The sequence below is a fragment of the Diospyros lotus genome, chromosome 1 (assembly GCF_014633365.1).
Source record: "Diospyros lotus cultivar Yz01 chromosome 1, ASM1463336v1, whole genome shotgun sequence".
Classification (NCBI taxonomy): Eukaryota; Viridiplantae; Streptophyta; class Magnoliopsida; order Ericales; family Ebenaceae; genus Diospyros; species Diospyros lotus.
The window spans coordinates 47,768,417-47,840,505 of NC_068338.1; the positions used below are offsets into that span (position 1 = coordinate 47,768,417).

The window sequence follows — 72,089 nt, forward strand, 5'->3', positions numbered from 1 at the left end:
CTGTAGGGGAAGGACCTTCGGAAGCTGCTGGGGAAGGACCTTCAGAAGCCTTCTTCGGAAAAGTTTCCTTCGGAAACCTCCTTCGAAATGAATGCTTCGGAAGGCTCACATGTGCTCCCTGCTCGATCTCTATAAAAGGCCAAGTTCAACTCTCAAAAAAGGATCCGGACATTGGTATTTCTCTCCCACTTCCTTCCAAAATTTAGTCTTCTTTTCCATTCCTCGCGATTATTTTCCTTTCATTACTGACTTGAGCATCGGAGGGTCTTCGCTGGAGGAAAATCTCGCGAGCCTTCTAATCCTTGTTTGTCCACTACAGTTCCTTCGGAAGCATCACTCCAGTTTCTTCGGAAGCCTCATTCTGAAGGGAGTCTACGGAAGCAATCTTCGGAAGCAGCATTAAGGATCCATTCGGAAGCCTATCCCGAGCCACCATTCGGAAGCGTCCTTCAGAAGGAACCCTTCGAAAGCCCCCCTTAGTTTTGCAACCAAATCTTCGATCGAGTCCCGAGGCCGACGATATCCACGTGCATCCCACTCCTAAAAATTCTAATTGTTGTATTTTGGCAACAACAGCTTGATTTGGTACCTCAAGCTTTATATAGATGCCGAGAATCTTAAAAATGTTAATTCTAATGGATCTGATGAGTACCACGATAAAATTTGGTTCACATAGTGCATTCACATTGTGATCTTTTTAAAGTGGTGTTCTTTTTATATGCGGGAATTGATTGTCATTGATGATTTTTTGTTTAGAGTTGAAGGACGATACACTTTGATCAAAAGAGTATAAGGGAAGAATGATAATTTTACCTTCCAAGTTGATGCATCTATGGATTTAGCATTTCAAGTTAAGAGACATCAAGATAATGTTAGAATGTTTTTCGGATCAAGATATAGAATGGTCAAGATAAGGCTGGAAAGCATTCCAAAATTTTTATTAGAGTATTTGTTAAATTTTTTGGAATCTATTGATAATTGTATTTTTTTTTTTTTTATGTATTTGTTAATACATATGATAAGTACCAAGACAAGAATTTTTTTTATTAAAATATCCCTATTACCAAATTCATTCAAAATTGTTTGTAAATATCAATAAAAAAATTATTATTAAAATAGTATTTTATGATTAATATGAATTGTCAAAAAAATAAAAATAATATTTTATTTTCTAAATCTATGTTCAAAAATAGATTTAAAAATAATTGAAAAGTATAAATAATTATTGTTAGAATTACAATAATTCCACCTAGGTAATTAAAAATGGCCAAAACATATTTTCATAATAGATAATAAAATAATTTAAAAATTGGTGAAAAGAATTGTATTAGTTAATAAAATATATATAAAGAGAGAGAGAAATTTAAATTTTAAAAATCAATGAAAGGAATAATGTCATTTAACTTTTAAAAATTGTCAAAACATATAACAATTTAAAAATATATTAAATAATATTAATTATAAGACTTAAATAAATAAGTTTTTTTAATAAATTTAAAATTTTAAAGTGCATTAAATGGCATTAACTATCCTACAAGGAGTATATAGGTAATTGAGTCTTATCTTAAAAGAGTCAAATAAATTTATCTAAGAGGGGAGGTCAAATAAATTTATCTTGAAATGGGGAGACAAGAGATCACATGAAGAATTTTTGGAAAATAATCAAACAAACTTAACAAACACGTTAAAAAAGCCAAACACTCAAAATATTTTCCATATTTGATATTTTTTCCCTCTTATCTTGGTTAACAAACACCCCCTTAGAATATCCTCTTTATGAAACTCACCCTTAAAACCTTTTGTCAGTAGCTATTATTCTGAATATTTTCTGCCTTCAATTTGTTATTCTGGTTCTTTTTACTTGTTTGTTCAATTTTATACCTTTCCATGAATAGCTTAATAAGTTTTTGTGAAATTGGATGACTTAGATGAGTTCATATAATCATTCTTATAATCTTATGTTTTTACTTGAGGTGTGAACTCCCACTACAAGAATTTTGGATTTTAGCGACTAAACAACAATGAACTTGTGATAGAGTAAGGGAAATTTTTTTCGTAAAATTAGCAACTGATCAGCGACGGAAAAATATTTCGTAGATAAAGTAATAAAAAAATTAAAAACAAAAAGTTTTCAAAAATTAGCGACGAAAATTTCAGCGACAGAAAATGAAATCCATTAGCGACGGAATATGAAATCCATCGCTAATTTTAGTGACAAAAAATTGGTCGTCGCTAAAAGTTTAAAAATTAAAAAAAATTAAATTTTTTTAATGTATTTAGCGATGAAAAACATATTTTGACGCTAATTAGATAATTTTTTTTAAAAAAATTAGCAACGGGTAATTTTTTTGTCGCTAATTTTAGCGACGAATTTCATATTCCATCGCTAATTATTTTTTTAATTTTTAATTTTTGTGTTATTTAAATAAATATTAAAATTAATTTATTTATTTTAAATTTAGCTACAGAATAAATTTTCATCTCTATTTTGTTAAAAATTAAAAAATATTTAAAAAATTAAAAAAATAATTAGCCATGGAATATGAAATTCGTTGCTAAATTGAAAAAATAAATAAATAATTTTAGCGATGGATTTGTAGAATCTGTCGTTGATTTAGTGACGAAATATTCAATCCATCGCTAATTTTAATTTTTGTTTTATTTTTTAATTTTTTAATCAATTAATTTATAAATATTTAAACTTGAGGTGAATATTTAAATATATAAATATTTAAATTTTATAAAAAGATTAAATATATTAATGTATAAATATAAAAAAATTAAAAATTAAATATACATTTAACGTGAGATGAATATAAATAAGTTAATTTGTAAAATTTAAAATTTTTAATTTAAATAAATATATTAAGTTTAAAAATTATAATATTATTAAAAATTTTATTATTTTAAATTTTAGAAATCACAAAAATAAAACAATATCGAGAGATTATATTATATAGAAAGAAATATAGGAGATACCTTGTCAGTCTTTTTTTTTTTTATAAATTGAAAATTTTTTTGCTAAACTAAGATATGCTTATCATTTTTGTGAAATTATAATTTCAATTCGAATACAAGATTGACTTATGCATCAAATAGTTTGCAGGTGATCTTATTCGTGCCATAAACTTATTTTTCTCTTTACAAGTTTATCGAAAACACTAAGAAATACTCTCTTGCATCTTGATCGAGACATTCTCTTGTATAAAAAAAATTATTATTACATCTTAACAATAATAATGTAAATTCAGTATATAATAATAGAATCACTAAATATAATTAGCTTAACTAAATCTCACTTAATTTGCATTCTTTTTTAACAAACACCCCTCACCTCTTCTAGTTCTCCCCCATAAAACCATTCATTCAATAATCAACTTGTTCAAAATTTGAAAAGTAAAGTTAATGTTTTTTTTATATATTTTGAATAGATATTAAATACATACAAATTATTTTTCATTAAACATTTTTCGTCTCTAATCTTATTTTTGTTATATTTTTTATGCATTAAATTATTTTTATGATATTTTGATTTAATATTTGTTTAAATACCAAAAAATAAAAAAAATGAAAAATTAATTTTAGATTTATAATATTTCAAACTTATTTATTAGAATTATTAGATTTATAATATAATTATATTTTAAATAAATATTAATTTGATGCAATAATTTAAATTATTTTATTACTATATTTTAGATTATTATCTTAAACTATTATTTTATTAGTTATCATAATCATAAATTATTTTATTTTTATTAATTAAATAATTAGTAATATTATTTTTCATAAATTATTTTATTTTTATTTAGTAAATAAATATTTAAAAAAAAAACAAAAATTGTGGCTCCTTCCCCAAATCCCCAAATTTTTAACCCTAACCCACCCCCTCTCTCTCTGTGAACTAATCCCGCCGTCGACCCATTCGCCATTGCCTTCGCCTCCTGTCGTCACCATCGTCGCTACTTCTGCTTTCGTCTCCGGTCGTTGCCGCTGCTTTCGCCTCCATTCGCCACCGCAACCATTGTCGCTGCCAGCTTGATCGGGATCCGTCTCCGCCTTCACCGCTGTGAGATTCGCTTCCGCCGCCTCAAAGGTATATGTATATATATATATTGTGTGTATATGTATTTTGTGTGTATATATTCTGCGAGATCGTGTCGCTTTGGCCTCTAATGCTTGGGTAATCACTATCTATCTGTTATCTAACCTGCTCAAGTTTTTCTTTTTGGAATTGGCTTTCATTTTGTTGGTTACTTTACTTGATAGACAGAGCTTCAGTGACATGGCCAACTTTTTGCCTATTGTACTTCATTCATTTTTTTTTTGTGCGTGGCACATTTCCAGTTTAACCTCTATGTTGATTTTGTAATATTTCTATATTTAATGCAGTGGGTGCCACCAAGTCTAAGTGTCCCAATACTAGATTTGGTAGATGTTGTTTTCCAGCTGCAAGATGGGGGTTGGATCAGGTATATGATATGCAAAAAAATTTAGATTATGTTAACTATCGTCCCTTATTTTTATATTTGGCAGAATGTCAAAAGTTTCAGTTTGCTAGATTTCCTTCTGGCTAACTTACCAGTGCATTACAGGCGGAAGGCTTTCTGGGTGGCCAAACAGGTATTACGGTTGGGAATGGGTGATGCCATTGATGATTGGTTAATTGAGAAAATCCAACTTTTACGTAGGGGAACAGTGGTTGCTCAGGAATCAGGCGAATTGAGCAGGTTATCCTTCACAACCTTCTTGAATTAAGATGCCTGTTTATATTTTTCTCAATGTTTTTGATGAACTCTCCCTTGTTTGGAGTTCTCAATACTTGGTAGCATAAAAGAGGATTGAGATTGTAACAGGTCTTGACTCTAATTTCATAATTCACAATTTTATTTTAATTTTGGTTTTACTTGCTTCATTATAAACAAAATTCACAAAATCTTATAGAACCCATTTCAATTTTGGATACATTAAGATAAGGCTCACAAGGGAGCAACATCAACCGGCTTCTTGTCGGTTATCATTGCCTCACAGATAAGCAACTGTGAGGTCCATGAGTAGTTGATATTTTTGCTACATATGGGCAAGCAAGTAAAACAACCTGAAACTTGAGTCACTAGTTTACTATTCACTAGGCAGCCTTTTATAACCAGAGGGGGTATTTGGCGTGTCTTTTGTTCAGGGAAACTTGTACTTGCGGAAATCTTAATAATGGAAGTGTGGGGTGCTTATTATTTTCTCTCTGATTCACATTAGATGCTTTGGCCTAATGGAATATTCATAACAAAACATCCAAGGCGACAACGACCAACTGCCTCTGGAAAGACACCCCTACGTTCAACTGATGGCCAACCCCCCATATCTGTATCCTCACCTAAGAAAATTGAGGATGTCCACCAATGGAAAAGCAACAACTAAAGGAAGCTGAGCGTCGTGCAAAATTTGTATATGAACTAATGATTGGTAATTTTACTTGTTTAACTTTAACAACTTTCCTCTTCATTTAAAGCATTATGCCAACATTATCCTGTACTCAAATTCCAAATGCTGGTTATGCTTGTAAATCAACTCTATTTTTTATTGAATGCAGATAATGCGCCAGCTGCTATTGTGAGTCTTTTCGGTCGAAAAGAGCGTGAACAATGTGCTAAGGATCTCTACTACTTTATTCAGGTGATGTCATTGTGAAATGATCTACCTAGAATCGTGTCATCACACTGGTTATTGATTGCCTGACCTATGAACATGTGATCTTGAAAAATGTCCCACCAATTTAACAGAACAAATTCTCTTTGCTTTTTCTTTATTTATTTCTATGTTCCAAGTGGCTTATTCTTGTGGCTTGAACTCATTAAAAGTTTGATCCCAAGCAAATTTATGCTATGGTGGAAGATAATTGCAGGCAGGCCAGAAAATCCAACATGCAGTCATTTACACTCCTACTGTTTACCTTTCATCTAAATGAAAAATAACTTTCTCCTCTGTTCACTTTCCTCTTCCTATTGTTGCTGGGCCGCTTTTGTTTTCTTACCACAAATGTTGTCCCTCTAATAAAATTTTCTTCAAGTAGAATAAATGCATGTCAATTTTGCACCACTTCTGGTTCCCATCAGTTTTGTAATCCGATAGTTACAAATAGAAGGAAAAAGAATGGGAAAACACCATTGTTCTGTTGGCTGTGCTTCTCATGCCATTTCTGGTTGGAAGATTGACTAATGAATAGTTGTGGCTCGGTTGCTTGTGCAGTCTTCTGTGTACGAAGCAGTTGGCTTTTTTTTTTCCCTAGAGTTTTCATTGTTTTTAATGTAGCTTTATGAAGGTAAAGTTAAATTCAATGAGTCTCAATGTTTTAATTTTTTATTTTCTAATAATTTTTGTTGTTAAAATAATTTTTTAATAAAATAATTATTTTAATTTTTATTTATTTTTTAAATTTTTATATGTTATAGCGTCAAAAATTTCCGTGGCTGAATATTTTTTAATAAAATAATTATTTTTATTTTAATTTTTTTATTTTTAAAATGTTTAGTGATGAAAATTTTTGGCGCTAAATTTAAAAAAAATTACAATATCAACGATGGAAATATTTTTGTTGCTAAATTTTAAAAAATTACATTTAGTGATGAAAATATTTCTATCACTAAATTGGCGATGGATTCGTCACCAAAAAAATTTAGTGACGATGACTTTTGCGATAGACAAAATTTGTCTCTAATCCGTTGCTAAATTTAGCGACGGATTTTTGGCTTTAGCAATGAAATATTTCTGTCTTTAAAATTCAAAATTCTTGTAGAGTTCTTTGCAAAAGGAATTTTTTTTTTAAACTAAAATTACAAAAGTATTACTCCATAGCTTTGTTCGAGTTTGATGTGATTTAGATTTTAGTTTGTTATTTATGATTATTAATTTACATTAATTGTGTTGCAAAATTAGTATCTATGTTTATAGATTTAAAGCTCCTAAATGGTTGGTGGAAAATAGATAAAGTGCTTAAAAATTTAAACTGTACTATTTGATAATTAGGTTAATTTAATAATTAATTATATTTAAAAAATAAAAATATATTTATTTTAGCCACGCCATTTTGGCAATAAAAATATAATTTTTTAATTTTTTTATAATGTAGTGAAAATATTTTTTTAATTTTTTAATATATTTTAGTTCCGTCACTAAATTAGCGACGGATCCATCGTCAAAAAAATTTAGTGATGATGATTTTCATGACGGACAAAGTCTATCGCTAATCCATCACTGAATTGATTTAGTGATAGATTTTTGGCTTTAGAAATGAAATATTTCCATCGTTAAAATTCGAAATTCTTATAATGTCCTTTGTAAATGGAATTTATATTTTTAAATTGAAATTACAGAAGTATTATCCTATAACTTTGTTTCAATTTGATGTGATTTAGATTTTAGTTTGTTATTCGTGATTATTAATTTAAATTAATTATGTTACAAAATTAGTATCTATGTTTATAAATTTAAAGCTCGTAAATGGTTGGTGGAAAATAGATAAAGTGCTTAAAAATTTAAACATCATTGTTTGATAATTAAGTTAATTTAATAATTAATTATATTTAAAAAAATAAAAATATATTTATTTTAGCAACGCCATTCTGGCAATAAAAATATAATTTTTAAATTTTTTTATAATGTAGCGAAAATATTTTTTAATTTTTAATATGTTTTAGCTATGGAAATAAAAATAACTTTTTTAATTTTTGAATATATTTTAGTGACGATTTTTTTTAAAATATATATATATGTTCGTCGCTAAAATAAATTCTTATTGTTTTATAAAAAATAGAGACGAAATGTTCCATCATTATATTAATTTTTTTAATAAATTTAAAAAATAGTGACGGAGTATTTCGTTGCTATATAAATTTCTATTTTTCATATAATTTTTTTTAAAAAAATAACGACAAAATATTACGTTGTTAATCCATCATTGTTTTGTTTGGTCGCTATATTGGATTACTAAATTAGAGAAGAAATTGCGATAGAAATTTTCGTCATTAAATTTAATAAAAATTATATTTAGCAATATAAATATTTTTGTTGCTAATCCATTGTTAAATTAGCGATTGATCAGTCACTAAAAAAATTTAGCGACGAAGATTTTCTGTCTATTGCTAAATTGATTTAGCAACGGATTTTTGACTTTAGCAACGGAATATTTTTGCTATTAAAATCAAAAATTCTTGTGGTATCATGCAAATACCAAAAAAGAAAACTATTATTCATTAGTTACTAATTGCTGCAAATTAAGAATTTTTGTTCAAATTTGAAATTTAACTCAAAAAAGTAAATAAGGATTTCCAATTAAAGTTATGCATATAGGTGTCATTTCTAATAAATTGTGTCTCGCGATCCCAAGCCCCCCTATGGAGAAGAGATTATAATAGTTTGTTCTTAGTAATCCATAAGAAAAACTATTCAAATAAGGTGCGCGTGATTATCATTAACTTTATTTATTGCACTCTACTCAACAATAGAATTAAATTATAAAAGACTCATAAAAATATTTTCTTTTTCAATTAGATCGATGACATAGTCATACTTTTACTTTTTCTTCCACATATGCTCAGATTTCAATTTTAAATAACTATTGGCTTCTTTTTTAGAAGGAGCATTCTCAAAAAATACTTAAACAAAAATAATTTTTTATTTTTAAAGATGGCTTCGATATTGACTAATAATATCTCACAATAAGTGTAAAGTTTATAAATTTAAATATTTTTCCATCTCTAAGTGTAAAAATGTATTTATAATTATTTTTCATATATATATTGTATATATATAAAGAGATCATTCATAATTGAAAAGTCTTTTCGGCTTTATTATCCAACCAATTACAGCAAAAGAATATCGCACTTTGAAGATTTGTTATTTGGCATGATTGAGCCACACACATATATATATATAATATGGTTTTTGCTGGGCATGTTGGGTGTTGTTCTAATCAAGTTAATGAAATTTCATCTTTACTTTAAAAATTTTTAAAATGTTTAAATCATAAACACCAACACAAATCTTGTTGCGTCATAAATTAAGGCATGATATAAATATCATATCTTCCTATTTCCTAATAAAAATGGGTAAGACTCCATGAAATTTAGACAACCATGAGATTGTGGTGGAACTGTGTCTCTGCCCCAATAATGCCACAACCAACACAATAGTGAAGATAACTAGTTTTGTGAGAGAGCAGCAACAATTGATCTTAGCACTGCAAACTTGGCATTGATCAAGGTCTGCTATGAAAGTATCTCTGTTTAACATTTATTTCAATAAACTTGTTTCATACATTAATAAGTATAAATGGTAACTTTTCTATATAAATTGGTTACACCTTATAAGGACTGCAACCTTTCACTAGAAGATTATTTAAAATCACATCAATATCAAGCAACATGCCACAACCCACTTTAGTTGAAGGTTTTTATGGCAATGTTGCGCAAGGCAACTGTCTCAATTGAAGCGACTCAAAAAAATTTCACATTTTTTTTTTATATATATACATATACATAAGTTTTGATAAAGCCAAATAACTCATTACATCTTTTCATTCAGCAATAGAAACCAATATAAATATTTATATCACTATTCATTAAAACTCAATTTTAAGAGATAATAAAAACCTAAATACAACTTAAGGTGGTATTCTCTTTGTGTTTCAATTTTTAGTTTTGAGTTTTGAATTCATTTTCAGTTTTGTATTCTAAGTGTTTGTTTTGAAATTTTTAAAAACGCGTTCCTTTTATCATTCTGAAAAATTATTTCTCAAAATAAAAAATTGGAAAACACATTTACTTTGAAATTTTGTAAAATATTATTTTATAATATTTTATTTTAAAAAATTAATTCAAAATAAATTATAAATATTTATTAATAAGTTATAAATTTAATCATATATAATGTATTAAAATTAAAAATTACTTTCTAAAATCATTTTTAATTTGACTCAACTATTAATTTTGTAATAAATTTTTTTTATCTACAAATTGAAATTATCTACACATTTAAATTACCACAACATAAATATTAAAAAAAATTATAAATCATAAAATACCATTAATTTATTCAAAATTTTAAGAATATCATTGAAAAGAAAAAATTAATAAAAAAATTATATTACATATTGGGAGTGTGGGGCGATGAAGGAAGGAAGGGAGAAGAAATGGTAGAGGGCGTGTGAGGCGGTGAAGGAAGGAAGAAATGGAAGAGACGGTGACGGAAGGAAAAAATGGCAGAGGGTAGCCGTAGGAGGAAGTGATCGACGTTGTAGGCGAACGGCAGATTTGGGTTGCTGCAACGACGGACATAGGCAAAGGCGAGGTGCGGCGGAGTTGCTGAAACAACAAAGGCAAGGTGAGGCGGATCTGGTTTGCTGGTTGCGGCGGTGACGGATCGCAGCTGTGAAGGCCATGGAAGGCTCGTCGCCAGCCAACAAATGAGAGAGATAGAGAGAAAAGAAGAGACAAAGGATTGATCTGGAAGAGAAAAAGAAGAATGAGACCGCGGCTCCCAGTAGAGATGGCCGTGGCAGGTGCGTCGCCGGCCAAGAAGGAAGAGATGGAGGAAGCAAGGAAAAGAGAAGAGGGAGAGAAGAGGCAGCAACCGTTTTCTGCATTTTGGTTTTTTAACCGTGTTTTGGCTGAAAATAGCCAAAACAGTTTTTTGCTGTTTTGGATTTTCTGTACAAAAAATTTTCTTGTTTTCAAAAATGCATTTTTTGAAAATAACAAAGAGAACGGGTTTTCATTGTTTTGAAAAACTGAAAACAAAAAACGGCTCGAAAACGGCAAAGAGAACAGGCCCTAAGCTATTTCTTTTTTTGCTATTTTCAAAAACACTCCTACAAATCTTTTAGTTGGGAGAGCCATGTACATTTACTAACCTAATCTAAATCTGGTCCCCCAATCCGAGCAGGGAAACAGATCGAAAGAATTAATTGGAGAAATACAAGGAATGTAATGGAAAGAATACAATTTTGAAAAATACTATTGGTACACCTTTGTATACACCTTGGGCTACATAAAGGTGTGCCAATGACAAAAATATCCTTCATGAGGCGCGTGAGGCACATGGAGGCGAGAGGTATTTTGGTCATAATATTCCTTGGTGTAGCCCATGATGTACAAAAATAATGTACATGTAGCATGATATAAGGAACCTATAACCAGACTCTCCATAAGCAAGCTAGATTAGATGGCAACACTACACAGAGCAACTGTCTCGATAGTTATTCCTGGTCCAAATCCACACAACACACCGTATTTGCATCATTCTCCAGTGGTAGTCTTTCCTTCCTTCAGCGATTGTTTTCTCATCTCATCTAGAACAAAAAATACACAAGCACTTGCCATGTTTCCGTACTCGCTCAACACATGACGACTAGCCGAGAGTTTTTCCTCCTTCAAACTGAGTTTCGATTCGATTAGGTCCAAAACAACTCTGCCACTTGGATGGGCCACCCAAAAGAGTGAGTTCCAGTCCCTAACTCCATGTGGAGTGAAAGCGTCAACCAAGCATTTCTTGATGTTATTCGATACGTGGCCAGGCAAGGTCTTGGCCAAATAAACAATGAGCCCGACTTCACGGGGTGGATTTCAACTACTTCGCGGGAGTTTGGAATTGTATGTTGATAAGCTCCCACAACTTCAAAAATTGGAGTTTCGGTGGATCTATCAAGGTTTGAACCAACTATCAGCACTGATAAGCCGTCGCCAAATAGTGCTTGACTAACAAGCAAATCAGAATGGGTATGGCAGGTGCCACTGAAAATGCAAACTGTGAGTTCAGAACATATAATAAGAACTCTTACACCGGGGCTGTTCTCGAAAATATCATTTGTTAGTCGGAAAAGTCCACCCAATACCGGGTTTAGGGAGGATAATGCTAAAAAATCACCAAAATAACACAAAACAACATACTACATCCTTACTTGGTCGGTGGTTGCACGGGTAGGATGGACGTCGCAGGGTGGACTCATAGACGTTGCACGGTGGCCGGCGAGTTATTGATAAGGCTTAATTATATATATTTTTTATTTTAATCTTGTACTATTTTTTTATATAAATGTGAATTTAAGTAGATTTTATATTATTTTAATATCTTTTTGTAAAAAACCAACAAAGAATAATATTTTGAAGATTTAAGCAAAAAAAAATAGATATTATAAAACTAATTTTAAAATATAAATAAAAAATAAATTATTTATCTACTAATAATTAAATATATATTATATAGTATATTATATTATAATTAAAGGCTCAATTGAAGATTCCGTAGAACCAGCAAATTGAGAAGTTGAAATTGGAGATTGAGATGAATGCCAAGGCATGTATATATATAATGAAATATTAAAGAAAGTCACGGGGGAATAGGACTCGAGCTAGGCCGGCCGTGCACATCCACTCTCTATTTATTATATTACTAGGGAATGGCGGTGTCTAAAGGCACACTGTAAATATAATATACGATTAAATAATATTAAGATTAAATATTAAATAAAAAATAAAATTTATTATATATTTGTTTCCTTTCTCTTAATGTTTTATAATAAAAAATAAAAAAATTAAATTAAAAAAATTTAAAATGCACAAATTAAAATTAAAGGAAACAAATATACAATAATTTTACTGCCAATCAAATATAAAAAAATTAAAATTTAAAATAAAAAAATTAAATTAAAATTTAAATATCAAACAATACATATCAGTTAATGCTATTGCTCCCAATCAAATATAAAAAAAATTAAAATTAAAATACACATCAATTAGTGCTCCTGCTGCCAATCAATTATAATTACATAAGAAAAATAAACATTATATTGTCATTCACCAAAAAAATATGTTAAAATTTTACAAAAAGTGGGTTAAAGTTTTACAAAAAAATGTATGCTTTACAAAAAATGTGTCAATAACATGTCTTCAAACATATGTTTGCCCGAACTTCCTTCTCATTACTTTCCAAAAAGTTTCCGTATCAACTTGTATGTATCTCCAATGAGAAACATGCACAATAATCTGGTAATTTGTTAAACAAAAAAAATATAAATTAGTACATTTGTTGTACTAATCAAAATATACTTTGAGATTGAAATTATCTTATTACATCCCCATCGAAGCAAGGTAGTTGTATTTCTCCTTATACTTTGAGTTGTTAGTCACATAAGAACCAATACATATATTAATGAAAACTCATTATACACATTAAACACACAAAGCTCCAAACTTACTACTCATCTCTTTTGCGTCTAATATTTTCTATTTTTCTTTTCACTTTTCTTGTTATTTCCTTAAGAACTTATTATAAAAAAAAAAAATTAAGAAAATGAAGTTTCTTTTTCATCATATATTCGTTTTCTTCTCTTATATTTTTATATATTATTATGCTAGGCTATAAATGCAACATGTGTTTTTCTCTTATTCATTTTCTTCTATTTTTAATGCTTACTTTAACATGCTTTAGATCAATGCTTACTTTAACATACTTTAGAAAAACAAAATTCAAATTAAATATTTGAAAAAAAAACATCTATATAATAAAAACACAACAGTTTTTGAAATAATAAATTCGTAAAAAAAACATCTAAATTCATAAAAAAAATTATATGACAATATTCGAAAAATAAACTTCTAAAAATTGTGGAGAAACCATACCATGGGATATGCATTTTTCTTCCATTTGCCAGAAAAGGTAGCCTTTTCTTTTTCTTTTGCCTATAATAATAAAAATAAATAGACTATATTTATAATTTTTTTTAAATGATAAGAAAATGCATGTCCAATGTTGAAGTGACTTTCAGGCTTACCTCACAAATGCGAATAGTATTAAGGTCACGCTCATCGCGAATAACAACATTAACATTTCTTTCTTGAAAAAATTGAACCTATACATGTAAAAACTTTAGAGTGATAAATAAAATTTTATACACATAAATAAAAAAATTAGTAAACGAAGTCGATATTATGGTTCGGTATAAGCCTCCACCTACCTATAAGTATGAGGAAAACAATTAGATATGATAAGTATTTTTTTCAAAAGAAAATAGGCTTTATATTAAATTTATATGAAGAAAAAAAAACTTACTTGACCAAAAATAGTAATATTGTCCATAATTGTTGCACTTCAACCTAAAAAACAAATCAGTTGTTGCTACCAAATCAGATAATAAAATTAAATATTTTATTTAAATAAATAACTACCATGGATAGAATAGACGATGAGGAAAAAAAAAATATAAACCAAAATGATAAAAGGCTAACCCAATATTTAGAATATATGTATTTTAATAATCACATTAAAATGATAAAATTAAAACCAAAATCAAATGTTAGTATAAATAATTATCACTTGGAAAGTCTAAGAGAAAAAATTGGAAAGTAAAATTAAGGAAGATGACAACCCTGATTTTTTACACTTGATAATCTTTTATAAAAATAAAAATAAAATAGTATTTATTATGTTCCATTATATAAAATTACCATTGATGTTGGGTTAAATGGGCTTTTGGGCAAATTAGACCTTGATAGAGGATTTGCTTGATTTTTGGCTTAAAATTTTCACTTTTATTCCATGAAAAGAGTATTTTTAGTTGTTTAATTTAAATTTACAATTTTCAATGAGTTATAATTTTTGACTTTAAGCACGAATTATCTTAAATGAATTATAATTTTTCTCAGAAAAACTTAAATAAGATATAAAAAAATGAGTTATAATTTTTCTTAGAGAAACTCAAATAAGTTATAAAAAAAATAAACACATATATTTAGCTCCAACTCATGAAAAAAATAAAATTATATAAACACATAATTTTATAAGAGTAGGACCTACATAAACACATATAAAAAAAATAAAATTGTATAATTGGATCCAACTCATTTTCGTCCCATAAAATTTTTAAAAGATAAAATTATATATTTGGGTCCAACTCAATTGTACCCAATGTTAGAAATTGTTAAAATTAAAATATTTGGTGCAAATTTTTGAATAAATGTTTGAATAAAAGTGTACCTAATGTCCTAATTTTTTTTCTTTTGTTATATTTTTTTGGTGCTTCCAATACAAAATTTTCTTTCTCTTGAATGATGACAAAAATTACAATTTACAATTTTTACATGACATACACATGACACTGATTTATAATTTAAATTTAATTTATTATTTAAATTAATACACATACATATGACACTAAAACACCTTTCATTCATTTTAAAACTAAAATTATATTACATGGAAATGTATATAAATGGATGAGATGAAATTTAATACTTTTGACCAAAATACTTAATTAAATAACTTTCATTCATTTTAATTGAATTAGAATGAAGAACCTTGAGTTCTGATCTTAAGTGATCAAATAAATGAAATAATTCTATTTTTTCATTTTATATAGATTATTTTAATTTAAAAATAATTTTATTGTGCCTAAAATAAAAAAATAGAATTAATAAAATAAAATTAAAATTAAAAAAAATAAATTCTTTTTGAATATTTGCATAAGTAAATCAATATGATAAATTAACCAATTTCATATTTTTTAAGTATCAAAGATTCAACACTTAAAGATAAAAATATTAGGTTGTGTTCTCTTTACTTTTTAATTTTCAGTTTTGAGTTTTGAATTCATTTTCAGTTTTCTGTTTTAATAGTCTGTTTTTAGAAAATTAAAAACGCGTTCTCTTTGTCATTTTAAAAAACTATTTTTCAAAACAGAAAATTAGAAAACGCGTTCTCTTTCAAATTTTGAAAATATTTTTTTAATAATATTTTATTCAATAAATTTAATTATTTAGTAAATTATAAATATTTAATGTTAATATATTATTAAAAATATATATACATTTTAAAGTTAATGAATTTTGTAATATTTTTCTTTCATTACAATAATAAAATATGAATAAATAAATAAATAAATGTGTTTTGAGTTTAAAATTTGTTTTAGATGAAAACACTCAAAATAACTTTTTGTTATTTTGAGTTTTCTTTATAATTTTTTTTTGTTTTCAAAAATGCATTTTTAAAAATAACAAAGAGATCAAATTTTTATGATTTTAGAAAATTAAAAATTAAAAATGACTTAAAAACAGTAAAGAGAACGCAACCTTAAATTTTGAATTAAGTTTCCTATTTTGATATCATTATTTGAATAAAGTTTTAAACTAGAAACAACATTTGATCATCAATGATTTAAAAAAGAGATTTTTATTTCTTTTGGAATTGAATCATCCATGTCAAATTATTATACATCAAAACTTGCATTGTTGGTGTTTTTATTTTAAAAATTTCAAAAATTAAGTATTAAAACTTACATGATATTTCAAAAACTTATAATGTTGATATTTAGAATACTTAAAAATTAAGTATTAAATGCTTTACAAATTAAATTTTAAAAAATTAAAAAAGAGTCCTGACCTTGTACACCCATGAGTAACATTCCCTAGTTTTGTTCAAAAAAAAAATTAAAATTCATGAAAGTTTAGCACATAAATCAATTTATCACACAACAAATATTTCACATTCACAATGTTGATAAAGTTATTTGAAATGGATCATTTTTAAACCCATAAACAACTAATCCGTGTGTCTGTGATTGAAAAATAGTTATTTTGCATCCAAGTGGACCATTCTCCACTCATTTTCTTTCCTGCATACACACAGATATAGATACATCTATATACACATGCAGACACACACGCGCGCGCAGACATGCATTTCACTCTCTCTCTCTTTCCCTCAAACTACTGCGAGCACAAACCCACCCACCCACCCATCCTCCCCGCTCTCTCACTCTCACTCTTCCTTGTGCCATCACCTCTCCATCTCTCTCGCCCGCTCAAACCCACCCCCTCCCCCATCTCTGTTTCTCTCACCTCTCGGGCATACCCACCCATCCACCATCGCCTCTCTCTCACTCTCACTCTCCCTTGCGTCTCCACCCTCCCTTCTCTCTCTCTCTCGCTCTTACTCTCGCCCACACAGTCGTGACTTAGACACATAGAGAGAATGAAGATAGCATAACAAAAACTAAAACTAAAGCCGTGACTATAAATAACTGAAGGAACTATATACGCACAGTGACTATATATGTGAGTGTATGTATAAATACACACAGATATACACTCACATATATAAATACAGTCGCGAGAGATACATACACTCACATATATAAATGGGTGTGGGTGTGTGTGTTTTGCTTTGCTGTGTGAATATGATTGGAGTTATATACATACTGTGCCTTTGAGCAGTGAGCTATATACACTGTGTGAATATGAATGGAGCTTTTTGTTGTGTGAATATGAATTGACTATATACATACCGTGCCTTTGAGCAGTGGCTTAGAGCTTCATGCGCGACGACAGGTGAGTGTATATATAAATACACACAGATATCTACCTTGCCTATGAATGAACCTCTCTAAAAACAACCAAATGGCTGCCATATATACACTCACATATATAAATACAGTCGCGAGAGATACATACACTCACATATATAAATGGGTGTGGGTGTGGGTGTTTTGCTTTGCTGTGTGAATATGAATTGAGCTATATACATACTGTGCTTTGAGCAGTGAGCTATATACACCGTTTGAATATGAATGGAGCTTTTTGCTATGTGAATATGAATGACTATATACATACCGTGCCTTTGAGCAGTGGCTTAGAGCTTCATGCGCGGTGGCAGACAGAAATGGATAAGATAAGGGATGAGAGAGATACACAGTGAAGAGATACACACTGAATGGAGCTTCATGCGGTCGACAGAGGAAAAAAGAGAGAGTGAGACGGCGGGTGAGTGGGTGGCAGTGACTGAAGGAATGAGAGAGAGAGAGAGAGAGAGAGAAAGAGAGAGCCGCCCACATGTCCATCAATCAGCCAGCTATTGAGCAGCCACAAATTGGAGAAGGATTGTTGGGCGGCAAATGGTTTAATCTCACCATCAAATACATCAAAAATCATCCCAGCCATTCAAATGTCTCAAAAGTGAGACATTTTCAAAAACAATCCTGTTTTATTATATAGATATTGGATTAAAAAGGGAAGAAGAGGAATTGGGGGGGAGCATCTGGGGGCGGCGCACAGTGACAAGGGATTGAACAGAAGAGAACAGGCGGTAGGATTTGGGGCTTTTGAAGGTCGCGCACAAAAAGAAATTGCACAGAAAAGGCGCATAGTGAAGGCCGCATGAAGAATGCCTACGTTTCGTCTGACCCAGATCTATTTTAGATCTGGACAAGAAATTCCTATTCTTCATTTAATATCTGTTTTATTTTTATTTTAATAATATCTAGTTAAATTATTTTAGGTAAGGTTTGGATGGATTTTAATTCTGAAATTATGTAATTATTTGTTTAGTTTGATTCAAAATCCGATTATTATTTGTATGAAGATTTTATATTATTGTGCTTAATGCTTTAAAAAATTAGTCACATTTTAATGATTTAATGATTTATACATTACTGACTAAAGAATTGTTATAAATTAGATCTATAGGCAATATAAATCACATATTTGACTATAAGATCGAAAGATGATTAGCTCATGTGTGAGAATTGAGAAAGCTTAGTAAGTCAAATCCCCTTCCAAGATTAGAGATTTTCAAAGAACTTAATGCTTATTTATTTCGTTGATATCTACTCAGAAATCTGACAGTGAAATTGAATTAATAAAGGATTAATATGACTTAAGAAACCTTATTAATTAATTAAGGGAGATCATCATCACATGCAAATAATTATAAAATACTATAAGGGTATTTTTGATTTTGAATCGGATTGAATAGATAATTATATAATCTAGATTAAATGAAATCTAAACCCTAGTGCATTTATTAATTAATTTTTCTCAAAGAGAATTCAGTTTTTCATTTATTTTTATTTTTATTTATTTAATTAATTAATTAGTTCAACTTAGGCTAATTAAAATTATTTTTGTATTGTGATCTAGTACTCGTGGGATCGATACTCTTTTCATCACTATATGCATATTTAACTAGGGTATACTTGCCTGAATTAATTGTGTATAAATCACACATCAAGTTTTTGGCATTATTGCCGGGGACTAATTTATTGCATATCATAATTACATAAGTTAGCCTTAGATTGAACATGTATATATTTTACTTTAGGATTTTAATTTTATTTTATTATTATTTTTTTCTGCTTTAATTTTTAATTTTTACTTCTTTTCTTTTTCTTTATATGTTTTTGTTTCGAATTAAAATTTTTCTTTATTTAATTTATTTATGATTATTTTTATTTTTCTTTACCTTTTATGAAATTTTTAATTTTTAATTCTTAACTTTTCCAGGAGATGGCATCCAACAACTATCAATGGGGCAATGAGAAAGCACATACAAAGGGAGTTGACATTTATAACTTTGATCCTATCACTGCCTTATCTGTTCAAATAGCTATATTAAATAAAAATGTGAAAAATTAGAGGGTTTTAACAATGAATGTTTCTCCTTCTTATTTTTTTTCTTGTGAGCTTTGTGGGCAAAGGGGACACATTAGTATTGATTGTCAAGTAGGAAATCCTTTTTATTCTTCCCCTGAATAGACTGATTTTATTTCTTATGGTGGCAATAGGTCCAATTTCAATCCTTACCCTGACACTTACAATCTTGAATGGTGGAGCCATCCTAATTTGGAGTAATGATCAACGACAAACACCTCTTAGGTTTCAACAACATCAAAATCTATAAGAAGAAAAGTCAAATTTAGAAGACATGATGGAAAAATTTATCAATAGTACAAAGGCAAGTGTAACGACCCGATAGGGGGTCTAGGTGTTTTCGAGTATTTTATTATGGGCTCAAAATTTTTTTACTTTAATTAATTGAGGATTGAAAATATTTTTTTTTTTTTTTTTATGAAATAAAGTGTAAGTGGAAATAAGAATTTAGTAGCCCATCTAAATGGGATCCAAAAATGTGGAGAAAGTCCAAGTGGATTGGGCTATTGTGATGTGTTCAAAAGTTTTAATTATATTGGCTTGGATTATGATAATTTATTTGGGTTGAGGAGTTGGGCCATGGAATAGCCCACGGTATGGGCTGAGCCCAATTAGGAAATGAGATTTGAAATTTTTGAAAGAAAATAATCACAAAATAAATTGGCCATCAAATGCCAATAGTGCCCTTGGTCTTTCTTTTGACTACTATAAAGGTGAGGGGCAATCTGGTAATTTGACAGGATGCAGCATGCAAGCCTGTAACCCTCTCCTTTTTCCCTCTGTTGCGCCCGAAGCTTTCCTCTTCCATGTAACCTGCCAACGTCTAGCTTTTTTCACCTGCCATATCTCATTCTTCATCTGCATCTTTTTATTTAACATTTCATCATAGCACTTCATCTTCTTCTCCCACTATCTGTTGCGTCTGGAGCTTCAAGGCAGAGTCCTAGTTCTCCTTTGTTGGAGCGACTCCATCAGGCAAGTTCTTCTTGCACTCATCCTTTATTTCGGTGCAAGTTCTCTTATTATTTCTTGTTCCCGTGCGAGTCCCTATCTCTCAGCCTTGTTAAATTAGTCACTGTGAGTGATTATATATGCTTATATATATAGATATATAAACGTCTCTTGCTGTCTGTGATGCCCCTTTTGTTGTTGTGTCTTTGGATTCTCTACTTGTTTTCTCATGGTCTCATTGATGTCTCTTTGGGGTTTGAATCATCCCAAGTTTCTTTCGGGAATGGCATTTATACAACTAGAAAAGAATGATGAACTTTGTTCGTTCTACATTTGAAAGAACAGTGTATTACATGTGCACACACACACACACACATATATATATATATACGGGGATCTTATTTGAATGATTCTTGAGAAGTCATGTGAGTAACATCTGAAGGGTGTGTGTCTCATCCGAGCGAGTTTGTATAAGGGTAAAAGAATGTGGATAGCCTCATCTAAGAATATATATAAAACCCATCAAATGCTACACTCAAAGATGGCCATATCTGGACAAACTGCAATAGTAGCAACTTCAAACCCGATTTTGACCTTTATGAATCCAGAATCCTTTAAAACTCAAAACATGGAAGTTGTAGATATTTTTCTTGTCTTTCCATATCATCTTGAATCAGCTCAATCGGAGCTCATACGAGAAAGTTATGCCCTGTTTACCAAGCAATGTCGAATCTGTCCAGAATAGTCCCATTCGAATGAGATTCGAATGAGTTCCTCCCTCATTCGAATGAATTTCATGATTTACTGTTCATATTGCTGTGATTTTTGCCTAACATTCGAATGCAACAGTGCCCTCATTCGAATGAATTTCCCTATCATTCGAATATGTTAGAAGTCATTCGAATGTGCCTCTTAAACTTGCAATTTGCTGTAACAGTTCTGACCATACTTCATTCTTTTGGGTATATCTTTCTGTGATGATATCCGATTTAAGATCCGTTTGATGCGTTGGAAACTAGACTTCATAGGCTTCGATTCAATATATTATTTGAATGATTTGGTTATGGTTTGGGCCCATATTAACCCGATTAATTTCTGTCATGAAATCTGTTCGTGTAATCCGACCACCTGGTGTTCTTGGGCCTATAACTTTCTCTTCCCATCTCCAAATTGAGATCCGTTTGTTGGGTTATAAACTAGACATTTTAGGCTTCATTTTGATATATTACCTGTATTATTTGGATTTAAATTGAGTCTGTAATGGCCCCGTCATTCTTGGATAAAAAAAATCTGAAAATTTTACTGTTTGAATCGCCTATATATATATATATCATAAGCCCATTCGAATGGCTGGGCTGCCATTCGAATCCATTCGAATTTCAGCTGTCCCATTCGAATGCCCTTGACTTATCCGAATGATACTTTCAGATCCTATTCGAATTGATCTGCATATATGCATATAACTCATCTAAATGCCTCTTAACCCATTCAAATCATACTCACCTATATTTATATACGTCAATCGAATTGCCTCACTGTTTCATTTGAAACCCCTTGCATATGTACCTTATAACCATACAAATAACCCCAACTGTATTTGAATACCATGCCTTAAATCCAAATACCTTTGCTGGCCTTTGAATATCACACTCCAAATTCAAATGAACTTTATACATGCTTATATATATATATATATACCTATTAAATAGAAACTTAGCACGGTCATCTTCTGGAAATTAAATTGCCTTAAGCTATACACTCTTTTAGCAAATCAAAGCCAAATCTGATAGTAAATAAGAATATGCAAGCGTGACCATGGTAAGTGTATTGAATGCAATTTATCTATTTTAAATGATCCCAAAAATATCCAAATTATGAGATGCCTTAGTGAAATTCCTTTTAAATATTTCTCAGAATATGATCATCAAATTAAACACTCACTGTTTGTGTAAAAGATCAATACTAGCTTGTCAATGAGCAAATACGCATGGTGTGGAATTTTAATTGCATGGGGATTAATCATGAAATTGAGCTATGAGCACGAATGCAAGTAAATGCATACTGTCATTGGTTAAATGAAGTCACAGAATATCATATGATGGAAAAAAATAGTTATTAAATCTATAATACTCCTCAATTGGCGAATCAAGATTTAACCTTCAATAGCATTTCTCAAATTATTCCGATATTATAACTTACATGAATCATTTGTGTCAAAGGTTACATCTTGAATGTGGAAAATGTTGAAGTAAGATATGTTGAATCTATTCGATGATGGTAAATACCTGGTATGGGTAAGTGGTGTTGAAAGTATGAATATTGAGGAAATAGAAATTTAAATGCATGTGATTGGAAAATGCATTCATGTTCATGTTATGTATATATTTTGCGCACTTATTATTTTGCGCGGAGGGAGAAAGGGTACCCTAGAGCACCTGGCGCGGGACGAGGTGGCCATAGCCCGGCAGGTTGGCTCCATATTTATTTGTGAGGTTCTATGAAACTTATGCACTTTTGCATGCATTGATTTATGGCTTGAGAGCCGGGGAAATTGATGTTGATAATGAAATTATGCACTCTTGCATGTATTGATTGATGGCTTGCGAGCCTGTGAGAATTAATAATGACATTGAAATTTTATACACATTTGCATAGGGATACATGGTGACATGATATATTGAGTTGAATTGATAATTCATGGATTACGAATTATTGTATATAATTGTGGAGTTCTTGATTACTCTTCTTGGTGTCATCATGTTCTTGGATCCTATATATTGTTCATTATTTCTCGAACTTGCTGAGCCTTGTGGCTCACTTGATCTTCTTTGCCATTCCAGGTAAAGGAAAGACAGTTATTGGGGGCGAGTCCAGTAGGACTGCAGCCCAGGGATAGTGGTGTACGGAGACGCGTCCTAGCTTTAAAGATCCTAGTTAGTGATTTGGTGAGATTGTAATAGTGAGAATTTATTATGTTATGGGCATTTGAGCCTCTTAATATTTTGTATGGCCAGCGAGCCTAGAGTTATGAGATATTGAGAATGTAATTAAATCTTATTAAATTTCCGCTGCTAGAAATAAAATGAGTTGAGTTCAATTTTGTTTTATATCATTTATGTAAGGACCTTCTTTCGAGTATTCGGAAGCGGGCCTTACAGCAAGACTTCAAAGCATGGAAACTCAAATTAGATAACTTGCTCAAACAATTTTGGCAAAGCCACAGGGAGGAATGCCTAGCAATATTGAGAAGAATCCAAGGGAATAAGTATAAGTCGTCACTTTGCAAAGTGAACAAGAATATGAAAAAGAAGAAAAAAGTGAAGAGCATACAAAAGAGAAAGAAAGCCAAGATCTTGAAACCAAAGAAGAAGACCATGAGTTATGAATGAATAACAAGGGAAGTTCCTCTATTCTTAATTTAAAATCTTTTGAAACCGCTCTTCCTTTTTCAAAAATATTTCTTACAGCTAATTTGCTTCAACAAGCTATTAAATTTTTAAAGAGGTTTAAAAAGTTTTATATTAACATCCATTTGCTTGATGTTATTTCCTAATGCCCAATTATGAAAAGTATTGAAGGAAATAATGGCAAAAAAAGAAAAAGTTGGCTAAATTCAAGCCTCCTTGAAGATGAAAATGTAGTCAAACTAATGACTATAAAGAAGCGCTTGATGGGAGGCAACCCATTCGAAATATTATTTATTTTTTCTTTTTATTTATCTTAATTTTTAGAATACTCTTTGATTGATTTCTTATTTCATTTTTTTAGGACGTGTTGAATGAAGAAATTTGGCCCCTCTTCTTCAAAAGAATAAGCCGAACAATCTTCAAGTAATCCCAAGAAGGTCTACATTAGGGGAGTATCGCTTTTCTTTTCTTCTTTTCTTATTTTTAAATATTATGAACAATATTTAATTTAAGTGTGGGGGTGGAAAATTCAATAATTCTCAATTTTTTTGATTGTCAAAAAAAAAAGGAATAAATTTATAATGTGCATGAATGATGATTTTCTTTAGAAAAATGTTTTATTTTCTTGTCTAGGCCGATTTCATGTTTCCTATATTAACTTTGGTTCAATGCATAGTTAATTCAAAATTGGGAACTATTCTATTTGATTATTGATTCTAGATTTAATAGTGTTAAGGAAAATGAATTGATTATGACAGATTATCATGATTGTTGAAATATATGCTTCTTTACAAAATTTATGGGATATTGTGATTATGCATAATTGATTATGTGAGAATAATATTGTAATTATTTCTTGAAACTAGGCCTAAACAAAGTTGAAGTAAAATGGGATGATGAAAAAAAAAAAAGCAAAAAAAAAAAAAAAAAAATTGTTATTGTTATTTATCTACTCCTATGTTTTGAGCTGTTTAGTAGTAATTGGGGGTTGACAGTGTGCTCATACATCATCCTTCACGCCAAATGATAGTTTAAAATATAAGTATGCAAATGCATTCTAAGCAATTATTTAGGAGAACAACCGAGTGTCTTCATCACAAAATGTCGACATTCACGTCAAAAGCCAAGTAATGCTTAGAAAGATTGATTCAAAAAAAATATCATCCTTGTTACTTCTTATGTTTGTAGTAGTGGAGAGAAGTGATTGAAATAAAACTATTGCATGATTTAATTGTGAAGTATGCATGGCATCAAAAGTGATGCTTTTGGATTTAGAGTTGATATGATAATATGGAGGGTACCTAATTTTAGGGAAATTTGGAAAAATAGGACTCTCGGTACGAAACTTTGCAAAAATAAGACACTTTAAAAATCTTTGCAAAACTAGGACTTATGAATGTGTATTAGACAAAAATACCCCCATTTTTCAGTTAACTCTTTCCGTGTTCTTCTTTTTCTTTTTCAATAAGTCTTTTCTTCTCTCTCTATTACTCTATATTTAAAGTACACACATATATATATATATATATTCACCTACCATTTTTTTTCTTTTACCACTCTCTGTAACCTAACTATATGTGTATATATTGTTCACGTTCAACGATTGAGTTCAAGAGATGTGGGTTTCTCTCATTCTCTCTCCATTGTGCATATATGTATTATACATGTACTGTATGTTTTTGCGTTGATGGGAGAGGAGAAGAGCCAGATGGTGGCCATATACAGAAAAAAGAAAAAAACGATCGCAGTGATGGCCATGGCGTTGCTGATATATCGATTAACTGATATCAATTAACAGATATCGATTAATAGTTAATAGATATCTATTAAAATATTAAATTTTTTAATTTGAATTGAATTAACATTAATTAATTTGATTCAATTTTTTTTTTATCTTTAGCTCAATTTAATCTAGGTATTCTAAAAGTTTGAATTTTTCATTTGGTTTGAAGACTAATATTTTTTAAATTATAATCGAATGAAACAATAACTGTGAATGGAGTAGTTATTAAGATACAATTTACTTAGAACAAACTTAGTTAATTCAATTCGATTATTTTGATAAGAAAGAAGATAGAGGGTTTATATATAAGAATGTTTTGATAAATTTTTTATATTATCAATTGTTAACAGATATCGTTAATCGAGATCCGTAATAGATATCTGTTAAAATTAATATAAAAAATTTATCAAAATATTCTTATATATAAACCCCCTATCTTCTTTCTTATCGAAATAATCGAATTGAATGTAATTAACTAAGTTTGTTCTAAGTAAATTGTACCTTAATAACCACTCCATTCATAGTTACTGTTTCCTTCGATTATCATTTATAGAATATTAGTTTTCAAACCAAATGAAAAATTCAAACTTTTAGAATACCCAGATTAAATTGAACTGAAGATAAAAAAAATTGAATCAAATTAATTAATGTTAATTCAATTTAAATTCAAAATTTTAATATTTAACAGATATCTGTTAACTGTTAATCGATATCTGTTAATTGATATCAATTAACCGATATATGTTAATTGATATATCAGCAACGTCATTGCTGTCGTTGCGGTCGCTTTTCTCTTTTTTCTATATATGGTCGCCATTTAACTCTTCTCATCTCCCACCAACGCAAAAACACACAATACATGTATAATACATATATACACAATAGAGAGAGAACGAGAGAGACCCACATCTCTTCAACTCAATCATTGAACGTGAACAATATATACACATATATTTAGGTTATAGAGAGTGGTAAAAGAAAAAAAAAATGTAGGACATATATATATATATACTTTATATATAGAGTAATAGAGAGAGAAGGAAAGCCTTATTGAAAAAGAAAAAGGAAGAACACGGAAAGAGTTACCTGAAAAGCGGGGGTATTTTTGTCTAATACACATTCAAAAGTCTTAGTTTTGCAAATATTTTTAAAATGTCTTGCTTTTGCAAAGTTTCATACCGAGAGTCCTATTTTTCCAAATTTCCGTCGATTTTGAGATTAATTATGTATTGATATGTTGGATTTCTTGATTTTGGCCTAGCGTAAAAATAAAATGTTTATTTTTTTTATTTCTTTTTTGTTTTGCTTGAAGACAAGTAAAAGATTAAGTGTGGGAGTATTTGATAGGACTTAATTGTATATATATTTTAATCTAATTTTTATCTTAACCTTATGTTATTTTTCTTACATAAATGTGTGTTTAAATAAATTTTATATTATTTTAATCTCGTTTTGTAAGAACCCAATAAAAGATAATATTTTGAAGATTTGAGCATAAAAAAAGAAAAAAATAGATATTATAAAATTAATTTTAAAATTAATATTATAATATAAATAAAAAATAAATTATTTATCTACTAATAATTAAATATATATATTATATTATATATTTTTTAAATATATATTATATAGTATATTATATTATAATTAAAGGCTCAATTGAAGATTCCGTAGAAGCAGCAAATTGAGAAGTTGAAATTGGAGATTGAGATGAGGGCTAAGGCATGTATATATATATAATAAAATATTAAAGAAAGTCATAGGGGAATGGGACTGAAGTTAGGGCGGCCGTGCACATCCTCTCTGGATTAAAAAGGGAAGAAGAGGAATTGGGGGGAGCTTCTGGAGGCGGCGCACATATACAAGGGATTGAACGGAAGAGAACAGGCTGCAGGATTTGGAGCTTTCAAAGGTCGTGCACAAGAAGAAATTGCACAGAAGAGGCGTACAGTGAAGGCCGCATGAAGAACGCCTACTCTAACCCAGATCTGTTTTACATTTGGGCAGAAAGTTCCTATTCTCTATTTAATTTCTATTTTATTTTTATTTTATTAATGTCTAGTTAAATTATTTTAACTAGGATTTGGATGGAATTTAATTCTGAAATTATGTGATTATTTGTTTAGTTTGATTCAAAACTCGATTATTATTTGCATGGAGATTTTATATTGTTGTGCTTAATGGTTTAAAAGATTGGTTATCTTTTAATGATTTAATAATTTATACATGACTGACTAAAGGATTGTTATAAATTAGATCTATGGGCAAAATAAGTCACATGCTTGACTATGAGATCGAAAGATGATTAGCTCATGTATGAGAATCGAGGAAGCTTAGTGAGTCAAATGCCCTTCCAATATTAGAGATTTTCAAAATACTTAATACTTATTTATTTCGTTAATATCTGATTAGAAATCTAACAGTGGAATTGAATTAATAAATAATTAATATGACTTGAGAAAGTTTATTAATTAATTGAGGGAAATCCACCATCACATGCAAATAATTATAAAATACTATAAAGGTATTTTTGATTTTGAATCGGATTGAATAGATAATTACATAATCTAGATTAAATGAAATCTAAACTCTAGTGCATTTATTGATTAATTTTTCTCATAAAGAATTCAATCTTTGCATTTATTTTTCTTTTTATTCAGCTGATTAATTAATTAGTTAACTTAGGCTAAATTAAAATTATTTTGGTATTGTAATCTAGTTCTTATGGGATCGACATTCTTTTCATCATTGTATGTATATTTGACTAGGGTGAATTAATTATACATAAATCACACATCTGTTATGCTGGTCATAGATGTCGATGGAGGTTACGTCGCACGGCGGCCGGCGGGTCGAACGGTCACTATGTCTTTCAACGGATATCAAGCGGGTCTTTGAGAGAGAGAGAGATAGAGACGATTTTAGTTTGGGAATACGAGGGATTGTTTTAGTTTGTGAGAGTATTTTCGTCTTCTTAGCAGCGCCTTGGCAGAATTCAACTTATCTGCCTAGCATTGTTGAAGTCCGCCGAGAAGTGTCCTGCATGGACTTCAACACTTTTGAAGTCCGTCGCCCCGTTCGGGCATACTTCATTTCAGTTTTCTTATTTCTTTTGATGTTATCAACGTGGGAGATCAAAGACAGAAAATGGAGAACGAAAATGACATTGTGCATAGTTTTTTTTTTCGCTTTGTAGACTTGAAATTTGATATAATCTTTTTATATTAAGAAAATGAAGAATATATCGCACTGTATTTCATACTGTTCCTTTTCATAGATGAAATTAAAAATAATGACTATTAAAAGAGAAACAACTCTTGCCAAAAAACAATTTACAAAACAAATCCATAAAAACAATTATAAAAATGATTGCAAAATGACCAAATTTTTAATTAGAATTACAAAAGGTAGCAAGCATAACAAAAGATGATCTAGGCATTACAAAAGATGACAATGATTGGGGCATTACAAAATATGACTGAGGAAGAATGAAAATTTATTCACTTGTTTACGAAATTAGAGCTGGGGTCAGGAATCAAAATGACATCATCTTTGCGATCATTTTCTTCTTGAATAGAGTGCAAAACTTCTATAAACATATCATACATCTTCGCCAATGGAAACTTCTCAAGCAGAAAGTCCCTCGCGTCGTCTTCCCCATACTCAACAATCATCCTTCTCATGAGTTCCTTAATTTCATTCTTTAGTTCATGTTGTTGTTCCCTAAGTTTCTGGTACATCATCTCCGAGCTTTTTGGTGATGGAGGGATTGTCCACTCACCAGTCCTTTTTCACCTTGGTGGTGTTTGTTGATCCATAGGATGAAAACTTAGTTTTAGAAATAGGTTGCAGAGGGAAGAGGGGTAAAAATAAGTCTTGCTATTGCACTATTATTTATAAGAAAAAGGGTAAAAAGTTGGAGATGTTCTATTTCCAAAAACAAGTATCTAGACAAACAGTTTGATATGCATGAGCTATTTCATTTTCCAATTATTTTATTCATTGGATTACAGAATTTTTTTTTTATTTTTTAAATAAATTCATTGTTTTAAAAAACCAATATGTATTAAAAATTAAGAATACTATTTAAATTTTACTTATAAGATTAATAAAATTTGAATTATAATTAATTAATTAATAATAAACTAATTTAAATTATTTTAACATTTTTTTGTAATTAATTAAGATATGCAGTGATTAATTAAATGGACTTGTATTCCTAGATAGATAATATTTGGTGCAATTTAGGATGAAGGGAAAGGGAGAAAAGAATAGTAAACAACAAGGATGAAGAAGAGTAAACAACGGGCCAGCTCTTTTGTGCTGCAAGGAATGAAGGGAAGAAGAGAAAGAGGAGAGGGAGGAAGTGGGTTTGTTTCGAAGAAGGCGAGGGTTTATATTCTGAATATTTTTCATGAGATGAATGTTTGATCGGATTTTTGTAGCCCATGGTTCGATTCCCATTGTAAACAATTTGATCATTTTTTTTTCAAGAAAATTGATTATATTTTTATTTTTCTTATATATAGGTTTTTTTATTATTTATAAAGTAATTATTCACTAATACTTACAATGTAATCATAGTCATTTCCAACCAAAACACTTAAATCAAAATCATGTTATTATTCAAAATTTTTATAGTATTTATATAGTTAACATTATACAAACTACTATATAGTTATTAAAAAATTATTCGTTATAAAATGTAAGTTAAATCCTCAAATAGACCAAATAGCATATATTATATATATTACATATATATGAATTCAAATATTAAATTATAAAATACTATAATTCAAAAACAAATTATAAATACTATTTTCTTTATTTAAATTAAAGTAAATATTTTTTATAATCAAATCAAATTATAAAATTATATTTTGTACAACAACATATAAAACAACATATTCAACTTGTCTCATTAAATATATTCTTTTTAAATTAAAAATATACTAGTAGTGTAACCCATATGCACGGGAGGTATAATCACAATAAATGATTTCAATAATTATATATAAAAGTTAATTGATTATAATCAAATTAAATACTAGAATATTATATAAATAATATTTAATTAGAGATTGTTACTGAAACTTTCAATAGATGATTTTGATAGTCATCTATTGAAAGTTAATTAATTATAATCAAATCAAATACTAAAATATCATGCATTGAAAAATGTATGCTTTGTTTTACTTTAATTATTAATTATTATTACGTTTAATTATTAATTAATTATACTATAGACTATCTTGTTTTAATATATTAATTAATAATATAAGATAAAAATAATAAAGATTGGAAAACCCATACTTAGTTTTATTTTAATTATTAATTATTACTACCTTTAATTTAATGCTTGTTTTTGGAGATTATCCTACTTTAGGGGATGTTTATTAATCAAGATAAGAGGGAGAAAATGTCGGAGATGGGAAGTATTCCGGATATTTGGTCTTTCTAATGTATTTGTTAAATTTATCTGACCATTTCTGAAAAAACCTCACATGACCTCTTATTTTTTCATTTCAAAACAAATTTATCTGACCTCCCCATCGGATAAATTTATCTAGTTCTTTCAAGATAAGGCTCAATTACTTATATACCCCTTGTAGGATAGTTAATGCCATTTAATGTATTTTAAATATTTAAATTTATTAAAAAAACTTATTTATTTAAGTCTTATAATTAATATTATTTAATACATTTAGTTTTGACAATTTTTAAAATTTAAATGACATTATTCATTTCATTAATTTTTAAAATTTAAATTTCTCTCTTTCTCTCTCTCTATATATATTATTAACTAATATAATTCATTTCACCAATTTTTAAATTATTTTATTTAATTTTATATTTTATTATCTATTATGAAAATATGTTTTGGCCATTTTTAATTATCCAGGTAGAATTATTGTAATTCTAATAATAATTATTTCTACTTTTCAACTCCTTTTAAATTTATTTTTGAACATGAATTTAGAAAATAAAATATTAATTTTTATTTTTATTTCTTTGACAATTAATATTAATCATAAAATAGCATTTTAATCATAAATTTAATAATAGGGATATTTTGGTAAAAAAACTCTTATCTTGGTACTTATCATATGCATTAATAAACACATAAAAAGAAAAAATACAATTATCAATGAATTACAAAAACTTTAACAAACACTCTGATAGAAATCTTGGAATGCTTTCTAGCCTTATCTTCATCATTCTATATCTTGATCTAGAATGCATTCCAAGCTTATCTTGATAACCTTTATCTTGCTCATTTTAACAAACACCCCCTTAATATATTAATAAGAAATAAGATAAGATAAAAAAAATATAAATATATTGCATGGGTTTTTCAATATTAACTAAAAATTATCTTGAAAATATGAATTTTGATTTCTTTCATAGTCTTGAATAAGTCAAATTCATATTTAATTTTTTCAAGAGTAGAAATAAAAAATCTTAAGAGAATTTTTAATTAGTATTAGAAAATCTATGCATTGAAAAAACCATGCTTAGTTTTACTTTAATTATTAATTATTACAATCTTTAATTTAATGTAAATTTTGAAGGGAAAAAAGCTTTGCAAACTATTCTACTTTAATATATTAATAAGAAAGATAAGATAAGATTTATAAATGTAATGCATGAATTTTCTAATAAATATAAATTTTGATTTTTAATAGAATTTTTTTAATAAATATAAATTTAATGTCCAATGCATGCATTTTTCAATGCTTATTAAAAATTCTTTTGAAAATATCGATTTTGATTTCTTCCATAGTCTTGAATACTTTTTTATTTATATTATGTTGTTCACCAAACTTAAAATTTATATTTATTATAAATTTTATACTTTAATTTAAATTCATAAGCAACCAAGATATATCAATTCTTATTCTTAGTAAATTATATTATAGTAAATTATATCAATTCTTATTCTTACTAGTATGTCATTACGAAATGTTGTTGTAACTTATGATTTAGTTATTAATTTGTTGTTTTAAGTGATTGGGCCCTGTGAGATATAATTTTTTTAAGTATTTTTAATTATTTAAATTAATATTTTGATTTATTTATATATTATGAATATAATTATATCATAAATTAAAAGTCCCTCCTAACTCGAACCCAAAAATTAAAAGTCCCTCTTAAACCCAATTGCATGCAATGGGAATCGAAGCATGTTGACGATTGTTCATTAAACTTAAAGTTTATATTTATTATAAATTTTATACTTTAATTTATATATTCATAAGCAACTAAGATATATCAATTATATACAAACAACCAAGATATATCAATTCTTATTCTTAATAGATTATATTATAAGTTTGATAAGTTATATAATATGGATAATATTAATTACAAATAATATACATTAATAAATTTATCATTTTTTTCATTTGCATTTGGAAAAAACAAATGACTCTTATTGTTTGGTGCCAAGATGTCTCTGCAAAAGACATCGAAAAGAAGAAGCTAGTATTACTTTTCTTAATTTTTTATTCAAACTTTTTTTTTGTGTATTTTTTTTATTCGAACTCATTAATTTGTATTTAATATATTTTAACTGAATAAATTCATCAATAAAAATTTTACATATTATATCTATAGATAATGTGTCATATATACGTTTCAATTTTTGTAAAAAAATATATGCGTATAATATATTTGTCCTTAATCTGTTATAACATAAATTCTAACGAGGAATTAAACCATCTGCAGAACATCTTTGTCCTTAATCTGTTATAACAAAAATTGATACACAACTATAGTCTTGCAGAATATCTTTGTCCAATGCATAAACAATAATTCATATTGCTTGGCTACTTTGAGTTCCAACTATAGTTTCATTCAAATCTATCATGTGTGATCCTTGACCTTCAATCTGAAAAATCAAAAATATAATGTAAAAAATATCAATTATACGTAAATAATTAAAAAATAAATACGTAAGCATGGATCATGAATTATTGAAATGATTTTGTATCTCATCATTATTACTTCTACAAGCCCCACAACCTCCACGAGGTGAACTCCTACCTCTGTTTTGATTAACTTTTCATGATGATTTGTAATGATTACTCCTCGACCTTCCATGACCATGAACAACATTTGGATCCAAAATTGGCATACCTCCAATTTCCAAATTCTCATCTTCATCCTATTATGTGTTTATTGTAATAGATTCATTAGCAGTCATAATATCATTTCAATTAATTAAATCATTATTCAGAGTTGTCAAGCGTCTTTGTATAAACTCCGTCTTCTCTCTACAACCAAAAGCTAGATCAGTACATTCCTGAAAGTAATGTTCCACTTCCTTGAATTTCTTGAATTCATCAGTCATGTGGAGGATAATCTCCAGCAAATAAAATCTTAGAATGACATCTAACAACATTTTTTCTCCACTTCCTTAATATATATCTTTCACTGATAACTTTCACGTCTTTTGAGGACATCAATTTAAAGATGTGGCAGCAAGGTATGCCTTTGAATTCAAATTTCTTGCAATTGTAGCTTAAATAATCATCATTCTCTCTATACTCAACAATGTAAATAAATTCCTTATGGTACCAATTATTTAAAATGCATCTCTCCATTATTTTATATTTTTCAATACCTACCCCAGTGGGTGTTGTCCTTGTTTCCTCTTCAGTTAGCAGAATAACATTGCAGTACAACACGCGTCTGATCTCATTTTGAACTAACTTGAATATTGAATTTGTATATGCCTATTGGAATTGTATTTCCCAATCAAACTCTGATATCCATTTAACCACTTTACACTTTAAATCGTAGTCAACAAGGAACTCTTTCTAGATCTTATTTGTAACATTCTGAAAATTGAGAAATAAATAATGATTATTAATTTTGGTGTTTGAAGTCATTATGGAATATTTGAGGAATTAAGAGAAAATGTCTATATATGTTATTTTTGAGAAAATGGGTAAATAAGGTAATTAATTAATTTAATTGGGAGTATTTATGAAAATAGTGAAATAAATTAATTTAGTGAAATTTCTGAAAGTTTGGGGTGTTAGTGGAATAAGTGGAAATGGAAGTTTGGACGTATGTGCAATTAAAGGAAATTGGGGGTGCTGAAATGTGAATAGCGGAAGTGGCCACAATTCACCTTAAATTTAATGAAAGGCGTATATATGTTGAAGGATGCGTGTGGCGCGGGCGATTGTGCTTGAGGGTTGCCGGGCGAGAGACGCGGGATCAAATCCGCGAGCGTGCGCGCGGGATCAAGATGGTGGTAGCTTGCACGGTTGCTGTTGCGCCATATGGCCTCGTTCTGGCCACCATTTTTGCACCATTTTTAAGCCCATTTCGAGCATTTCTGAAGCAGCAAACAGAAGAAAAAAATTGAAGAAGAACGAAATGGTGTACAGAGGCTAAATGAATAAGAAATTATGCAAAAATTGAAGAAAATATTCAATGTAGTCACGGTTTAAATATTCAAGTAAGTTAAGTAATATATATTAATCATTTTGTATGGTTGGAATTTTATTTTGGGTCCAATTTTATTAATTTTGGGAGTTTATATTAATTTGCAGTGTGTATTATTTTGGTGGTGTTCAAGTGTAAGAACATTGTAATCAGCTTAAACGAGACAAGCTCCCTTCTATCTTTGTGATCTCCTTTCATTTTATGAACCCCACGCATTCCCTTAATTCGTCGATTTCACGTATTAATTATACGAATCGATGATTTTATTAAAGTGATTTAATTTAAATTAAATATGAGTCTTGTTGGGGTTTTATTTGCGGTGTGCCTACGTGGGTAAAAAGTATTAGAAGCATTATGTAATACCCGGGAATAATTTGAGGATAAAAATGATATTTGATAAAGGGCATAAATGGAATTTTGAAAAAATAAGACTATAGGGTACACTAACACAGCTTTGGACGATCGAATTAGTCAGAGAGAGTACCCCGAACCCTAGATAGCCAAGAAAAATGGTGTAGTATCGACGAGTGATTTAAATTATGATTTTTAGTGATAAAAGAAATGAGATCGGGAACAGTTTTCGATACAGCAAAAATACAGTTGCCAATTAGGTCGTATTACCGAATTGTTATAGACGATGTCCGAAAAATCAACAGAGTGTCTAGAAATAATATTTAATGTATAGAACAACCCTTAAGTGGTTTCAAGTTGAATCGAGTGGATTTGAGGTCAAAACGATCAATCGAGCCTAAGTGCAATTTTTTGAATTTGCCCGAGGGAGGTCAAAACAGTAATTTTTCAAAAGTTTCAAGGGAGAAATGAGAATTACTAATCTTGTGGGTCTTAGTGGTATAGTTGGATAATTAAGGGGCTTGAGGATAAGGGCCAAAATGCAAAAGAAAATTTTTAAGGGGCTAAAGTGCAATTTTTGAAAATCTGCTCAAAAATGGCAGATCTGGCCGCGATTTTGGGCCAAAAAATCCGGGGATTTGTAGTGTTCTTCGATAGGGCATGGCCAAGGTCGCGTAAGGGCGAAGCTATGGCCTCTGATTGGTCGGAAAAACGGATAAATTTGGCTATAAATAGCCGAGTTTTGGTGAGGGTTTGTATCACAAATTTTACTTCGGATTTCTCACTTTTGGGAGCGAATTAGAGGTCAGGGATAAGGGGCTTTTGTTCCCCAGGTTGTGAGGAGCAATTCTAGAGATTTTGAGAACTTTTGGAGTAGTGTAGGGAGTGTTTTGGCATATATATACATTCGGTCGTATATATATATACATATTGCGTGAAGTATCAAATCGGGTTGAAGAGTGATCGATCGAATGATCTATTAAGGGGATTTTGGTCGCAAGGCTATGGGTAGAAAATCTGAAAAGTTTCGTGTCAATCGGAGTTCAAATCGAAAGTCAATTTGATTCGCCAGAGTTCGGTGGCGGGATAGCTTTGGCCAAATGTTTTCGGCCAAATCGAAAGGTTTTCGGTGGTTTTTTCCCAGCAAGATGGATACTATTGAGATCGACTAAGGGAGAGGAACATCCTGGTGTTGTCGTTTCAATTTTCCGGTGTGCCGTCGCCGGAGAAGATGACCGGAGGTATTTTTTGTATTTTTTTAAATGCTGAAAATATAGAAAATTCGATAAAAAATAAAATTAAAGGAATTAAAATTCTGGACAAATATCCAGAAATTCAAGGAAAAGGAATATTTTATTTTGATGAATTTTTATCTTGGAAATTTCTTGAGGAGATAATTAATTTGGATTTTTGAAAGGAAATGTAAATATAAAATAAATAGGAGGAATTTTTATAAAATTCTGAGAAAATTACAGAAGGATAAGGAATTTATTTTATGAATTTTTGTGATTTTTATTGAAGTATATTCGAATGAAATCAGTGAGAAATAAATTTTATCAAGGAAAAGTAATTATGGAAATTTGAGAAAATAGGATAAAAATCTGGAAAATTTTCAGAAAATTCCATAGGGTTATAAATATTTTTTTATGAATTTTTGTGGAGAAAAATTTAGAAAAAATGCTTGAAGTGGTATTTACTTGAAATTATCGAGAGAAAAATAGGAAGAAATTAGAGAAAAATAATGATAAAATTGGGAAAATAGATATTAATTTCCCTTTGAATGCATATGATGTCTAGGGTATTGTTGAGGCTCGAATTTGAACTATAGAGCGTCTGGCACGAGAATCGAGGTTGATCGGGCATGCATTTTTTAAGAATCTTGAATTTAGCCCAAGGTGAGTGGTTCTACCCGAAAAGACTTATAGTAGCATGTGAATGGCTTACTGTGAGTGTTCATCCCTATGGCTTGGTTTATTGTGATGGTCTGTCCAAATGGTTACTTACACATGCATTGAATTTCGTACGATTGCATACATCGAACTGTTGATTTTAAGTTATGCATGTTATGATTTTTCGGCATTGGCATGTTGCGTTGTCCATGTGGGACGTGGGTTGTTAACCTGTGACGTAGCTCTCGAGTGTCAGCACTCGGAATGCATGCCAAGGGTTAATTCTATGTGACCCACTTGGAACGGGGCTAAGACGGATTTCACCCTACGGTACTCAAGTGGCGGGGTTGAGAGTGGACACCACCCCGATTGTTGGCTCAAGTAGCGGGACTGAGAGTGGACATCACCCTAGGTTTCTTTGAGTAATAGCATTAAGGCCGAGGTGTTGTGGATTTCGGGGATAGTGCTGATGTGACACTCTTGGGGGTAGGGTTGCGTTGGATTTTGGAATGCTTTTGAGTAGGAGCATAAAGCCTAACAATGACAATGGGGGTGATTCTCGAGTTCATATGTTGAGGTTGTCCCTCTTAAGCAGGATTGGTTTGTCAATGGGTCGGTGTGGTCGTGTCGCCTTTAGAGAGATTGCATTTTTCCCGGTTAAGGCTAAGTGTTATGTGGGATTCTCTTAGGCTGGGGCGTTCGGTTTTATAGATGATTTTGCATATCTGCATGAAAATATTTTTGAACTCTCACTTAGATGATTCAGCATCTAATTTGGACTATGTCCCTGGAATATTCAAACGTTCCAGGTGAAAGCAGTGGCGCCAAGGGAAAGAATGTCATCGAGATGTAGCTGTTATGTTCAGTTTTTGTAGGTTTTGTCTATGATTACGATGTTCAGAGATAATGTAATATTTTTATATTTTCACGTGAAACATCAATTTGGTTATTGTAAAGGAATTGTCGGTTATATATCATTGAGGTTTCAATTTTGCTTCCGCTGATGTGATTGTTAATACCTGTTTTAGTTTATTTATTATTAAATTTTGATATGCTAAGAAGGTACGATCGGGATTGACGAAAAATAATTATGATGAAGGTATATGTATCGAGAGACTTATGTTGTGTGTTTGATGTTGAAAAAAATATATATATATATTCCCGAAATCTCGAGGTAATGCGCGTTGTGGGAAAACGGGGCGTTACATATTATATGTTTAAGAATTCTATACGGTTAAATTTGATTAATGTAAGTTATGATTTTATTAATTTCTAGGAAACGTTTTATTTCGTAACTAGAGTGCAAGAAAGGCAAGAAACGGTCGTGTAAAGGCAAGTTCTTAACCCTCTCCTCATGTTCTTTAATTCCCATGAGAGACTCCGTGGTTTCTCGTATTTTATCCCCCCCTTTACGCTAATTTGGCACCTAACATTGTTTATTGAGTATTAATCATTTGGTATAATTTATATTAAATCTAGGACTTCTAGAATTTTATTTGTTATGAGTCTACGGGGGTTTGTACCTCCCCCATTCCTTTCAGAATGATGTTGAACCCAACTTGGGGACTAAGTTCTTAGTGGTACGGGTTTATTTATGGATTCGCCCGGTGTGGGTCGGCTAGAGCTATCGAGCAGTGGGGCAAAGGCCGGCTGTTTAGTGACGTGGAGTAGACTATTGTACGGCCCTAAAGTGGACCGTTGGGCGGACACTCCTAGTCACTGACCGTTGACCGGTGCCGGACACTGTTGACTAGCTCTGCCATTATGTGACTTACTGCATGATTCGATATATTGTTTTATTGTTCATGGTTTGATATGCACATGGGTACGGGATGCATGTTGGGATATTCACTTATTGAGTATGCTTGGACATGGGTATTCTAGCATGGTTAGTTTGCATCTGGCACGGGCATATGCATCACATGTGGTTTACTATGTGGGTGGAGCATGGCTTGATGCTTGGATGTATGGGCGCCAATGTATCACGTTGATACTCACTACGCCATTACATTTTTATGTGCATTGCATAGTTACCGATAGTTCACAAATCTCAGACGGGAGGACTATTCCAAGGGAGTCTACGGCTCGGTTATTCTACAGCTAGGGTGTCAGGAGAACCGATGGGAGCACACGGGTGATGGGAGCACCGACCCGGGACAGCGCGCACAGGTTTGTTGGAGATATATGTTGCCTTTCAGGGCATCGCCAGGTTGGTATGGGACTTGGGGTGTTGTGTGTCTTGTGTGGGCCCCAATGACCGGTATGTGCTTTTATTATGCTATAATAATATTATTATGTTGTAGTGTTTTATGGCTTGTGTGTGCTTGGGGGTTGGTGTTCTGGGGAGAGTTTATTGGATATGTTTAGCCTGCAGCCTTTCTTTCTTTATGCTTACTGAGTCAACTTCTAGCGGTAGAGTCGGTATGGTGTACAGACAGTCCCGTCAGTCCCTGTCAACTCTAATGGTTGAGTAGGATTTACTTTATTATTTTTATTGTGCCATTCCTCGAGTCTCATGTATATTGGCACATGAGTCTGTATTCATTTATTTATCTTGTGACTGCTATGCTAGCGGTGTTCCCGTAGTGTTTAATTCTTGTGTATGCATGCCAGGGTAGTTCTTGTCTTGTGTTTCATTCTTTTTTCTTCTGTAAGCGCTCCCGTTCGGGTAGTTCGGGTATTTGGGATATCCAGGCGGGGGTGTTTACATTATTACTCATTGCAATCTCATATTGTTCAAATAAATTGTTTAAGCGAGCTAAAAAAGTGAACATAACCATAAAAAAAAAAAATGCATTCCCTTACTTCTTTGAGGAGAAACCATACCATCCCAAAAATTGTGATTTAGATAAACTGGTGCCCAACTTTACCTTTGATTAAAAAGGTCCTTTAGCCAATCATTCATTTCCAATCCATGCTTCCTCAATAACTCATTCCAGTTCCTCTCAAATAGTTCAAATAGTGAGACTATCATAGAAAAGCTTTGAATTTGATAATTACCTTGTCGAATTCAACAACATTCCTAAACTTCTGAGACAGTTTGCAAAGGATATGACACAAGCAATATCGATGAATAGTGTTAGGCATAACATTAGTGATATCTAACTTGATGCTTTTGCATTGATTGGTTAAAATAGCATTAGAATGAATATTTCCCATTGCTTAGAGCCAATTCATAAAAAACCACTTGAATGATCTTGTGTTCTCATGTGTAACCAGTGCACAACCAAAAAGAATTGATGGTCCGTGATGATTTATGCCTACAATTGTAAGAAAAGGCATTTTATACATGTTCACAAGGTATGTTGTGTCAAAACTGACAACATTATTAAATTCTTCATAGGCGGCTTTTGCACAATGATGGATCCACAACACATTAGTTAGCCTGTCTTCGTCGTTGAAGTCCATCAAATGAAAAAAGTTCTTGTCTTTTTGTTGCATCTTTACAAACAACTTTCGAATGGCCTCGGCATCTCCATCACCTAGTTTTAGCCTTTTCCTACTCTCAATGAAATTTTTGCAATCTTTAGACAAGCATTATTGTTGGCTGCAATATTGTTGGCTTCCAGTTATCTCTTCATATTAATTGTCAGATTCTTATGAGCAGGCATCAAAATAGACATCTCGGGTTGCAATTCATAGTTGTGTCCTCATATTATTTTTGAAAATCTCGCTTTTCAAAACGTGGTAATTTTTCTAACGAAGTAACTTAGTAAAAGCAAGAGCAATTAATAACTAATTATTCTTTTGAGGTAAGTATTGAGTGGGACATCCAGCAACTTGGGTAAATATATTAAGATTATAATATTAGGTCATAGGCCAAATTAAGTGCACATGCTGAATGACTACCTAGCTAGATGCATTGTTCCGTGTATAGGTGTCAAAAGGGCCGGCCCGAGTCGGCCCACGGGCTTTTTAAACGGGCTGGGCCGGGCCCGGGCCCTTTTGTCATTGATAGGGCCCGGCCCGGCCCACGGCCCCCCTACAAAGGGGCCGGGCCAGGCCAGCCCGTAGGCTAGAGGGCCGGGCCGAGCCCTTAGCCCACAGGGCCTAGCGGGCCGGGCCCGGCCCTTTTTTTTTCTTTTTTTAAAATAACTTTTTTAAAAGTAATACATATAATATATACATATATAAATATCAAAATAATACATATATAAAAATTAATTTGTTTCTTTTAAAAATATTTTCTATCTTAATTCTTAAGTTTTAAATATTATTTCATTATTTTATATTTCAAAATTCTATATGCCTTATAATTTTTCTTGTGAATTGATATGAAAAATAATGTACATATAAAAAGGAGAATGTTTATTTATAATTTAAATATATAAAAAATTTAACTTAAAAATTTTAAATAAATTAATTGATGGTTATTATTTATATATATTGCGAAATTAAATTTTTTAATATCCAATATCAATAATTACTAAAAAATAACAAAATTAAAAAAAAAAAACGAGTAAGGGCCTTAGTGGCCCATAAGGGCCTCATGGGCCCGGCCCATAAGGGCCCAACGGGCCACGGGCCGTGGGCCCAATTTCTTTGGCCTAGCCCGGCCCGTATGAACAGTAACAGGCCGGGCCAAAGCCCGGCCCGTCACGGGCTGGGCCGGGCGGCTCGGCCCTTTTGACACCTCTTGTTCCGTGGATACTAGGAAAAGTTAGCTTCATGCTTCCTAGCATACAAATTAAGAGCAATGCCAACGAGGTATTCTCTATATATATACTCTTCATTTTAAGTGGGTGGAATCCAAAAATACAAAAAAAATGTAATGAAATCACGTCGGATTACAAATTTCAAATGAGATTCCTCTAATAGTTTAATTATTAATTTTTATCTAAAAATACTAAAAGAGTAAATTTAAAGTAAAATATTATGAATTTTATATAATAATTTTTTTATTCATATTAATTTTATTTTCAAATATAATCGTAGAAATTTCACTTAGGCCCCTAAAGTAGTGGACCCCATATCATAATTCATACTATATTAAACAATTATTACCTTAGTAATGCCACTCTTCCAATATATTAAAATTAAACAACTTGGGCAACTAAGAATACATTGACCCGGCAATCAATTATATTCTTATATTTAATCTCAATAAATAAACGTTTTAATTTTAAATCTTTAAAACCCATTAAATTTAATATTTGGTGACGAAAACTAAGTAGTTTTTTAACGTAATTTTTAGGGGTTGGAATTGAGATCGAAATTGGTTTTGTGATTGCTAATTTGTTTGGCTAAATAGGCATCAAAAGCCATTTAAGAATGCATGATTATAATTGATTTTTATTTATTGCACTCCACCGGAACACTGAAATGTAAATATTCATCAAATAATTCTATTTCAATTAGTTCAGAAAATCCTTTTAGTTTTCTAGTACAATTTAATTAGATTTTAATTCAATTAGTAGCCTACAACTAACTCTCTACCTCTATATTTATCCGAAAATGCCTAAACATAAACAAAACTGTCGCCATTTATTAGTTAAAATATATTATAAGTAAATCCAAGCACTCACGACGTTTAAATTGTAAATATGCTAACACACAAATCTAAGAACAAAAATATTCAAAATAAATATCTAAACCCATATCGATACATATATATATAGAGAGAGAGAGAGAGAGAGAGAGAGTGAGAGAGAAATGTAACATCAACATGATAATACATGCACTGTCCTTGAAGGAATTAAGGAAAACAGAGTAATCAGAACTCGACACCCTGCATAAGTTTCGAATTCATGTCTTAACTTGCCTTAATAAACTAGTCAACGAGACTTGCCACCAAACCAGATGATGGACCCATCATCGACAAAACACTCTCCCCAAAACTCTTACCAAAACACCTATTAATGAAAATAGCCAAACGAAGGGGTTAAAGTTTAAGAAATTACTTGGGGAACAAAGGAATTAAGGGAATTGAATGAAAGGAAGAGCCTCAACCGTCGCCCAAAAAACAACCTCGGTCGGAGCTAAGAAGCAAAGAAAACGCAAGGGATTTGCGAAGATGCAGGAGTTTGAAAATGGAAGCAAACGCAAAAAGTGGGACGTGAAGCGGAAAGTTACTATTATATAAGTACCAAGCGACACATCCTACAGTCGGAGTCCATCTATCTCAAAGTGACTGTTAAGATCATGCCACTTGTTGCACACTGAAGGCGGAGGGACACCTTCCCACTTACACCATGTCGCCATACCCTATATGCTTGATACTTTGAATCTCGAAAGCAGGCACACTGTGTCAAAACATTAAAAGTCACCCCAAAATCATTAAGCTCCATGCGGGAAAATTAATAACACCCAGAAATGCTTGTCACCTTGAGCATGCCGAGCTCAACCGTCTTGGTCGTATATACCGAGCTTAGAATATCCCAGTTACGTATAACAAACCTCAATCATCTTAGTTGCACATTCCAAGCTTAGCCCTTATCACAAAGTCCCATCACTTTGGGTAATGCACCCTAAGCTCCTTTACAATGCCTTGAGGGTCTCGTCCCAAGCTCATCTTGAGCTTGACTATCCCGATCTCACACGATAAAATTACAACCATCATCTTGGCATTCTAAGCTTGAATGCTCACCCTCTTGAACAACCGACCTGGGGGACTGTGGACTGTGCTGGCCTAAACGGACACTGCTCGGTAGAAGCCTAAGACCTTTACTGGCCTTCCAGCCCAATCTCGACCCCTTTAACTACCTGCAGTGATCATCATTACCTTGGAACTTGCAACACTCCCACGCCCACTGTGAATCCTATCCGCATTTATTATCGGTCTTGTCAGTGCAGCGCCTTTGCCAGGGAGCCGCGCCAACACTGAAAATCTCAGTCCCATCACCCTGTGATGCCCGAAGCAAGCATACACACATGCAGACTCCCCTCTTCCCTCCTTTGTATATACTTGTCTGATCATAGACAAATATATGTTATTCTCTGACCTTACTGATACATTGTCAATTCCCATTCTCACTTAAATGTAGGAGTGTTTGCAGATGCCATCCACTCTCGCTGTTTAGACCACTAGAGTCCACTCAATTGAATTAAGCCTATCGCTCGACACCTCAAGCTTATGCCCGAGCCCTTCTTTTCGAGTTGGAATGAGCATGTAACAACTTATTAAAAGGAGGGTGCGACAGGGGATGGAATTTGGTTGGGGGTAGGGCCGCAGGGCTGAGGCCTCTAACTTAATAGCTAAGTTGTTGTTTCTACTTTCAGTATTATTTATGCATTTTTCTTTCAAGTGTTCATAGACTCCTTGTACGAATATGAAGTGAAGTAGTCTATATACAGTTTCTTTCACAAATATATATAGATATACATATATTGTTAGAATAAGTAATTTGCATAATATGAATATTTTATCCATTACTTAACGGAAGTATGGCAGTGAACTTTTTCAAAACCACAAGGTTAATTTAAGCAGCCACACCACCCACTCAAAGACGCACAATGGATTCAAGTAGTCAAAATGTGTGTATATTAAACTAATAATAATGCTATATATAGTATGTATGTGTTGTGTGTGGTGGGTGGGGTGGATTATAACATTATATATTTGTTTCGAGCTAATGGAAGGTCGAGCTATCGAGTTGATGGAAAGCCGAGCTGTTGAGCTGATGGAAGGCCGAGCTGTTGAGCTGATGGAGGGCTGAGCTGCCAAGCTAATGGAGGGCCGAGTTGCCGAGCTACTAAGCTCGTTATCGACTGATTTATCTTGATTTATATTGTTGTTATATCTTATATTTCCTTTTTTATTAGATTTGTTTGTATTTAATGTTGTTGTAATCTTGTCCTACAAAGTATGAATCTAATATCTAAAATTTAGCAAAATTCTTAGGATCCATTGTGTATATATTTGTAGCATTCCCCAGGAAATAAATACGGTGGATAATTCTTCCAAAAATAAGATTTCTACATGGTATCAAAGCCTACTCTTCAATCCTAAAGCAACCCCTATTCTATTTTTTCGTCCACACCTTGCTCTATCAATCTGTTTTATTTGTTTCTTTCGTTTACACCCTATTTCATCAATGGCAGATACTTAACCTAATCCCACTCTAATCGAGGCTTCTGCCACAAGTTCTCCAATTAATCCATTTGTTCCGCCTTCGAGTTCTACAACAAATCTTTGCAACAACTCAATTGATCATCTTCCTATACAGATTACTCACCATAAGTTGAATGGGAATAACTTTAGGGAATGGTTTCGGTCAATTATGTTGGTTATCAAGGGAAAAGGCAAGGCTGGTTACTTAATAGGCTCTACTCCTTCTCCATTGAGCACAACAACCACATATGGTACCTGGGAAGTCGAGAATTCCACCATAATTGCCTAGTTGATTAATTTGATGAAGCCTAGAATAGGAAGAACTTACCTATTTTATAAAATTGCAAGAGAGATATGGGATTCGGTCCAAGACATGTACACAAATTTGGAGAACTCATCTCAATGCTTTGAGATCAGATATGCCATTAAGACCGCACGACAAGGTAATCTAAATGTTACTGATTACTTTAATGTTTTGGTTGAACTTTGGCATGAGATGGATTTGTTTTACACCATTAATTGGGAATGTTATACAAATAGTACAAAATATAGTAAGATGATTGAGAAGCATTGGGTGTTTCTTTTTCTACATGGCCTTAACCATGATTTGGATTAAGTAAGAGACAGAATCTTGGGTACAAAACCTCTGCCTTCACTTCAAGAATTTTTTCTTGAGGTTTGGAGGAAGGAAATCCGAAGAAAGGTAATGTTAAATCAGCAAGGAGAGTCCCTTTTAACTCACCAAAATTCTGCTTTAACAAATTTTAAACAAGAATAGAGTCAACCAAGGAATCTATGATGGGAGAAGCAGTGGTGTGACCACTGTAAAAGGCCATATCATACCAAAGAAATATGTTAGAAAATTCATGGGAAACCGGCTAACTGGAATCCAAGAGGAAAAAAGAACAGTGGAAGAACTGCCTACAAAGTTAGCGCACCAAAGGAAGCAGGAAGCAGTACCAGCCTTAACCTATTAGAGGAGTAGATTCAAACCTTGTATTAGCTGCTGAATCAAGGTATATCCTCTCCAAGTCCTCCTATGCCAGCTACTGCTTTACAAGGTAATCCCCATTACTCTCAAAATTCCAACAAACTCTCTAAGAATACATGATTAATAGATAAGGGTGCTTCCGACCAAATGGCATGTTCAACCTATTTAATGACAGAATACAAGCCTTGTGACAACTCTATAAACATTTCAATGGTTGATGGTACCACCTCTCCAGCCAAAGGACATGGAATAGTTTGTATTTCTAGTTTAAAACTTAAATCAGTTTTGTATGTTCCTGGTTTAAGATGTAATTTACTGTCAGTCCATAAGATTACTCAAGATATGAATTGCTGTGTGACCTTATTTCCTTCATATTGCTTATTTTAGGACCAAGTATAGGGGGGGATGATCGGCAATGCTAAAGCTAAGGATGGGCTTTATTATTTGACAGAGGATATGATTTTTTTCTTCTAGAAATAAGGTTGTTTTGATAGCCACAACCGATGCCAAGATTTTGTTGTGGCATAATCGTTTAGGTCACCCAAGTTTTCCTTATCTTAAATTCTTCTATCTGCATTTTTTCATCAATAAAAATTAAACTTTCTCCTGTGAATAGTGTACCATTGCCAAACAGTCTCGTTCTTCTCATCCAATTCAATCTTATAAGCCATCTAAACCATTACATTTAGTTCATAGTGATATTTGGGAACCATCTAAAACCCCTAATATTTCTAGTTCTAAGTGGTTTATAACCTTTATTAATGATCATTCTAGGGCATATTGGGTGTACCTTATGAGGGAAAAATCTGAAGCTTGCAACATTGTTAAGAAATTTCACAAGCTCATCTTAAATATGTTTCAAACTTCCATCCAAATTCTTCGTACTAATAATGGTCGAGAATATTTCTCTCATGACCTTACCAATTATCTATCCAAACATGGGATTCTACATCAAAGCTCTTGTCCATACACACCACAACAAAATGGTGTTGCGGAAAGAAAAAATCGTCATTTTCTAGAAATGGCTTGAGCTATGATGTTCACCACCCATGTCCCACATTTTTATTGGGAGAAGCAATCCTTACAACTGCATATTTGATCAATAGACTTCCCTCGAAGACCCTAAAATTTCAGATCCCTCTTGCTATCCTTTGTTCTCTCTACCCAACTATTAGCCACTTACATTCTCTTCCTTTAAAAGTTTTGGTTGCATTGTGTATGTTCACAATAATCAGCTTAATCGTACAAAGTTGGACCCCAAGGCCCTTAAATGTATGCTTATTGGGTACTTTCCCTCTTAAAAAGGTTACAAATGCTATAACCCTCTCAAAAGACAAGTCTTGGTCTCCACAGATGTCGTATTCTATGAAGACCAATCATTTTACCCCTTACCAGTTTCAGTTGCTGCATCTCCATCCCTCTCGGATCTTACTCTTATTTTCTTTCCTTCCCTTGATGCTCCTTTACCCTTATGCTCTCAAGGGGGAGAACTTTTGGCCTCTCCGCTTGTTAGGCCTTCAAGTTCCAATAGCATAAGGGCAGATCCTTCAAGCTCTTCTCCTATTTCTCCTAATCCATCTTCTCAGCCATCCTATGAGCCAGAAACTACAGCTAAATCTCATGTTCCAACTCCATATTCAGCTGCTAAAAATCCTCTAAAAGTGTATTCTAAACGTTCAAAGGCCCATCTTGAGGGATAACAAAACCAATCATCACTTCCAGATGCTGGTCTATCAGAAAACAACACTAAGAATAAGTCTACCAGCAGTGATAATTTGGATTGGGCTATGCCTATTGTTCTAAGGAAAGGGGTAAGATCTTGTGCCAAGTATTCTATGTCTAATCACTTGACTTATGTTAAGTTATCCCCTCAGTATAACATCCCGCCTTACAGGGCATTAATATATGCTAGGATTTTTTTTTTTTTACATCAAACATAAACCAATAATAAATCCTCAACATAACCTTTATACATTAACACTCCTAAACATGGTGAAGGAGTGATACACTTTAAATATAAGCGGAAGCAAGATCAGAACCTGCAAGAAACCTTGAAAACATACATACGTGGGTACATACACATCGTTCACCCAACATAATATTACAAATATTGATAAAACCTTAAACAATACAACTGAATGCAATAGATGGTCCTAGCCTTACATGGGGGCCACAAATTTTCATCAAGCTCATCCCTCCATCACTTCATTACCCTTTCGATCGCTTGCCTCGCCTGGAACGTGGAATATTCCAGAGACATAGTCCAATATTAGAAAATGAAATCTTCTAAGTGAGGGTTATATAAGTATGAATGAATGAATGATGCATAGACATTTATAAACAAATACCCTAGTGTAACTTCCCTAGCCTACCAGCCTAGCACGGAACCCTAGGCAGAATCCCGAACCTTTACAGGATAATCCTAACATTGTTCCATCAATTGTCCTTGAGAAATTATGGCTACACTCTTAGGGTGACATCCCAATTCCATGTACGAGTTTTAATATGACAATAATATTATGTCATGCATACCTCACGACTTGTCATGCAATAGTATACGAAGATGATCATAACATACATAGATATCATGCATAGAAAGGTAATCATATCGAATATGGGTCATAGGGGCAAAACCACTCACCTTAAAACAGAAATTCGACTTGCCTCGATTTGCGTGTCAACCTCGAAAATAATACAATTTATCAAGATCCTTGGCCAAATCACTTCCTGGCCAATAATTTCTAAGAAAAATTAATAATCTAATTTTTCTAGACTTTTCCTTATTTTTTCTCTATTTTTCTTATTTTTTCTTTATTTTTTATAGCCATTAATTCTTCCAAAATTCCTAATAAAGTATTTTATTCAATTTTTTCTTCATGAAAATTCCTACAATAATATTTCTAATCTCCATAATTTTTTTTGGGAATTTTCAAAAACCTATTCCTATTTTTTTCTAATTAAGTTTTCTATAGAAAATTCAAAATAATTATTTTATCATGAAATTTCCAAAATAAAAATTCATAAAAGTAAACTATTCATTTTTCCTGTATTTATGGATATTTTTCTAGAATTTTATTCATTTTATTTCTATTTTTACTCTATTTTTATTTATTTTCAGTCTTTAAAAATAATAAAAATTATCTCTGGTCATCTTCTCTAGCACCGGCACACAGGAAAATTAAACTGACTATATCAAAAGATAGCTTACCTTGAGTTGATCACTCTAGCCAAATTTGAGGTTGAAACAACACTTGGAAGACCTCTATCCGAGCAAAAATCAGTCCGACTCCGACGAGATTCGATTTTTCCGGCGAATCTCTGTTCACCCCTCAAATGAACTCTAAAATTCCTCAAGTTTTTCAAAAATGATCCTCACCTCATGGGAAACAAAATCCCTATGGTTTGGTGCCTCAATTTGTTTAAAAACAAGGTCGATTTGAAGCTCAAGTCTTGCAAAACTCTAGACCACCATATCCTCTATTTATAGCCAAATTCGAGCCCCAAAACGACAGATCTCGAGTAACCCAATGCCTCTAATGTCTCCTCTTTCCCTTAATGAGTCCAAAATCCATCGAAAGAGCTCCAATCTTGCCATTTTAGTGGCTAAACTTTCGGCCACTTTCTACCGAAAGTTGGCCCGATTTTGATGCCATTTTGGCCATTTGTTGGCCAAGAAGCTTGTCTTGGCCTTGCCCAAAGGCCCCCCAGCCACTGCCTTGGGTCTCCCATGGCTAATTTAGGCGATTGGAAGGTTGGTCGGCCATGGATGCTTTGGAGGTTTTCTTGAAATTGCACTTTGGCCCCTCAACTTTGGTTTTCCCATTTTGACCCATTTTCATATAACCCCTCAACTTTGCACAATTGCATTTAAGTTCCTCAAGTCCTAAAACTTTCATTTAACCCTCAAAGATTTCAAGAAATTATCGTTTTTGACTTCCCTCAGGCAATTTCAAAAAACTGCACTTAGGCCTGAATCTCCGTTTTGGCTTTAAACCCTTTCTTTTCTTCCTGAAACCACTATAAAGGTATTCTATATACTAAATATGAATTTTCTTGTAGTTCCGTTGACCTCTTGAAGGTCTCCTGCATTGATTTGATTTTTCAGTCAAAATCATAGTTGTATTTTAGCTGTACCGAAAATCATTCCTGATCCAATTTCTCTCGATACTAAAAATATTTATTTCTTTAGGTATATGAGCCCCTGGGTGTTCCCTTTAGTCGATTCGGATATTTTCTGAGGCTTTTCTGATACCGATTTCCTTTGAAACCTCATATTTCTTACCCGAAAGTTTTTCGGGTATTATACTCAGTACAAGGGATTTGTTGCAAGTATTGACAGCATTGTCGTTCTAAGGAATATTCAAGAGGCTATGAGTGATCCTAAGTGGAAAGTTACAGTTATGGAGGAGATGAGTGCCTTGGTGAAAAATAACACATGGGAGATTGTTAAACTACCTTCAAACAAAATGATGGTTGGTTGTAGATGGGTTTTCACAGTAAAGCATAATGTAGATGGAAATGTTGAAAGATACAAGGCAAGATTGATTACACAAGGGTTTACTCTAACATATGAGATTGACTATGAGGAAACTTTTTCTCCTGTGGCCAAATGCAACTCAATTCGGGTATTAATTTCTCTTGTTGTTAATCTTAATCGGCCTTTACTTCAATTTGATATTAAAATGATTTTTTGAATAGTGACTTAGATGAGGAGATATATATGAGAATACCCCCAGGATTTGAATAGGAAATTGACAGTGAAAATGTGTGCAAATTAAAGAAATCACTATATGGATTAAAGTAGTCTCCAAGGGCTTGGTTTAAGAAATTTAGCATGACTCTTAATTGTTTGGAATATAAGTAAGGGCAAGGTGACCATACTCTATTTATAAAGTCTATAGTAAAAGGTAAAAATGTCATATTAATTGTTTATGTTGATGACATTATTGTGACAGGTGATAACTTACAAGAAATTAAAAATTTTAAGAAGCAATTAAAAACTGAATTTGAAGTGAAAGACCCAAGAGTCATGAAGCGTACCAAGCTTTCTTTGACAAAATCGAACAACCCATGAAAGACAAAGGTTTGAAATTTATCACAGATGACGTACAAATGAACAAAAAAATGAGTTAAATGAGATGTGTTGAGCACTCACAAAAAACGATGATGGCATCACTGTATAGTTGGTATCATATGGAGGACGCTCAGACTCCTCATCCCTCATACATCGGAGGCAACACAAAAACATGTCAATCACGCACCCATCCATCCATAACGTCAGTTGCTCTAAATCTCAAAGGTGGCTCAGTAATAGATTTAGTAAGAAATCAGTGTCCCCACCTATAATAACCAACAATTATTATTAGGGTAATAATGCATTACCAATGTAAATAAAAAAAGTACTAGTTATATATACTCACCCAATTTCTTCTTTTGAGCTGATATATTGAGTGTATCCTTCTAAGAGGAATAATTAATCGTCCAAGCCCAGGGCACTAGAAGAATGAGGACCATCATCTCCTGTCCCTTCTTGCACCTGGGGGGGCAACAAAGTCGTGTCAATTATTGGATCCACTCTGACCCCTTCCAGGACCTTCTTCTTAATCCTTTTCCTCTTCCTATTTTGTTACGTCTGATCGATGAACGGTGTGAGACAATATTGCGATGGTGCGCGATTAAGAGCGGTTCGTCCACCATCCGTAACCACGTCTTCCAGCAACTATTTTTAATTAACAATTATAAGATGGTAATACTTCAAAATCATATGTACATAGGATAAATTTAGGGGCTTACTCCTGAATGGGATGTCCGTTCCTCCTCAACTAGCTGCTGATCTATGGGGTCAGGGACAGTCGAGATACGTAACACAGCTAATAGTTCTCTCTAGTGAGTACGGAATTTATGTCTTGTCTGGACACCAAATGTTGATGTGGGAATAGTCATGTCCGTAAACTGTTATCCCCTACAGGCCTTGCTTCCAAAATTTGCTTATTGACTAGGTCGAATCGAAGTCTACTAATTAGAATGAACTCCTGCTTTTCGTACCTATATATTTCCCCGTTGATCTCAAACCACATTTCATTGTTAAGGGCCTTAGGAAATGTCACCTCCCTAAAAAGAATTTGGTAGATCAGCTGTGGTGTAGACATTTGGAGGGACAAGGGATCTGCAAGAAATGATCGAGTGGGCTCGACAAGAATGTTTACAACATGTTGTAACGGTCGAGAGCGAGTTGAACTAGCCCCAGTTGGTTGATCCCGCAGTGTGTAGTAGCCTGTGTTCCAAGGCACAATACCCTTTAATCATGAATATAAGTATATTGCCTACTCTGCTGATCCATCTGTATAAAAAAGCAAAAACAATACAAAAACAACAAATGGATAAAGTTATAAGTATCAATTTTTTAGTAGAACATAAAGAATTTTAGTATCAAAAACTAAAATTTAAATTTTTGTGGATGAAGGTTGGGCGAACATCATCCACGATGAAGTCTGCCCAATACCCATGCATCAACTGGATATGTTTTACTCACCAGACTGGTAGGGCGAGCTTCAATTGCACTGATGAGCAATTCAGGCGGGCCCCACTTTTGGTAAATCCATGCGTCAATGAATAAAATAGAATAGGAGAAAAATACAAAAAGAATACATTGATTACAGTTATTTTCATAACTAATTTTTTGCTTTAGAAATGTGTAGCTTTAATGTGTTGGGTAGTAGTTTTAGGAGGAAAGCATACGATTGAAGGTTTGGATTTTTTGTAAAGTTAAAATTGTCTTTTTATTTTGTTAAATATTATTAAAATATTATAAATATAATATAAAACAAGCATTAAATGCCTTTTTATCCAAATAAATTTAATGATTATTATAATCCACATAGTGTATTAAAGCAATATACGTATAGTTTAATAAACACACGTTGTTAACTATTAAAGATCCACCATGCATGTTTGAATAAGAATTTGAAACTCTCGCTTTTCAAAACGTGGTAATTTTTCTAACAAAGGCACGTAGCAAAAGCAAGAGCAATTAATTACTAATTGTTCTTTTGAGACAAGTCTTGAGTGGGACATCCACCAACTTGGCTAAATATATTATACTCTTCATTTTAAGGGGGTGGAATCCAAAAATACAAAAAAAGATGTAATGAAATCACGTCGGATTACAAATTTCAAATGAGATTCCTCTAAAAGTTGCATTTGTATAAAGATATTTAAAATGATGTCATTTCAACTTCTGTCAATTAAAATGAGAGCTATGTAATTAGTGTTATTTTAATTCATTTACATATTTTCTATAATAAATATGTGTAATCAAACACACTCTAACATTAATTAGACTACAACAGTATATATTATTATGTATAAATTTGAGATAAAGCCAAAGATGCAGAGACATGCTACCTTTGCATTATTATTGATTCTACTTTTAACCTATGGCAGAATTTATCAATATAATTAGTTGACAAAATAGGTGTATCTATTTAAATATTAAACTGATAGTAATATTTGAACAGATGATATTTGATCTTTCTAATATTGGGCGAAGATAGGATTTGAATACATGATAGTGAATAGTAGTAAGTCAAAAAGTTTGGGCACTGTCAGGTTCAATGCTTGGGACAATCAAGTCCTATAGTCGTCAATTTAGTCTTTCCTTCTTGGGTGAGTACTCCATCGTCAATTAATTTATTCTTACTTGCGCGAGTTCTTACGTCGCTGCTTTGCAAATACCTCATGAGTGTGATTCAGTCATGAAATTCAACATGTTATAACTACGTGTTAATTGAAGTTGTTAATTTCATGCGAGTGCGCGTGAGAGTGACCGTCTTCTTCGATTTTTCTCCTTCTCAATTTCTTATTCATTCATTATTATATCATCAATAGGTATAGGTCTTCAATCCAACCGATTTCACAATTACGCCTTCTTTTTAGCGGTTCTATTTTCATCCCCATCATTCTGTTGTGTGATTTATCAGGTATGTCTTTTAATTTTTTTATTAGCCCTTAAATGATCAATTAATTTTGTATATATATTTTAATATTTGTGATCCCTTTGTTATTAGTGTTGTGCCATGAAAAATAGATTGAGAAAAATAAGAATTTTTAAAGAAAAAATAAAAAGGCTCGCAGCAGTATGCCACAAGCCTCTTTTGCGACGAAGTCTTGTGGCAGACCCTTGTGGCAGAAGAACTAGTGGCGAAATCTTGTGGCAAAATCTTGTGACAAGAGTTAGTAGCGAAACTTTGTGACGGAAGAGTTAGTGGCAAAACCCTTGCGGCGAGCATCCTAGCGCCAAACTCTCTTGAGGCGACCTTTCTTACGGCAACCTAATTTCACCCGACACCGAACTCGAGTGGACCCTACATCACAAATTTTAATTATTATTTTTTTTCAATAACAATTAGTGAATCTAGATTAATGGATCGACGATGGTGTTTATTGAAAAACATATGTTGGAATAAATTAATTATAATAGTTTAATTGTTGATTTTTTTATCTAAAAATGCTAAAAAAATAAATTTAAAGTGAAATATTATGAATTTTATATAATAAAAAGTTTTATTCGTATTAATTTTATTTTTAAATATAATCATAATGGACTCATAAAAAATTTTGATTAAGGCCCCTAAAATCTTAGGTCTGGCCTAACTTTCATTAAGTAGTGGACACCATATTCATAATTCATATATACTATATTAAACAATTATTACCTTAGTAATGCCACTCTTCCAATGTATTAAAATTAAACAACTTGGGCAACTAAGAATACATTGACCCGCAATCAATTATATTCTTATATTTAATCTCAATTAATAAACGTTTAATTTTAAATCTTTAAAAACTATTAAATTTAATATTTGGTGATGAAAACTAAGTAGCTTTTTAACGTAATTTTTAGGGGTTGGAATTGAGTTCGAAATTGATTTTGTGATTTCTACAATATTATATAATATATTATCCAACGTGACCGCCAAGTCCAGAAGGCATCGTCGTTCATGGTAATTTCCTCAACGGCCAAGTCGAGCCGCCGACAGGGCTAGGACTAGGAGTTGTATGCTATAAATAGGATCAAAGCAACCCACCTCTCTCATCCACCAATCCCTGCAATTCATCAATACTATTAGAGCAGGAATTAAGCAAGGCTGTGATCGATGGAGCAGATTGAAATAGCCCAGCAGTGCCATAGCGACAGTCACAGAGCCATGATCCTCGGCATTGGCACTGCAAATCCGCCCAACTACGTTTATCAGGCCGACTATCCCGACTTCTATTTTAGGGTCACTAAGACCGAGCACTTGCCGGATCTCAAAGAGAAGATGAAGCGCATTTGCGAAAAGACATGCATAAAAAAGCGTCACATTTATCACACCGAAGAGATGCTTGAGGGGATGCCTAACTTGTGCACCTGATTGGCTCCATCTATGGATACTCGTCAAGAGATCCTAGTCGAGGAAATTCCAAAGCTGGCCAAAGAAGCTGCACTCGAGGCAATCAATGATTGGGGGCAATCGCTTTCCAAGATTACTCACGTGGTGTTTGGCATCACCTCTGGTCTCGATATCCCCGGTGCTGATTTGCGTCTTGTGGAGCTTCTTAACCTTGATCATTCTGTCCAACGATACATGCTCTGCCACCAAGCTTGTGCGGGTGGGGGTTGCATCCTTCGCCTAGCCAAAGACATCGCTGAGAATAACCCCAGTGCAAAGGTCCTTGTTGTTTGCTCCGAGCTCACCCTTTGCATCTTTAGGGGCACTTGTCATACCCATTCTGAATTGCTTGTCAGCCAAGCACTATTTGGCGATGGGGCATTAGCTTTGATTGTCGGATCTAATCCCGATAGATCAATCGAACCTCCCATTTTTTAAGTTGTGGGAGCATTTCAACATACCATTCCCAACTCAAGGAAAGCAGTTGAAATCCACTCTGGCGATGCCGGCCTCATTGTTAATTTAGCCAAGACCTTGCCTGGCCACGTATCAAACAACATCGAAAAGTGTTTGGTTGATGTTTTCACTCCGCATGGGATCAATGATTGGAATTCACTTTTCTGGGTGGCCCATCCCGGTGGTCGGGCAGTTCTAGATCTGATTGAATCAAAACTCAATTTAAAGAAAGAGAAGCTCTTGGCCAGTCGATATGTGTTGAGTGAGTACGGAAACATGGCAAGTGCTTGCGTGTTCTTCGTTCTGGATGAGATGAGAAAGCGGTCCCTTAAGGAAGAAAAAGCTACCACTGGAGAAGGATGCGAATATGGGGTATTGTGTGGATTTGGACCAGGATTAACTATAGAGACGGTTGCTCTACGCAGCGTTCCCATCGGATCCCTCAACTAGCTAGGTGTGGTTATATCCATTAGTATTTATATATGATCAATAAAAGTAAAATTATAATATTTTATTTATTGTGTAACACCGAAATAAGGCTAACATTGCCCGCCGTAACTATAGCTTTCCATGAACAACATGCCTATTACTTTTTTAATAGAGAAAGATATCTTCTTTATATCAAGGGACTTTTGATCAGTAGAGGATTTAATCCAATGGATGAGATTTATGCATGTGACCCAATTATTTGCAACCCTTTTGGGTACAATCCTTTCTAATTAAATCGATCGAAATATCATGTATTAAGCACGTAACTATCAATTTAAGACATGTCTAAACGTAATATGTCTTTAAGTCATGAATAATAAATACAACTATAAGATAATTATAATGTTAGATTAATTGAACTGTTTATAACTAACAAATCTGAGCTAAATTGATGATAGGCTATAACATGAATATCATCATCTTGTGTATTTCATTAAGTTGCATTTGGATAAGTTATTTGAGCTTGTCATTTATTATTTAAAATTTGAAAAATAAAAATTATTTTTTAATTACTTTTTTTAATAAATATGATCAGCATTATTATGTTAAGATAAAATCACAGACAATACAAATAGCTAAGAACACCACCAGGCAAAGTCAACTGAGTTTAAAAATACAAGTCCTAGTTAAAAAGCACTAACACAAACAACCAAACACAGAACGCAAAGCAGGAGAGCGTAGGGAGATAGATTGATCTGCCAATTACCAAATCGTGCGAAGACAAAAAAAAGAAAACCATTATTCTTTGGTTACTAATTGCTGCAAATTAAGAATTTTGGTTCAAATTTGAAATTTAACTCAAAAAAATAATTAAGGATTTCCAATGAAAGTTATGAATATAGGTGTCCATTTCCAATAAATTGTGTCTTGCGATCCTAAGTAGGGTTAGTAATAGTTCAGATCCTAAGTAGGGTTACTAATAGTTCGATTTGGTTTGAGTTTTAGCAAAATCAGAACCAAATCAAACTTAACTAGTAAAACCAAAATCAAATCATTATCCATTGATTTTAAAAATTAAAAATCATAAGCAAACCATTCGATTTCGATTTTAACCATGGTTTAATTTAGTTTGATTCATACCAACAAATAAAAATAAACTCTTACAAATAGCATTCATAAAATTTTTTGATAATTTCACAACAAACAAAGATAAACTTTAAGAGCAACTCTAAGAAATATACCATTTTCAGCGTCAATTTCAATTTGACATTGAAAAGCTCTCGAACAAATACACTATTTTGGTGTTGGGTGTTCGTGATTTTATATAAACCACGAATAACACGCAAATATACACGGTCAAAACAAGTAAAGTGATGAAAAAGATATCGTTCTCACGGAGATTAGTTATTAACCTTTTAAATACTAAAATTTATTTACAATTAATTATATTTGGATAATTGATTAATTAAGAAAATTAATTAATATATAACTAACAATTAACTAAGAATTAACAATCAATTGGTTAAGCCTAAGATTTTCTAAATTCACCCAGTAAATCTACTTTATCAAATTACCTTAATTTTTGGTGGATTAAATTACAAACTATGTCAACACAGTACTTTAATTTATTTGTTAACTTATGTCTAGGTCTAACAAGTTTATTCAACTAACCTAACTCACTATATGTCTATGTGAATTAGAATTAGAGAACACATTAAGCATTTATACTCATTATATGAAAATATTCATTACAAATATAATCACAAATTGCACATGTAATCAAGTAAATGTATTCCTCAATTAACATATGTTATTTTGTTCAAAGTCTATATATTTCTTATTTATCTATGTCTAGCATCATAAGAAATCTCAAATCATGTAATTGGTGATCAAACAATTACAAGCATTAAATTTAAAATAAAATAAACATAATTAATGTAACAATCACAATCAAAAATTGATCAGTAACTAATAAAGTTTTAATGCATAGGATTCTTTAAAAACTCTAGACAATTATTTAGCCACTCATAAGAAATAAAATATTCTCAAAATTAATCAAGAGTTGTTGCATATATAATTGAAATCCTAAATAATTAAAGAAAAATAGGAAAGGAAAACTAAAAAAAGAAAGGAAGAAATTCCCTAGCCCAGATCTAAAACAGATCTGGGTCTTAGATCCGCGGCTGCGTGTGGAAGCCTTCGCGCCGCTTGCTGCTTCTCTTTTATTTCTTCTTGATTGCGCCGTCCAGAAACCTCCCATTCCTTCAATTCCCTTGTGCCGTCCCAGTCTCCAAATTCCTCCTCTCATCCGTGCGCATATTATAATATATATGTATACACATGGGCTTAGCCTTCCCTTGCACATTCACGGCATTCACTTAATAACATAATTATAATATATAAGTAATGTAATATATAATATATAATATATATAATATAATAGATAATATAATATTTAATCTGCTATTAATTTTATTTATATTATAATATTAATTGTTTTTAATATTTATTTTATTTTTTTTATTTTATGCCCAAATTTTCAAATTTATTTCATTTACTAGATTCCTACAAAAAGATTAAAATAATTTAAAATTCATATAAACATACATTTTTTAGAAAAAATAACACAAAATTAAGATAAAAATTAAATAAAATATGCATACAATTAAACCCGATTATTGGGCATAATTTTCAATCACCAAATTTGGTGTTATATTATTCACCAACACCAAATTTTTTTTTTATTGTATTTCTAATTTTACCCCTCTTTGTATAATTTTAAAACAACTTATTCCCTTTATCCTTTATCACTTTTATTATATTTGTATATTTTGATTAATAATTAGAAATATAAATTAAATTGTTATAAAAAAAATATACTGATATAAATATTTTATTAAGATCTATAAAATGCGTATAATATTGAATATATTTTAAAATATGTAATATATTTTATAAATACTATGTTAATATAAAATGAACTATTTTTGTTTATGTATATAAAATTTTTTTATTTTAATAATTACTTAATAGAAAGAAAATATCCATAATGTAAAAACTAAATAATATAATAAAAAGCAATAACATTTCCATTAACTTAAATTAAAAATATATGATAAAAATAGAAAAAAAAAGTTTAAAATAAAAATAATAACATGGCTTAAAAATAAAATACTCTCTATTCTTATATTATGCTAAGTTAAATAAATTAATTAATATTTATTAAATATTTATTTATAAAATATTCTTTAAAGATTCTCTATTACTCCAATTTGGTGTTAAAAATTTTAGTGTAAAACACCGCACTAAATCTAGATTTGCTCTAATAAAGTTACATTCTTCTTGCATAAAGTTATAAATTAACTTTAAATTTTTTGGATATAATTATTTGATTGATAAAAATAAAATAATTTAAGATTAGGTTTTGCTTTTATTTGTTAATTACTTTATAAATATTAAATATTTTATATATTTGTAATGCATTAGTTAAAATATTTGTAAAAAAAAAATGCATTAGTCAATATATATATATTATGTGCATATATAATATATTAAATAAAAAAATATCTATTATATATATGTATATTTGGTTCGATTACCCACACATTCGGTTTGATCTCGGTTCGGGTTTTAGTTTAAATTTAGTGAAAATTATAATCAAAATATATCCATTAAAACAGTGTTTAATTTTTTTTTCAAATTAAATCATTATTCAATCAAATAATTTTTAATCACCTTAACTGATCGGATTTCGATTCAATTTCTCATAATTTTAGTAGCAATTGACATCCCTAAACCCTTAATGGAGAATAAATTATAAAGAAGCAATTGACATCCCTAAACCCTTAATGGAGAATAGATTATAAGTCTCACCTATATGGAGCAGGGATCCCTGGGCACACTCACCCGATGCCATGAACTTGTTCTGAGTAATCCATAAGAAAAACTATTTAAATAAGGCGCGCGGGATTATCATTAACTTTATTTATTGCACTCCACTTAACAATAGAAAATAAAATATAAAAGACTCATAAAAAGATTTTTTTTTTCCAATTAGATCGATGACATAATAATACTTTTAGTTTTTCTCTACATATGCGCAGATCTCAATTTTAAACAACTATTTGCTTTTTTTTTAGAGGGAGCATTCTCTAAAATACCTAAACAAAAATAATTTTTTACTTTTAAAGATGGCTTGTGTTGTTATTTGAACACAACAATGAATTATTTTGAATGAAAACGTCATCATTGAACAGCCTAAATCTACGGGAAAAAAAAAATTAGAGGTCGCAGGAAAATCCCTGCTCAAACATTTTGATTCTTAAGTCAATCACTAAAGATAATGAAAACTGTATTGAAATAAGTATTAAATACATCATACTTTTTCATAAATGAGTGGATACTTATTTATAGAGAAATATGAAATAATTTATAGTAATTCGATAATAGGATTATTGCAAATAACGCATATCTTGATTGTCTCTAGTTTGACTAGGACTACGATCATTATAGATGACGTTTATCTTTTATACATGACATTTATCTTGCCTTTTTTGGAAATGAAATTTCTTAGGGACGATGGTTTATCCCAATATTCCAAAATCATTTTAAAGTTAGAATTCTTTATGGATAATCGATTATTTTCTTGAAAAACTTTTTAGATGTCGAAGTTATCTAATTTACACATTTGTGTGGAATACTCACATATGAAAAATTTATACCTTTCAACCTGAAATAATGTTTTGCGCTCTTGCACTTTTAATGGGCCTTTACTTATAACACAATAGCTTAGATATTGACTAATAATATCTCACAATAAGTGTAAAGTTTATAAATTTAAATATTTTTTCATCTCTTAGCGTAAAAATGTATTTATAATTATTATATATATATTATATATATAAAGAGATCATGCATAATTGAAAAGTCTTTTCGGCTTTATTCTCCAACCAATTACAGCAAGAGAATATTGCACTTTGAAGATTTGTTATTTTGCATGATTGAGACACACACACACACATATATATTTATATATATATATATGATTTTTGCTGGGCATGTTGGGTGTTGTTCTAATCAAGTTAATGAAATTTCATCTTTACTTTAAAAAATTCTAAAATGTTTAAATCGTAACCAATACAAATCTAGGACCAAAGATTATCTCAAATAAAAATCTAAAACTATATGAGTATATATAGAGGAGAGGGGGGGGCGGGGGGGAGGAGGAGGAGGATACAAATGTAATTTTAAATAATATATGAATTTGTTGTTGCGCCATAAACTAAGGCATGATATAAATATCATATCTTTCTATTTCCTGATTATAAAAATGGGTAAGGCTCCATGAAATTTAGACAACCATGAGATTGTGGTGGAACTGTGTCTCTGCCCCAATAATGCCACAACCAACACAATAGTGAAGATAACTAGTTTTGTCGAGAAAGCAGCAACAATTGATCTTAGCACTGCAAACTTGGCATTGATCAAGGTCTGCTATGAAAGTATCTCTGTTTAACATTTATTTCAATAAACTTGTTTCATACATTCATAAATATAAATGATAACTTTTCTATATAAATTGGTTACACCTTATAAGGACTGCAACCTTTCACATCAATATCAAGCAACATGGCGCAACCCACTTTAGTTGAGGGTTTCTATGGCAATGTTGCGCACGGCAACTGTCTCAATTGAAGCGACTCAAAAAAAAATTCACATTCTTTTTTTAACATATACATGCATATACACAAGTGTGATAAAGCCAAATAAAACATCACATCTTTTCATTCAGCAATAGAAATCAATATGAATATTTATATCACCATTCATTACAACTCAAATTTATGGGATAATAAAAACTTAAATACAACTTAAGCTATTTCTTTTTTTGTTGTCTTCAAAAACACTTCTACAGATCTTTTCGTTGGGAGAGCCTTATACACATACTACCCCAATCTAAATCTGGTCCCCCAATCCAAGCAGTGAAACGGACTGAAACAATTAATTGGAGAAATACAAGGAATGCAATTGAAAGAATAAGACTTTAATTACCTTACTATATATATAAGGAACCTATAACCTCGTTCTCCATAAGCAAGCTAGATTAGATGGCAACACTACGTAGAGCAACTGTCTCGATAGTTAATCCTGGTCCAAATCCACACAATACACCGTATTCGCATCCTTCTCCAGTAGTAGCCTTTCCTTCCTTCACTGATCGTTTTCTCATCTCATCTAGAACAAAAAATACGCAAGCACTTGCCATGTTTCCATACTCGCTCAACACATGACGACTAGCCAAGAGTTTTTCCTCCTTCAAATTGAGTTTTGATTCGATTAGGTCCAAAACAGCTCTACCACCAGGATGGGCCACCCAAAAGAGTGAGTTCCAGTCGCTAACTCCTTGTGGAGTGAAAGCGTCAACCAAGCATTTCTCAATATTATTGGATACATGGCCAGGCAAGGTCCTAGCCAAGTAAACAATGAGCCCGGCTTCGCGGGAGTGGATTTCGACTGCTTCCCGAGAATTTGGAATTGTATGTTGATAAGCTCCAACAACTTCAAAAATTGGAGTTTCGATGGATTTATCAGGGTTTGAACCAACAATCAAGGCTGATGAGCCATCGCCAAATAGTGCTTGGCTAACAAGCAAATCGGAATGGGTATGGCAGGTGCCACTGAAAATGCAAACTGTGAGTTCAGAGCATACAGCAAGAACTCTGGCACCAGGGTTATTCTCAGCAATATCTTTGGCTAGTCGGAGAATGCAGCCACCACCAGCGCAAGCTTGGTGGCCGAGCATGTATCGTTGGACGGAATGGTCGAGACCAAGGAGCTCCACAAGCCGCAGATCAGCACCAGGCATATCAAGACCAGAGGTTGTGCCAAAGACCACGTGAGTAATCTTAGAGAGTGGTTGTCCCCAGTCTTCGATTGCCTTGAGAGCCGCTTCTTTGGCCAGCTTTGGAATTTCCTCCACTAATATCTCTTGACGGGTGTCCATAGACGGAGCCAAACAGGCGCATAGATTGGGCATCCCTTCAAGCATCTCCTCGGTGAGATACATGTGACGCTTTTTGATACAGGTCTTCTCACAAATGCGCTTCATCTTCTCTTTGAGATCGGGCATGTGTTCGCTCTTGGTGACCCTGAAGTAGAAATCAGGATAGTCAGCCTGGTACACATAGTTCTCCGGATTGGCGGTGCCAATGCCGAGGATCATGGCGTTGCCTGTGCGGTTGGGGCGCTCGGCTATTTGCTCCATCACTGCTAGCTCGGTTAATGAACTTGGATGAAAAATCAAAGAAAATTAAGATGGAATTTGCAGTGATGATGGATGAGAGAGACGAATGGCCATTGATGCTCTATTTATACAACACCTCTCCAGTACTCGCCTGAGGGGGTGACGCTCTATTTTACATATGATGAAGCATGTTGGACTCGGCCGTCTCGTGGCATATTATTATAATCCACATAGTGTATTAAAGCAATATATGTATAGTTTAATAAACACACATTTGTTGACTATTTAAAGATCCACCATGCGTGTTTGAATAAGAATTTGAAAGTCCCGCTTTTCAAAAGATGGCAATTTTTCTAACGAAGGAACGTAGCAAAAGCAAGAGCAATTAATTACTAATTATTCTTTTGAGAAAAGTCTTGAGTGGGTCATCCACCAACTTGGGTAAATATTAAGATTATAATATAAGGCCATAGGCCAAAGTGCATATGCTGAATGACTACCTAGCTAGATGCATTGTTCCCGTGGATTTTAGGAAAAGTTAGCTTAATCCTTCCTAGCAGACAAATTAATGGTCTCTGATGACAGAGAGCAATGCCAAAGAGGTATTCTCTATATATACTCTTCATTTTAAGAGGGTGGAATCCAAAAATAAAAAAAAAAAGTAATACAATCTTGTCGGATTACAAATTATAAATGAGATTCCTCTAAAAGTTGCATTTGTAGAAAGATATTTCAACTTCTGTCAGTTAAAATGAGAGCTAAATAATTAAATATTAAACTAATAGTAACATTTGAACAGATGATATTTGATCATTTTAATATTCGGCGAAGATAGGATTTGAATACATAATATAATAATCACGACAGATATAAATAGAAAATTAGTTCCGAATTAATTTATTTGACTATTCAATGTAAAATCCGCATAGTGAATAGTAGTAAGTCCAAAAGTTTGGGCACTGTAAGGTTCAATGCCTGGGGCAATCAAGTCCTATAGTCGTCAATTTAGTCTTTCCTAGGGTGATCAGTACTCCATCGTCAATTAATTTATTCTTACTTGCGCGAGTTCTTCAACTTTACGTCGTTGCTTTGCAAAGACCTCATGAGTGTGATTGAGTCATGAAATTGAACATGTTAGTTATGTGTTAATTGACCTTGTGATTTTGAAAATGTTCAGAGCCTACATACTTCCATTAAGTAGTGGACACAATATTCATAATTATATTAAACAATCACTACAAGGAAAAGTGGTATTGCCGGCGAAGTTTTCCCGGCGATTTTACGAAGTGTCGGGAAAACATTACCATTACCGGCGGTTTTAAAAACCGCCGGTAAAACGTTATCATTAAAAACCGCCGGTTATGGAGTCAACATGACCGGCGGTTTATAAAACCGCCGGTTATAGCATACACATCTCCGGCGGTTTTATAAAACCGCCGGTGATGTTGACCATAACCGGCGGTTTTTAAACCGCCGGTTATGTTTTCCCTTCACCGGCGGTTTTACAACCGCCGGGGATAGTATCTATATAATCCCCGCGCGCGTCCTTAACCCCTTCGATTTCTTCCAAAATCCCCCCTGCAAACCCTAACCGGTTCTCTCCTTCGATCACCCTCGCTCGCCTCGCCTTCCCTCCCTCGCTCGCCTCGCCTCGCCCTCCCTCGCTCTCTCGCTCGCCTCGCCTCGCCCTCCCTCGCTCGCTCGCCTCGACTCGCCTTCCCTCGCTCACTCTCAGTCGGCCTCGCCCTCCCTCGCTCACTCTCAGTCGCTATCGCCCTCGGCCTCGCCCTCCCTCGCTCACTCTCAGGCGCTATCGCCCTCGGCCTCGCCCTCCCTCGCTCACTAATCAGTCGCACATGCAACCAGAGAAGTGGTGATTGGAATTGGGGTAAATTACAGTTCGATTGCTCCGCGATAGTTGTTCTTCCTTAATCAGGTTTGTCTCCAGCTTGTGTATAATGTATATCTATCGTTTATTTATCTGTCTATACGTATGAATCTTGCGTGTTATCCCAGATCCTCTGTTTCTCCGTTCCAGATCAATAGCATCATCTATGTTATGATTTGATTGTGCTTTGTGCTTTGATTTTGTTTTACCAGTTAAATACAATCGAAATTTTTAGATAAAGATATATGATATTGCAAGTAGTATTATAATAAATCCAAAACAAGCACGTACCAAGTTAATATGGCTGTTTAGAAAAGTGTTTGAAATTAATTTATACAAAATTTTTAGTCTACCCGCAACATAGGTACCAAGACTTAAAAAAGGAAGAGAATTTTTCAAAACCAAATTACCATTTTGCTAGTCTATTAGGATGTTAGATATATATTACTTTGTTCCATTAATCAAAGAGTAGTCTTCAACTAAAACTTGCATGAAATAAATGGGTAATTTAAAAAAAATGTAAAAAAATATTTAATTTATTTAAATTATAAGAAAATAATTTGTCTTATCCTTTTTTATATAAAATGTATTAAATACAAATATCCAACACATCTCCCTTGCCCAAAGGGGGACGAAAATTAATATGTGGATGTAAACAAAATACCTAATGGAGTTATAAATGAGAATTAAAAGTTCATATAGGTAGAGCAAGCCATGGAAAAACAAACACTTTGCATCTTCCCAGAAGCAAGCCATGGAAAAACAAAACAGTTGGGGGAAGGCTGGAAGCATTGCTTATTATTTATATTACTTTGTTCCATTAAAAGTTGAAACCAACCCCCCACAAAGCAAAGCTTTTGGAAGGTGAATGGGGATGCAGTAGTAGTCTCTAATTTCAACTCGCATGCACTCTCAAAACCCCACCATTAACTATATTAAGTTTGTGCTTAACTTGGAGTCAATTTGTAGTTATGCAAGTGTTCTTTTGCAATTTAGTCTCTCCACGAGGGGTGGTAGTGTTGGATATTTAATTCATCAAAAACCACTAAAATAAACTGTTTATATGCTGATTTGTTGGAAATACAAATATAATCTTGTGATGATTATCTTTCTGCAATATCTGGTATTTGTGTTTTTGATTACGTCAAAAAAAATAAATAGCAGATTAAGTCTTTGATCATTACGTAAAGTGAATATCGAACTCGTAACTCACTAAATTAACACCAATATATTATTCGTCCGACCACTTAATTTATGCGCGAGTTTTACGATTACAACCCTACATTTAGAAAAGGGTGGTGTTGAATATGGTGCACTCATTAATTATTGTTTAATCCCACATTTGGTGCACTAATTATCAATCTGGGATAAACTATTCCCATATATTCGTGATGTTGAATTCCATTATTCCTCGGGTCGACGGATCTTAAGCTTTCACACGTAGCCAAAGTCTACAGTGGAAGCACATTTGATCTGATTTTTTGACCACCCCCAGTGGCAGTCATAATATTAATTAATGTTGATGTTTTCTCACTGAATGAGATCGCCGGAAAATGTAAAGAAAGATATTTGTCTAACGTCCAATTTTTTTTTTTATATTTTTTTAGAGAAAGAGATTTGTCCAATGCAAACCTAAACATGGACAAATTTTACCACCAAATCATAAAAATTAAGTGCACTAATGTAGACATTAGGTGGAAATGTGCATTTTAAAGGCATTTCCAAAACTGGTCAAATGTTCATATAATGTGAAATTAATTAGTTTAGGAATATAAATAGAATACTAAATAAAAAAAATAAAAAGTTAAGAGGGATGCATTTATACATTGAACCAATATTAATATTTCACACCATAACAAAATAAAAAGTAAAGCATCACATCACCTAATAGTCACAGTATTAACATAACATATCAATACTAAACATGTCCAAATTAATGAATTAGTCTAGTGGACTAGAATTCTCAAATAGAGAGAATGTAATTTAGTGTTTCTTGAGAGTCACTAAACCCATGTATATATCTACAAAAAATAATAATTTCTACACAATTTTTATTTATAGAATTATGTAATAAAATAATATGTCAATAATAATTTCAACATCCCAACAAAGATAAGTTATGTAATTTTATACAAAAATTGTATACATACATAAATATATTTAAGAGTACTATTATTTATCTAAATTAGAGATAAAATTTTAATTTAATTATTATTTTTTTATTAAAAAATACACGTGTAGACATAAACACCTACAACTCTTTAATTTTTAATAATAATGTATCAATTAAATTGAAATTGTGACCCAATGAATGTACGCAGCTTCCACGAAATGGGTTCTTTGAACCAAACTTAGAACCATTTCCATTAATATATATATATATATATAGCTAGGGGATTTGAATCGATTGCCATTTCCACTATTAGAAGACATGATTAACAGATGGCTATTGATTCTCTTGATGGTCTTTGTCACAAGAGAGATCTTTGTATATGGCACGTTCATTTTTTAGTTCATTTTTTAGCTGACTTAGTCGAAAGTTAAAAGAAATTTGGGTGCTTTTGACCATGCCTTGAGAGAATTGGTTCATTCATCATCCTACATACATGTATATCCATCCATATTGATGAGGGAAATTGTCTGTGCTAATATTTTTTATATATTTTCTATATTATTCTTATAAAAGTTGCATAATTCAATCTTTGAATCCTTATTTTTAGCAGGTTTGATATATAAATTATTCTAATGGAGCTGAATAAGAGTTGGATTAACATATCAAACAGGCTAGATCCTCGATACGAACAAGGAATTCAGGAGTTTATTCAGTTTGCCTATAGACATAAGTCTCCTGGGGCAAGCATATATTGTCCGTGTATTAAATGTGTTAACAGATATTTTCATAAACGAGATGTTGTGGAGGAACATCTCATTTTGAATGGGTTTGACACTAATTACATAATATGGACGGTTCATGGAGAGTTATATGTGCCTCGTCATAGTCGAGAAGAATTTCAAGATCAGGAATGTAATATTGGAGATGATATGGTGGGAATGATCAAGAATTTGTGAATTTGTTTGTTCGTTTTTAAGTAAATATTGTGAATTTACTTGATAATGTAACTTATCATGTAGGTTCTTATTGACATTGAAAAAGTATGTAAGGACTAGAAGTCATCCAGAAGGATCTATTGCTGAAGGTTACTTGGCAGAAGAGTGTTTGACTTTTTGTGCAAGGTATTTGGATGATATGGAAACAAAGTTTAATAGGCCGATTCGAAATTATGAGGGTGCACATGGTCAACCTATCCCAAAAAAGGGGAAATTAGTCACATTGGATGAGATTTCATTGCAACAAGCCCATCGTTATGTGCTAGCAAATTGTAGTACAATTTCATCTTATCGAGAGTAAGATTATTATAACTTAATCTGGTTAATCAATTTTATTTCATAATAAAAAAAATGTGTACTTTAATTTCATAATTCTTATCATTTGCATACAATGCAGGACACACTTACAATCCATTAGATTGGAAAGAAGATGTGCTAGCAATCGTGAAATTACACAAAAACACCATGAAAACTTCCTATCATGGTTTCAAAAACATGTAAGTCTTAACATGCTGCCACCACACCCTAAACATCCATATCTACTCATTTTAGAATTTGCATATATTTATTTGCGTAATGAATTATAAACATGTTACAAAACAGGTTTATGAATTGCAAGTAAGTGGTCACAATGTACCCAATGAAGTGAAAACATTAGCTGCTGGGCCTCACTCATGGGCATGGAAGTATTCTGGGTACATCGTAAATGGATTCAAATTCCACACGAGGCGTCGAGAAAGGAGAAGAATGACTCAAAACAGTGGAGTATTACTAAATGCAAATACTGAAAGTTATGCTAGTTCAAAAGATAAACGTCCTATCAGTGGTGATGTTACCTTTTATGGAGTCCTAACAGATGTTGTTGAGATACGATACTCTAACGAATTCAAATTTGTTTTGTTTAAGTGTGATTGGGTTGACAATAACAGAGAGATGAAGGTTGACAGTTTGAATTTCATAACTGTAAATTTTAATTGTTTAATGTATCAAGAGAATAAACCAACAGACGAACCTTTTATACTTGCAACTCAAGCATCACAAGTGTGGTATGTGGCTGATCCTCTTGATGAAGAATGGAACGTTGTCATGAAGATGACACCTAGAGATTTGTATAACATGGGTAAAAGAAATGTGGTAGGGAGCTGTGACGAGGAAGATGCTTTAATTAGTAATCATGTTGAAATCAACAATGATCAGTCCTTACATGCAGAGTTAGGAGAATCTGATGAAGACTACTCTTCTGGAGAATCTGATGAGGATGGTATGCTAGTCGATATATCAGATGATGACGACAATTCCATTCCTTATACTGCACACAATGATGATAATGATTTCTAATATTGAAGTGGCATGTATATGTCTTCCTTACATAATATTTAATGATGTGGTATGTATATATGTTTATGTTTTTAGCTTTTTATGTTTTGATTTGTTATTTTTGTTTAACCTAAATTGATATGCTAACAGATTGTTTTTTACATTCAAATCAATAATAGGCAATTACATTGATGGCACCTAAGAGGCAGACTCGTTAGCCATTTGGATCCATGTCACGTAGTATAGATTCACACCACGATGATTCACAATCAGTTCCATCCCATCATCCAAACCCAAACCCAGTCCCGCCACATCTCCATCATCCTGAAGAGGACTTGATCCACTCACAATCCAACCCCCAAAACTCACATAGTCAGCAAGGTAAATACCAAAAATTATTATTCTTTCCTAATTCAATCTGAATTTATTGTGGTATTATGTTTTAGCAGGTACAAGCTCTATGTCATCTACTGCCAAGAAAGGAAGAGGAATATCAAGACAAATTTCAAAGTGGGGAAAGGAGAAGATTCATATTGAATTTGATGCTGAAGGACAACCAGTTGGGGAGATGGCAACTAAGTTGGAAACCCAACTAGGTGTGATGGTAAGGAGTATTGCTCCCCTTACATTTACTGATTGGAGATCACCGGGGATGGAACCATATAAGGAGCGCATCTGGCAAGAGGTCTTGGTAAGTAAATAACATCTCTGATTCTTAGTTATCTGACTCTAAACTTTTATACTCTAATAAGGATATCATTGCAGGATAACACTGATGTACCCACAACATGGAAATCAATTTGCTTGCAACATGCTTCCAAGAAATGGAGAGAATACAAAGCCACATTGAAGAGGCATTATGATTGCCATGAGACAGATGCAGCTCGTCTGTCAAAAATACCGCCTGGGGTGGACCCAGAACAGTGGAAGATTCTTGTGGAGTATTAGGGATGTGAGCAAACACAGGTATGTATGATTTATGTATGGGTAGATATATCAGATGGATTATCTATGCTTAGTTCTAATATCATATTACAAGTAGGAACGTAGTGTGACAAATCGTGCCAATCGAGATAAGCAAAAGATGGGTCACACTAGCGGTAGGCGATCACATCCTCAGGTTAGACACCAGGTAAGAATAGAATGGATATTAGTTATATATATTTATTGATAATTTAATTAGTAATGCCTAAACTTTAAATATTTAATATCTTATATATGTTTTTAGATGACTATTGAAAGTGGAGATGAGCCAGATAGAATCAAGCTTTTTAAAAAGACACACACCAAAAAGAGCGGAGAGATAGTAGATTCTACATCTTCATATATAATCGTATGTATTTCTAAAATTTGAAAGTTGTAGATATATTTTGTTTCTTTTACTTGTCGACTTATGTAACTAACTTGTGAAATGTTTTTTAAGGAACAAATGGATGAAAGGTTGTCACAAATACCCACAGATGAACAAACTCCAGATTCGCTAGAGGATGTCTTTACTCAAATACTAGGCAAAGATGGGCATGGCAGGGTAAGGATGGGAGGACTTGGAACATGCCCAACTAAGGTTAGACAAAGACAACAATATCAAGTGCCTCAAGAGCAGTATGACCAAATGCGTGCGCAAATTACTGCCGAGCTAGAAGAAAAATTTCAAGTTCAAATCCAAAGTCAAGTTCAAATGCAAGTTCGTGCAATACTTGAGGCAATGGGACATATACCACCAGCTCCAGACAATATACCACAACCGAGACAGGTATGTCGTTCATTAGTGCATTTGATTTAAAATTACATGTTTACTATATATATTAACTAAACTATTTTGAAATATAGCCATCCTCGTATGCTAGTGCTTCTGCTACACATGCAA

At 32.1% G+C, this 72,089-nt stretch overlaps 1 protein-coding gene, 1 long non-coding RNA gene and 2 pseudogenes across 3 annotated transcripts; 2 read left to right on the plus strand and 2 right to left on the minus strand.

Annotated features, from left to right (window-relative positions):
- The first annotated feature begins 3,862 nt into the window (after positions 1-3,862).
- LOC127810578 (uncharacterized) lies at positions 3,863-5,985 on the plus strand. Of its 2 annotated transcripts, none has more exons than XR_008025496.1 (5): positions 3,863-4,096; positions 4,393-4,472; positions 4,596-4,730; positions 5,180-5,460; positions 5,588-5,985. It is a non-coding gene; the product is annotated as an uncharacterized LOC127810578 (long non-coding RNA). The 2 variants fall into 2 exon arrangements; XR_008025495.1 differs by having other exon boundaries at positions 5,254-5,460.
- Positions 5,986-11,210: 5,225 nt separating this feature from the next.
- Positions 11,211-44,276, minus strand: LOC127794133 (chalcone synthase-like; annotated as a pseudogene).
- Positions 44,277-55,474: 11,198 nt separating this feature from the next.
- Positions 55,475-56,815, plus strand: LOC127807460 (chalcone synthase 4-like; annotated as a pseudogene).
- A 5,604-nt stretch (positions 56,816-62,419) lies between these two features.
- On the minus strand, positions 62,420-64,026 carry LOC127807467 (chalcone synthase 3-like). The gene has a single exon (XM_052345338.1). The coding sequence runs from the start codon at positions 63,928-63,930 to the stop codon at positions 62,770-62,772; it is 1,161 nt and encodes a 386-aa protein (XP_052201298.1). The 5' UTR covers positions 63,931-64,026; the 3' UTR covers positions 62,420-62,769.
- Positions 64,027-72,089: the final 8,063 nt, after the last annotated feature.

Excerpts from the sequence above, each read along its gene's own strand:
- LOC127807467 (XM_052345338.1), bottom strand. The coding sequence starts at position 63,930 with ATGGAGCAAATAGCCGAGCGCCCCAACCGCACAGGCAACGCCATGATC.